The 72089-nt window shown below is 42.2% G+C and overlaps 3 protein-coding genes across 4 annotated transcripts; all 3 read left to right on the top strand.

Annotated features, from left to right (window-relative positions):
* Positions 1 to 13055: 13055 nt before the first annotated feature.
* nphp1 (nephronophthisis 1) lies at positions 13056 to 35974 on the top strand. Of its 2 annotated transcripts, XM_014154977.3 has the most exons (20): positions 13056 to 13237; positions 13365 to 13429; positions 13550 to 13613; positions 13705 to 13835; positions 14116 to 14338; positions 14444 to 14545; positions 14640 to 14716; positions 14927 to 14963; positions 15056 to 15140; positions 16606 to 16700; positions 23513 to 23641; positions 23834 to 23908; positions 24043 to 24153; positions 24360 to 24442; positions 24912 to 24988; positions 25134 to 25236; positions 25334 to 25446; positions 34833 to 34906; positions 35081 to 35125; positions 35379 to 35974. In XM_014154977.3, exons 1-20 carry the CDS (start codon positions 13172 to 13174, stop codon positions 35622 to 35624), a joined length of 2001 nt encoding a protein of 666 aa, XP_014010452.1. In that variant the 5' UTR covers positions 13056 to 13171; the 3' UTR covers positions 35625 to 35974. The 2 variants fall into 2 exon arrangements, with proteins under 2 accessions (XP_014010452.1, XP_045556942.1); XM_045700986.1 differs by lacking the exon at positions 13365 to 13429 and having other exon boundaries at positions 13226 to 13337.
* Positions 35975 to 46575: 10601 nt separating this feature from the next.
* LOC106577171 (myelin and lymphocyte protein) lies at positions 46576 to 50323 on the top strand. Its single transcript, XM_045700983.2, has 4 exons — positions 46576 to 46761; positions 47873 to 48037; positions 48409 to 48540; positions 48656 to 50323. The coding sequence occupies exons 1-4, from the start codon at positions 46675 to 46677 to the stop codon at positions 48731 to 48733; spliced, it is 462 nt and encodes a 153-aa protein (XP_045556939.1). The 5' UTR covers positions 46576 to 46674; the 3' UTR covers positions 48734 to 50323.
* An 8915-nt stretch (positions 50324 to 59238) lies between these two features.
* On the top strand, positions 59239 to 61472 carry LOC106577163 (myelin and lymphocyte protein). The gene is made up of 4 exons (XM_014154975.3): positions 59239 to 59421; positions 60537 to 60701; positions 60962 to 61093; positions 61209 to 61472. Exons 1-4 carry the CDS (start codon positions 59335 to 59337, stop codon positions 61284 to 61286), a joined length of 462 nt encoding a protein of 153 aa, XP_014010450.2. The 5' UTR covers positions 59239 to 59334; the 3' UTR covers positions 61287 to 61472.
* Positions 61473 to 72089: the final 10617 nt, after the last annotated feature.

Below are 72089 nucleotides of genomic sequence, written 5' to 3'. Positions count from 1 at the left end.
GACCAACTCCATATTAATGCCCATGATTTTGAAATGAGATGCTCGACAAGCAGGTGTACACATACTTTTGGTCATGTAGTGTATTATTACTTAGATTTTCACATCCTACCTTTTGAAATCCTCCATAAAACTGAACAGTCTGGAACTGCTGAGAAAGACAAGCTTTAACAAGAAATAAAGTTACTGTATAGAAAACAAGATGTGTTATATTCAAAAGCAGTACCTGGATTACAATTCGGGTTGCAAAGGAAGGGTATATTACTGGAAACATTAAAAGTTCACCAGTGAATTACCTGAATTTTAGTAACATTCAATCTTTATTTGGAATTTTATCAGGTGACATCTAGTGGCCTTTTTGGGTACCTAAGATTGTCACAGGTGTCTGTAATTATATCTGTCCATCTGTGTGGCCTTGTCACATATATAATATCTAAAATAAGAGATAAAGCATCAACTTAGTGATACCATTCTTGTTTCATACTGTACTGTATGTGGGTTTCAGGATGAAATATAGTTTTTATATATTGTTAGACACTTTTATGTATTTTACTATGTCAGTATGTCTTTGTTGTAAATGTTTTGGCGCCAAACTGGTGGCAGTTGTGAAAAAAGTGAATAGTTTGAAGAGTTGCAGATTTAATTGAAAATTATGCCATTGTTTCTACCTTTATTTAACTACACAGGTCAGTTAAGAACAAATTATTATTTTCAATGACAGCATAGGACCAGTGGGTTAATGGCCTTGTTCAGAACGACAGATTTTTACCTTGTCAGCTCGGGGATTTGATCTTGCAACCTTTCGGTTACTAGTCCAACACGCTAACCACTAAGCTACCTACTGCCCCATTGATTAGATGCCTTTTTTCATTAATTAGGCTATATTCTCTTGAACTATATGGTCTATCCACTAGAAACTCATAGACAATATGGACATAGATATAACAAATGTATACTATATATTAATAAAATACAAATCAAGTATAAATGACTAAAGTTACCATAGATTACCGGTTAATTACCAACATTTCTGAAGATTCCGGTAACTTAGGTAAATTAACAGTAGCTTTGCAACCATAGTTACCATATAAACAACAAACATAGACATACCCAGCTGGCCATTTATAAAAGTAACTGCCTTTATGGGCATGCCTCTGTCAGAAAGATATGGAAACAGTCCACCAAGAAACAGGTTTTGTCTTGAAATGGTTCCCAGGGAGTGTTGTTTAAAGACATGTTCGCTATGTATTCAACACAATACAACTCCATTATCCTCAGATTACAGGCTCGGTTCTCTTTTGTAGAGATATTTGTCTACTGTACTATACTGTACTACACACACACACACACACACACACACACACTTGGTGAGAAAATATTCCCTTTTTCATATTATTTATTGAGTATCGGTATGGAATTATCATCCTATATGAATATAGCGGTAAAAGGCCAATATTGTCCAATAATATTTGTGAAACTATATATCGGTCGGACTCTAAGTTTGTAGTTCATCTATTGGTTGTTCAAACCACCTAAAAGCAACTTATTCTCAATGATGGTAATAGTTAAAGCATGCTGTAACATCCTCTAGCTCCAAAATTCAAATAATAGTTTTTTTTACTGTTTTCCGTGCTAAGGGTACCGCACTGCGTTTTGTGCCCAAGAAAAAACTGTAATGAAAATACAGTAGATCTGTTGAGAATATAGGTGATTCTGTTGGAACTTGCAATGCCACTCCTCTGACTATTGTTGTTATGATGCCAAGAATCATAATCACCTGTATTCAAAATAAGCCATGGATTATTTCACAAATCAAATCACAGCCGAATACAACTGGTGTAGACTTGTGAAATGCTTGCTTACGAGCCCTTCCCAACAATGCAGTTTAAAAATAATAATACAAATAAAATAGTAACACAAAAGGAATAAAATAAAATACACAAGACGGGATTTTTATACAGGGAATAGTCTACCAGTACCAGATCAATGTGGAGCTATATACAGGGAGTAGTCTACCAGTACCAGAACAATGTGGAGCTATATACAGGGAGTAGTCTACCAGTACCAGATCAATGTGGAGCTATATACAGGGAGTAGTCTACCAGTACCAGATCAATGTGGAGCTATATACAGGGAGTAGTCTACCAGTACCAGATCAATGTGGAGCTATATACAGGGAGCAGTCTACCAGTACCAGATCAATGTGGAGCTATATACAGGGAGTAGTCTTCCAGTACCAGATCAATGTGGAGCTATATACAGGGAGTAGTCTACCAGTACCAGATCAATGTGCATAGGTACGAGATATTTGAGGTAGATACTGTGCATTCGGAAAGTATTCAGTCCCCTCGACCTTTTCCACATTTTGTTAGGTTACAGCCTTATTCTGAAATTGATTAAATCATTCCCCCCCCATTCATCAATCTACTATCTATTTATTTAAAAAAAAGACATTTACATAAGTATTCAGACACTTTACTCAGTCATTTGTTGAAGCACCTTTGGCAGCGATTACAGCATCGTATCTTCTTGGGTACGACACTACAAGCTTGGCACTCCTGTATTTGGGGAGTTTCTCCCATTCTACACTGCAGATCCTCTCAAGCTCTGTCAGGTTGGATGGGGAGTGTTGCTGCACAGCTATTTTCAGGTGTCTCCAGAGATGTTAGATTGGGTTCAAGTCCGGGCTCTGGCTGGGCCACTCAAGGACATCCAGAGACTTGTCCCGAAGCCCCTCCTGTGTTGTCTTGGCTGTGTGCTTAGGGTCGTTGTCCTGTTGGAAGGTGAACCTCCAGTCTGAGGTCCTGAGTGCTCTGGATCTCTCGGTACTTTTCTCCGTTCATCTTTACCTCGATCCTCCCGGTCCCTGCCGCTGATAAACATCCCCACAGCATGATGCTGCCACATCCATGCGTCACCGTAAGGATGGTGCCAGGTTTCCTCCGGACGTGACGCTTGGCATTCAGGACAAAGATTTCAATCTTGGTTTCATTCGACCAGAGAATCTTCTTTCTCATGTTCTGAGAGTCTTTAGGTGCCTTTTGGCAAACTCCAAGTGTGCTGTCATGTGCCTTTTACTGAGGAGTGGCTTCCATCTGGTCACTCAACCATAAAGGCCTGATTTGTGAAGTGCTGCAGAGATGGTTGTCCTTCTGGAAGGTTCTTCTATCTCCACAGAGGAACTCTGGAGCTCTGTCAGAGTGGCCATCGGATTCTTGGTCACCTCCCTAACCAAGGCTTTTCTCCCCGGATTTCTCAGTTCGGCCAGGCGGCCAGCTCTAGGGAGAGTCTTGGTGGTTCCAAACTTCTTCCATTTCAGAATGATGGAGGCCACTGTGTTCTTGGGGACCTTCAATGCTGCAGAAATGTTTTGGTATCCTTCCCCAGATCTGTGCCTCAACGTAATCCTGTCTCGGAGCTCTACGGACAATTCCTTCGACCTAAATGGCTTGGTTGCAAGACATACATTGTCAACTGTGGGACCTTGCATTGACAGGTGTGTACCTTTCCAAATCATGTCCAATCAATCGAATTTACCTCAGTTGGACTCCAATCAAGTTGTAGAAACATCTCAAGGATGATCAATGGAAACAGGATGCACCTGAGCTCAATTTCGAGTCTCATAGCAAAGGGTCTGAATACTTACTGTATGTAATAAGGTATTTCTTTTTTGAAATATTTTTTTATACATTTGTAAAATTCTAAAAACCTGTTTTCGCTTTGTCATTAGGGGGTGTTGTGTGTAGATTGACGAGGAAAATGTTTGATTTAATCCATTTTAGAATAAGACTGTAACGTAACAAAATGTGGAAAAACTGAAGGTGTCTGAATACTTTCTGAATGCACAGTATGTACAAGAAGACAGGGTAAAGTGACTTGCCATCAGGATAGATAATAATAAGAATCAAATAAAGAACAGAGTATCAGCAGCAAAGTATGAGCGTAAAAGTGTGTTTGTGTGCGTGTGTAATGTGTATGTGTGTTTGTGTTGGTATGCGTGTGTGTTGTGTATGTGCATATGTAGTGTATGTGAATTTGTGTGGGTTTTGTATGGGAGTGTCAATGTAGTGTGTGTGGGTGAGTGTGCATACGGTGTGTATGTAAAGTCTAGTGAGTGTGTAGGGTCAGTGCAGATAGTTTGGGTAGCATTAATTTACTATTTAGGAGTCTTGAGGGTAGAATCTTTCTCTGAGCCTGTTGGTCTTATGGAGAAAAAACTATTTTTGTTTTTCCGGAGGTGATGGCATAGGTAATGGCATAACAGAATGCATATGCATCCATCCACACCTAGGAACACCTCATGATTGAACACACATGAACACACGCACACACCCAAACCCACACAAAGATTCAGACAACATGCACACAAACATGCACACACAGTCAAATAATAACCCCTGAGGTTACCAGAAGATAGTGGGAAGGCGCTTTCTCAACAAATATCTCACAGACCTAGCCTGGTTCCAATTTTGCAAATAACGTCCGATATGCAAATTTGGAACCAGGCTAGGTCTGTGAGAGGTTTTGTTGAGAAAGCGACTTCCTGCAATCCTGTGGTAACCTCGTGTTTGAGCCTTCTAACCGTAATGATAAAGTTGAGAAAAAAAAGAACATATTTGCATTTTATTTACCTATTTATCGATAATCGGTGGAATGAATTATCGTCCGATATCGATATATCGGTAAAAGACCAATATCGGCCGATAATACCGGAAACAATATATCGGTTGGGCTCTAGCTATGACATAGCCATTTGTTATTGGACAGCTTTGTATTTCAAAAGCTTTGTATTTTCCCGTCTCAAAAGTCAACATTCTCTGATGACTGGACTTCCAACCATCTTTATGATACCATTGGAAAGTTGAATTCACATTTTAGTACATTTATCAACAAAAACAAGACAGCCACCCTGTATTCGAGAACATGTCTAATCTGATGGAGGGCACAACACAAAAACCTCAGATGATGTAAAATAGGGTCTAAGTTACCACATATGTGAATGTGAAAATATGTATTTTTCAAGAAATTATAAAATATACTGCTCAAAAAAATAAAGGGAACACTTAAACAAAACATCCTAGATCTGAATGAAAGAAATAATCTTATTAAATACTTTTTTCTTTACATAGTTAAATGTGCTGACAACAAAATCACACAAAAAGAATCAATGGAAATCCAATTTATCAACCCATGGAGGTCTGGATTTGGAGTCACACTCAAAATTAAAGTGGAAAACCACACTACAGGCTGATCCAACTTTGATGTAATGTCCTTAAAACAAGTCAAAATGAAGCTCAGTAGTGTGTGTGGCCTCCACGTGCCTGTATGACCTCCCTACAACACCTGGGCATGCTCCTGATGAGGTGGCGGATGGTCTCCTGAGGGATCTCCTCCCAGACCTGGTCTGGGGAACGGGCGGCCAGTCCATAGCATCAATGCCTTCCTCTTGCAGGAACTGCTGACACACTCCAGCCATATGAGGTCTAGCATTGTCTTGCATTAGGAGGAACCCAGGGCCAACCGCACCAGCATATGGTCTCACAAGGGGTCTGAGGATCTCATCTCGGTACCTAATGGCAGTCAGGCTACCTCTGGCGAGCACATGGAGGGCTGTGCGGCCCCCCAAAGAAATGCTACCCCACACCATGACTGACCCACCGCCAAACCGGTCATGCTGGAGGATGTTGCAGGCAGCAGAACGTTCTCCACGGCGTCTCCAGATTCTGTCACGTCTGTCACGTGCTCAGTGTGAACCTGCTTTCATCTGTGAAGAGCACAGGGCGCCAGTGGCGAATTTGCCAATCTTGGTGTTCTCTGGCAAATGCCAAACGTCCTGCACGGTGTTGGGCTGTAAGCACAACCCCCACCTGTGGACGTCGGGCCCTCATACCACCCTCATGGAGTCTGTTTCTGACCGTTTGAGCAGACACATGCACATTTGTGGCCTGCTGGAGGTCATTTTGCAGGGCTCTGGCAGTGCTCCTCCTTGCACAAAGGCGGAGGTAGCGGTCCTGCTGCTGGGTTGTTGCCCTCCTACGACCTCCTCCACGTCTCCTGATGTACTGGCCTGTCTCCTGGTAGCGCCTCCATGTTCTGGACACTACGCTGATAGACACAGCAAACCTTCTTGCCACAGCTCGCACTGATGTGCCATCCTGGATGAGCTGCACTACCTGAGCCACTTGTGTGGGTTGTAGACTCCGTCTCATGCTACCACTAGAGTGAAAGCACCGCCAGCATTCAAAAGTGACCAAAACATCAGCCAGGAAGCATAGGAACTGAGAAGTGGTCTGTGGTCAACACCTGAAGAACCACTCCTTTATTGGGGGTGTCTTGCTAATTGCCTATAATTTCCACCTGTTGTCTATTCCATTTGCACAACAGCATGTGAAATTTATTGTCAATCAGTGTTGCTTCCTAAGTGGACAGTTTGATTTCACAGAAGTGTGATTGACTTGGAGTTACATTGTGTTGTTTAAGTGTTCCCTTTATTTTTTTGAGCAGTGTAGTTTGACAACCCTGTTTGTAAGCTTTTCAATTATATGAATCTCAACTGATTATCTTTTGAGTGATGAAGACATGGATGTCACATGGATGGTGGGGTATGCAAAATGGGTCAACTTTGAGCACTTTTTATCTCTGGAATGTTTTGGCATTCAGGTCCAAAAAGTGACTTTTTTAGCACTTCTACAATGAGCAAATATACAGAATATGGAAGGTTTCATTCAAGTCAAAAGGGGTGGTGTCAAAAAGTGATTGAATACAAATGGATGGCAATATTTAAATTATTGAATCCATTGAAATATTAATTGTATTAACACATTTTAATGTAAGACTATTGCATCGATATTTTACATTCTTATTTGAGAAATAATAAAAGATTTACTTAGACTACAGTGTGCACACAGTGTGTATATTTCAAATACTTCAATATTACATTTCAAGACATACTGGAGAGGCAACGATTATATTGCATTCTACTGTATTCTATTGTATTCTATTCTGTTATATTATGTTCTACTGTATTCTATTATATTATACTCTATTCTATTGTGTTCTACTGTATTATATTATATTCTACTGTGTTCTATTACATTCTACTGTATTCTATTCTACTGTGTTCAACTGTATTCTATTATATACTACTCTATTGTGTTCTCCTGAAATCTATTCTATTCTATTCTATTCTATTGTGTTCTACTGTATTCTATTCTACTCTATTGTGTTCTACTGTATTCTATTCTACTCTATTCTATTGTGTTCTACTGTATTATATTATATTTTACTGTATTCTAATGTGTTCTACTGTATTGTACAGTATTATATTGTTTTATGTTGCATTATTTTCACTTATGAATGAGACGCAGTAGAAGTAGGCTACAGGTCTGATGTTATTGGTCAGGGTGGCAAAGAAACTTGTGGAATGTTGCCTGCCCAACATTCTCTCTAAAAGTAGTTTATTATCCTAGTTCAGTGACTGAGTTCATAGGTTTAATTCTTCTTTAGCCTACTCTTACCGTTTGTCTGGCTTTTCAGGTACGTTACACATTCACGGTTTATTTGGGGTAAATTTGAGGAGGACCCAGATGAGACAGGTACTGAGTTTACTGATAAACTTTCTCTTTGTGTTAACAAATGTAGACTATGAACAGGATGACAGCAATCATCAACACAGACAGTAAGAGACCAGGCTGGATTTACAGACAAAATGGCTTTGTTTTCACAGGCAGACAAATTCTGATCTATTTCCACTAATTGTCTTTTGAACAATCACATCAGATCTTTTCTAATCAGACATTTTTCAGAGGTAAACTGATTGGTCAAAAGACCAATTAGTGGAAAAAAAATCTGAATTGGGCTTCCTGTGTAAACACATACATGAAACACACATACACACACACACAAACACTTTGAGACTGGAAGTAAACTATTTTTCCTGAAGAAATTGTAACTCTTATGTAGGCTTATTGTCAAGCTATTAAGAAGAGAACCCGATTTGCTTATGCTACTTGTATCTTATCTGTACCATCCCATGTAAGAGCCAACAGCTGACCATTTACACAAAAACTTTGACCTGTCATTCATTATTTTCTTAATTAATTAAACAATGTAAAATGTAATTCCATAGCTAATGCATTAAAGTCATTTCAGTGGGAATTATTCCTATCTGTTTAGCAGCAGCAGCAGCACGTGTTTCACGACAGAAAGTACAGGCCTTACCATAGTGGGAAACAGTTCTTACTCAAAATTCATCCCTTACATCACCAAGCAGTGGGGAAGTCCAGTTTTTAGACGTTAACCCCCCTCTCCATATTAAAATCTAATATGGATGTCAATGTCATGAATTGTCTAGTTTGGACAATCTGTAGGCTGCTCACTGTGCCTTCTATTTCTGTATGGGATGAATCTATCTTACCTGTTTATTATACTTTGTCTTGTGTTCTCCTTCTGTATATTTCTAATGTTTTAATAATCACACTTTACTAGCCTACACACCAGTAGAGGTGCGTGGGTAAAATCACTGGGGAATCCAATCCAATCCAGTTAAACAAATCCATATAACAACCTATGTTATGATAATTGCGTTGTTTGCTATATAACCCATTTGTTCATACGCCACCGTGAAATACAATAAGCCCGAGACAGCAGAAAGATCACAGTCACACAGTGGGGGAATAAATTCAACTACACATTCCTTTGTTTCACCACAAAACCGGAGAGCATAATCTGTCCTGTGAAATCCTCAATATGTAACAAACAGTTACATGACCTACAGCATTGTCCAGCAAGTAAATGTTTTCTACAGTTTACTAAACAACTACTGATTTAGAACCACGAGTTAGCACAAAGACAACAGGAGCTCCTCTATTCCAGCACCATTCCAACTTAAATATGGAAACATCAACAAATCAACTAGGCTATAAAACAGTGAAAATAAACTTAAAGATATATATTTTTAAATGTGTCCAATCAATGTTGCTAAAGATCATGCGGCTGTCCATGGTACTGATTTCTGTCTGTGTGTGCGTCCAAGTCAACTCACCCTACAATATATGTATTTATGGTTAGATCAGAATTGGCCTGTACAGAAATTGGTCTGTACAGTCATTGGCCTGTACAGAAAATGAAGTCAAAACCACAAGTACTAAATAAACTTAAGTAAAAAAAAAGTGACAATAAAATAACAATAATGAGGCTATATACAGGAGTACCGGTACCGAGTCAATGTATGGGGGTACAGGTTAGTCGAGTGTCATGATGTGCCCTGGGGGGAGGATCATAGCCCCCCCTCTCTCAATTCAATTCAAGGGCATTTATTGGCATGGGAAACATAAGTTAACATTTCCAAAGCAAGTAAAGTAGATAATATACAAAAGTGAAATAAACAATAAAAAAATGAACAGTAAACATTACACTCACAGAAGTTCCAAAAGAATAAAGACATTACAAATGTCATATTATGTATATATACAGTGTTGTAACGATGTATAAATGGTTAAAGTACAAAAGGGAAAATAAATAAGCATAAATATGGGTTGTATTTACAATGGTGTTTGTTCTTCACTGGTTGACCTTTTATTGTGGCAACAGGTCACAAATCTTGCTGCTGTGATGGCACACTGTTGTATTTCACCCAGTAGATATGGGAGTTTATCAAAATCGGGTTTGTTTTCGAATTCTTTGTGGATCTGTGTAATCTGAGGGAAATATGTATCTCTAATATGGTCATACATTGGGCAGGAGGTTAGGAAGTGCAGCTCAGACACCTAAGACAGCGCAACAGGGAGACAAGACGGACAGCTGATCGTCCTCGCAGTGGCAGACCACGTGTAACAACACCTGCACAGGATCGGTACATCGGAACATCACACATGCGGGACAGGTACAGGATGGCAACAACAACTGCCTGAGTTACACCAGGAACGCACAATCCCTCCATCAGCGCTCAGACTGTCCGCAATAGGCTGAGAGAGGCTAGACTGAGGGCTTGTAGGCCTGCTGTAAGGCAGGTCCTCACCAGACATCACCGGCAACAACATCGCCTATGGGCACAAACCCACCGTTGCTGGACCAGACAGGACTGGCAAAAAGTGCTCTTCACTGATGAGTCACGGTTCTGTCTCACCAGGGGTGATGGTCGGATTCACATTTTTTGTTGAAGGAATGAGCGTTACACCGAGTCCTGTACTCTGGAGCGGGATCGATTTGGAGGTGGAGGGTCCGTCATAGTCTGGGGCGGTGTGTCACAGCATCATTGGACTGAGCTTGTTGTCATTGCAGGCAATCTCAATGCTGTGCGTTACAGGGAAGACATCCTCCTCCCTCATGTGGTACCCTTCCTGCAGGCTCATCCTGACATGACCCTCCAGCATGACAATGCCACCAGCCATACTGCTCGTTCTGTGCGTGATTTCCTGCAAGACAAGAATGTCAGTGTTCTGCCATGGCCAGCGACGAGCCTGGATCTCAATCCCATTGAGCACGTCTGGGACCTGTTGGATTGAAGGGTGAGGGCTAGGGCCATTCCCACCAGAAATGTCCGGGAACTTGCAGGTGCCTTGGTGGAAGTGTGGGGTAAAATCTCACAGCAAGAACTGGCAAATCTGGTGCAGTCTATGAGGAGGAGATGCACTGCAGTACTTAATGCAGCTGGTGGCCACACCAGATACTGACTGTTACTTTTGATTTTGATCCCCCCCTTTGTTCAGGGACACATTATTCCATTCCTGTTAGTCACATGTCTGTGGAACTTGTTCAGTTTATGTCTCAGTTGTTGAATCTTGTTATGTTCATACAAATATTTACACATGTTAAGTTTGCCGAAAAATAAATGCAGTTGACAGTGAGAGAACGTTTTTTTTTTGCCGGGTTCTGCAGACTGGTCTAGTGCCCTCACCAATTCATTGCTATATATGTTGAAGAGGGTAGGGCTTAAGCTGCATCCCTGTCTCACCCACTGCCCTGTGGGAAGAAATGTGTGTGTTTTTTGACTATTTTAACCGCACCCTTGATATTTGTGTACATGGATTTTATAATGTTGTATGTTTTTCCTTCAACACCACTTTCCTTCAATTTGTATAGCAGACCCTCATGCCAAATTAGGTCAAATATTTTTTTAATCAACAAAGCATGAGAAGACTTTGCCTTTGTTTTGGTTAGTTTGTTTGTCAATTAGGGTGTGCAGGGTGAATACGTGGTCTGTCGTACGATAATTTGGTAAAAAGCCAATTTGACATTTGCTCAGTACATTATTTTCACTTGAGCAAATGTACAAGTTTGCTGTTAATGATAATGCAGAGGATTCTCCCAAGGTTGCTGTTGACGCATATCCCACAATAGTTATTGGTGTGAAATTTGTCTCCACTTTTGTGGATTGAGGTGATCAGTCCTTGGTTACAAATATTGGGGAAGATGCCAGAGCTAAGGATGATGTTAAAGGGTTTTAGTATAGCCAATTGGAATTTGTTGTCTGTATATTTAATCATTTCATTGAGGATACCATCAACAGCACAGGCCTTTTTGGGTTGGAGGGTTTTTATTTGTCCTGTAGTTCATTCAAGGTAATTGGAGAATCCAGTGTGTTCTGACCACCCGGTGGGTGGCCCATCTGGAAGTTCAAGATCCAGTTGAAGAGGGAGGTGTTTAGTCCCAGGGTCCTTAGCTTAGTGATGGGCTTTGTGGGCACTATGGTGTTAAATGTTGAGGTGTAGTCAATGAATAGCATTCTCACATAGGTATTCCTTTTGTCCAGGTGGGAAAAGGCAGTGTGGAGTGCAATTGAGATTGCGTCATCTGTGAATCTGATCTGTCTGGACGGTATGTGAATTGGAGTGGGTCTAGGGTTTCCGGGATGATGGTGTTGATGTGAGCCATGACCAGCCTGTCAAAGCACTTCATGGCTACTAACTTGAGTGCCACGGGGCGGTAGTCATTTAGGCAGGTTAGAGTGCAGTTTAACTGCAGTATGCTGCAAATGCTGCGTCCAAAATAAACCCCTTTTTTTTTTACTGCAGTTATTTTGCAGTGTAACTGCGGTTAGAGTGCGGTACACTGCAATTACTGCGTCCAAAATACCACAGTCGACTGCAGTTACAACACTTTTACTGCAGTTTCAAAATCATTTTGCAATCTTTTTTGTAAGAGTAGGAAAGAGCCAATTTAGCAAGCTAGCTACTGCACGACGACTACACAAGCAGACCAATCTGGCAATTACATTTAGCTTTGGATGTGATTTGATTGGCGTGAACGTGAGCTCAGCTCAACTCTGATTGGCAAATTATTTTATACTTTTTTTATCAAGGAAGGCAAAATGCTTGCTGGCATCAATCAATCAGATGTTACAGCCGAAGCATGTGTTAAAGTTGCTTCCTGTTCGTATCTGGTATCAGAACAAAATAGTCAGCACATAGTAACTTCTGATTTAGCTGTACTTTAATTAATGCAAACACGTGTGTGGTAAATATGTCGTTCGTATACGGTCTCTCTGTTATACCTCGCAGGGCAAACAGAGAAGAGAACGACATATCCTATTGTTCTCGCTTTTATACTCTGACAGAGATAGTTCCCGCTCAATGCTGGCCTGTCAGAGGGAGGAGGAGCGTGGTTTAAACTTGCTCCTCCTAACGTCGGCGTGCAGGCTGGTCCCAGCGTCGTGACGCACTTCCTGTTGCCGGTTGTAGTTCTTCTTGTCTTCAACAGTTGATTTTACCCGTAGCTTCCCCGGTATATTATAAAGGTTATGCATACAAATAGCCAGTTCAACCCTAACACATGTCATTACATTTTTCCGGTGAGATTCAGCCACTTGCGAATTGAAGGGAAATTATGAAAACACAGAGAGACGAAAGATAAATTATTTTATAATTGTTATTTTATTATTGGTCAAATATTTTAGGGAAACCTGGCTTCCATTGACGTCCACGAATACACGCCACTGCTACACGCTACTCAACGTTGTTGTATTCCATAATTGTCTTTCAGTTCTAGTGCATACTTTTATTTTGAAATCTGTTACAGTGCCTATGGTACCTTTATTTAGAAATATGTGGTGGAACGGAAGTCGTTGCTTAGCGACAACTAAAAGCGTCTGATAAGTGTGAATTTGCAGTTGCTAGCGGCTTAATTTTGTTTATATATTTTAATTAGAAAAAAAAAAATATATATATAGCTAGCTATGCCACCAAAAAGACAAGGGCCTCTGCAAACAGTGCAAAGAGTGACGGATGATATCAAAAGACAGGTGAGCCAGCTAGCGTTAGCTAGCTAACTTGAGTGCAATGCATGGTAGTTTACCTGCTATGCTTGGTTGCAGTCATCCTAGGCTACGATCCATCATAAAGGTGATACATGTGTTTTACTTTCCATAGGTTGACAGTCTGATAAAAGATGCACGGCTATCGGATGGGTTAGGGCGCACAGAGGCATATCAGAGGTAGCTAACGTAGCTACACTCTTCACTTATTCAAATCTGCTAAACGTTAGTTATAGCTAGCTAGCTGCTAACTTATGGATATTATAACTAGCTAACTTAAAACGTTGCCTTTTCTTCCAGCCGATGCGTACATCTACAAAACTTAGTGGAGGAGACAACCAGGAAGCTCAATAAGTTAACCAAGGTAACGTTATGTATATACAGCATTTATTAATCTAGCTAGCTAGCTAGCTACTATACTTAGCTATACATTTTTCATCTGCTCCGCACTAAAGGCCGACGAGCCAGCCCCAGTGGGGAATTACGACCAGAGGAAGATGGAGGAGGAAAGCCGTTTGCGGGGGATTGAGGAGAAGCTTCTGGTCCTAGTCCTGGAGCTCTCTCCGCCTCAGAAAAGCGAGGGAGGGTGAGGAGCATAGCAATATTTCTTAATAAACACATTCAAGACTATAGTCCTTGTGATTGCGTAATATTGTCTACATTCATGATCCATGACTTGTGATGATGTTTTCTTTTTCCCAGGCCTCATAGGTGAGTTGTAGGCCCTTTGTTCAAAACAGACTTGCCTGGCTTCTGCTAGTGTTTGGAGGTTGTTATCTACCGCCTAGCTATGTGTTAAATTAAGACAAGTTCTTGAAACTGCCAGTGTCCAAAGAGAAAGACCATCTGCCCATTTTTTCCCCCAGGTCATCCCAAGCCCAGGAAGATGAAGAGGAGGAAGACAGTGAGGAAGACAGTGAGGAAGAGGAGAGTGAAGAGGAGAGTGTAGAAGATGAGGAAGAAGATGATGATGATGATGAGGAAGATGTAGTTACAAAGACCATGGAACAAATCCCAGAGTCAGGCACTGCCACGTATATGGTCATCAGTGCCTTTAAAGGAGAGCAGGAAGGCGATCTTACCATTCAGGTCAAAATACTGCTCAGACAAATTCACTAGCATACAAAGATCATATCCTGACTGTTTGTCATAATGTAGTTAAATAGTGGTGATATTTTTTGCTTATCTTTTCAGATGGGTGAGGTCCTGACGATTCTCAGTAAAAATGAGGATGGCTGGTGGCTTGCGCAGGACTCAAAGGGCAATAAGGGACTAGTCCCCAAAACCTACTTGAAGGTACCATCAGTTGACCAATTCTTTGATGTTGATTGCTGTAATTCTAATTACAACAAAAACATATCATTTTATGAATGTTGTTTGTATGTTTCAGAGATATTCAGACCATGATGAGGAGGATGATGAGGAAGCATCAGAGGATGAGGAGCTTGAGTCCAAAAGGAAGCAGAGGTGAGGTTCTCTTCATAACCACTAGATGGCAATGTTCACAAATGAAGACTATCACTCCCTGAACAAAATTATTATGAATTTTTCTGACTGCTAGTCAATCAAGTTTGTTGTTGTTTTTCTGTAATTGATAACGCATACATTTCCAGTGCTGATGATGGTATTCTAGTGTTCCCAATGACTGTCACAGTGAATATCTTCTCACATTTACAGCTCAAACTGGGACAGTGTGAGGAGAGCCATCACTGAGGTAAGAGGAGCTCGTGGTGGACCAGTTCAACTAGATTCTAAAACATCATCTACTACTTGTGTGTGTCTATTCCTGTGTGAAATTATTTTCAGGTTGATGCTACTGATGTTCTGTCAGCCATGGGTGCCATCCCTGCTGGGTTCAGGTCATCCACCCTCTCTAAACTACTAGATGAAGGTAAGTCTCTGAGCTTAGATCAGCATTGTCTCAAAGGGGCATGACATTCTGCCGGAACAGAAAGACTCGCCTGATCAACAAAAAATGCCTGTAGATAGTTCTCCCGAATAATATTTAATCACGTATCATCAGCTTGTGTACTGTGGGCCAGATTGGATGTCATTGATAAAGAACACCTGCGTCATCTTTTAGTACCCTGTGTTCTGATGTACCATTATCTTCATCAAATACCCACATTTACACTAACCCTCTTTGCTACACACACACACACACACACCGCTAATATGTCACAGCAGGCATGCATGCACACAAAAACATAGACATTTTCTTCCATGTCGGTCACCCACCCCAGAGGCTGTATGCTTTTCATGCTCTGCATAATTCTTCAATAGTTGTACGGTTTGTACAGTCAAACAAAAGAATAGATAGTGGACAGGGTCACACCCATGTTCCCTCCAAGCTGCGTGCGTCAGCGGTCGTGCACTTCCTCCAGGACTGCCGTGCAGAAGAAATGCCAGGCAGCGCAGAGACGCAAGAGGTTAATCTTCACTGAGTTCACCCCATTAATTTGCACTATATAGATCGTTTTTTCTGCCCCTTTTCAATGCAACAAACCAAAACAAATCCAACTTTGCAAGATTGAGTCTGATTTTGTTGTAGGCAGAGCCAGAGTGCAAAGGAGTAGAATTCTATTGGCGGCCTTTCAATCACCCGCAAGTGAATTCGCTTTTCAGATCAGAGCGCAGTGCACATTTGTTGATATTCTTTGCTAGTCAGCGAGTTATTAGCCCTGTTAGAATTAAGTATAGGTCAGCAATGGGGAGTTACTGCTTCCTACAAGAGAACAAAACCTGTAGGCTACATTTCAAGCTGTTTTTGAAAAGCCAGTCAGGTAAAAAGCTTATGTCTTAATTAAAGGGGCAGTGTTGTATTTTGAGACAGGCTTGAATATGCAAATAAGCCAATAGGCAGAGGGGTAACGTACATTGTCTAATTATCTGTATGGTAATAAGAATTACTTTTATTTTGTAAAGTGGTTTCTTGAATCATACAACACAATACAATGCAATTTACGGTCACCTATTTATCCCATGGTATTACAGACCAAGTAAATAATCATGAATTAATGTCAACTTTTTAAAAGTCTCATGCGATGTAGGCCTGCATTGAACACCACATATAGGCTACTGTAGGCTATATCATAGAAATCAAAAGCTATTTCAATGTGAAAATGTTATGGGATTTTGTCCATTGGTTTTGTTGGCAGGCCTACAGTACATTATGCTTAGATATCCATAATAGCCTATTGGCTACTGTCTAAAACTGTAAGGGTATAGCCTCAGTGTTCAATGTAAATGGACGCCGGAAGTTGCACAAAAATCTCACAACGTTGAACTTTCCGCTCATAAGACCTAGAATTTGCTTGTATGTTTTCATATGGGCCTGTGGCCTGTGTGTTTTACAGGGAATACCTACAAAGCAAGTCACTACATCCAGCCAGAGTTGAGCCAATCCAAACTGTCCTTCAAAGACCTCTTCCGGGACCCAGACACTGGAAAAGTAAGCATTTATACTGAGATGACATTAAAGCAGTTATGGCCAACTTGCAAAGGTCACATCACACAAATAGGTCCTCCTTTAGCTTGATGTATGTTGGGGGTGTGGCAGGCATGACATTTTGTCAGCCGGTGATTGTCAAACAAATAACTGTCGGTCTCACAGTAACTGACCATTAATTAACATGAACACATTTAGCATCTCCTGGCTTCCACACAGCCTACAAGCCACTGATGCAGACCTTTGGAACATCTACAAGAAATCCATTTAATATAGCCTACACCACAATAAATCCGTTATTTATTTTAGTTAGACTATTTTCTTCATATCATGTTTCTTTAGACTATTTCAGAAGAACAGAATAGCATACTCTGAGTTGTCCTTATGTTAGGCCCTAATAAGGCTATGTCATATGGCTGTGGGCTACCCAAATTCACTTAGCAAAGAAGATTTGCTCAGAATTCCGTGGCATTATTTTATATTATTTTATAGTATGAACAATACAATTGAACATAGCTGAATAAAATAGAAAGGATATTTTCTCCAAACGATTTCCAAGGAAGTGCGCACATGCGGCTATTCTGTGTTAAGCGCTTAACAGAGAAACAAGTCCTACTATATGCTTCATTTAGAGTTATTAATGCAACTTTAGTTCTTCTACAAACGTTGGGCTATATGTTTTTTATACATTCTAAGGCTGCATGATACGACTCTAATGATGATTTGAAAAAAGCTGATTTGTTTCTTGTGCAGGCTGAACATACTTCATCAGTCTCTCATTCACAGTTTGACAAGCACTTGATAATATTCTCACCATGTCTCGAATTTCCTGGTGGCGTTCCCCTTTTGTGACCGTAATTCCCCCTAAAAAATCCATGCCTTTTGCGGGCAAAGTGTCCGTTGTGCCCTTGGGCTGAATATAATACTTATAATTCCCTTCTCCCAGTGCTCCGAAGCACCTCTCACTCACATGGCTCTCTCAGCTATCTCAATTCTTATTAGCCAATGCCCGTCACGTGACCGGGTCCTTCTCACAGCTAAGAAGTAGGCTGGAAGTGAAGACAGACACATCGGGGACGCAATTGTGCGCGTCCTTCTTATCGAATTTCGAGGCACATATTGAAGATGTTAGAAGAACTGCCCACATTTGTCTACTTTTCATCGGCCAATAACATGTGTAGGCCTAACGAACAGCAAAATCACTAGCCTATGTGAATCTACTATCCCCATAGTACACATGTTGACCTATTGTATTAGTCAACTTGTCCTTCTGTGCAATAAATAAATATTCTAACATACAGTACCAGTCAAAAGTTTGGACACACCTACTCATTCAAGGGTTTTTCTTTATTTTAACTATTTTCTACAATGTAGAATAATAGTGAAGACATCAAAACTTCATCAGTCTCTCATTCACAGTTTGACAAGCACTTGATCATATTCTCACCAGGCCTCGAATTTCCCGGTGGCGTTCCCTTTGTGTGGCTGTAATGCCCCTTAAAAAACCATATGCTGACACTTGTTGGCTGCTTTTCCTTCACTCTACGGTCCAACTCATCCCAAACCATCTCATTTGGGTTGAGGTCAGGTGATTGTGGAGGCCAGGTCATCTGATGCAGCACTCCATCACTCCCCTTCTTGGTCAAAAAGCCCTTACACAGCCTGGAGGTGTGCTGGGTCATTGTGCTGTTGAAAAACAAATGATAGTCCCACTGTGCTGTAGGTGTCCTGGAGGGCAAGTAGTTTGACCCTGGTGATGCGTTGTGCAGACCACACCACCTTCTGGAGAGCCTTGTGGTTGTGGGCGGTGCAGTTGCCATACCAGGCGGGGATACAGCCCGACAGGATGCTCTCAATTGTGCATCTGTAAAAGTTTGTGAGGGTTTTAGGTGACAAGACAAATTTATTCAGCCTCCAGATGTTGAAGAGGCACTGTTGCGCCTTCTTCACCACACTGTCTGTGTGGGTGGACCATTTCAGTTTGTCCGTGATGTGTACGCCGAGGAACTTAAAACTTTCCACCTGCTGTCCCGTCGATGTGGATAGGGGCGTGCTAGCTCTGGTGTTTCCCTGAAGTCCACGATCATTTCCTTTGTTTAATTGATGTTGAGTGAGAGGTTTTTTTCCTAACATCACACTCTGAGTGCCCTCACCTCCTCCCTGTAGACTATCTCGTTGTTGTTGGTAATCAAGCCTACTACTGTTGTGTCGTCTGCAAAGTTGATGACTGAGTTGGAGGCGTGCGTGGCCACTCAGTCATGGGTGAACAGGGAGTACAGGAGGGGGCTGAGCACGGAGCCTTGTGGGGCCCCAGTGTTGAGGATCAGCGAAGAGGAGATGTTGCTTCCTACCTTTACCACCTGGGGGCAGCCCGTCGGGAAGTCCAGGACCCAATTGCACAGGGCGGGGTTGAGACGCAGGGCCTCAAGCTTAATGATGATCTTGGAGGGTACTATGGCGTTGAATGCTGAGCTGTAGTCAATGAACAGCATTCTTACAAAGGTATTCCTCTTGTCCAGATGGTGTAGTGTAGTGTAGTGCAATTTTATCGTCTGTAGACCTATTGTGGCGGTAAGCAAATTGAAGTGGGTCTAGGGTGACCGATAAGGTGGAGGTGATATGATCCTTGACTAGCCTCTCAAAGCACTTCATGATGACAAAAGTGAGTGCTATGGGGCGATAGTCATTTAGTTCAGTTACCTTTGCCCTCTGGGGTACAGGAACAATAGTGGCAATCTTGAGGCATGTGGGGACAGCAGACTGGGATAGGGAGATTTAGTTTGTCTGGAAGCAAGACGTCGGTGTCTGTGACATGGCTGGTTTTCCTTTTGTAGTACGTGATTGTCTGTAGACCCTGCCACATACGTCTTGTGTCTGAGCCGTTGAATTGCGTCTCCATTTTGTATCTATACTGACATTTCGCTTGTTTGAATGCCTTGCGGAGGGAATGACTACACTGTTTGTATTCTTCTTATTCTACCGGTCTAATGTCCATTGATTGTGTTTCTTGGCCCACACAGGTCTCGTCTTCTTATTTGTATCCTTAGTAGTGGTTTCTTTGCAGCATTTTGACCATGAAGGTCTGATTCATGCAGTATCCTGAACAGTTGATGTTGAGATGTGTCTGTTACCTGAACCCTGTGAAGCATTTATATGGGCTGCAATTTCTGATGCTTGTAACTCTAATGAACTTATCCTCTGGAGCAGAGGTAACTCTGGGTCTTCCTTTCCTGTGGTGGTCCTCATGAGAGCCAGTTTCTTAATGGCGTTTGATGGTTTTTGCGACTGCACTTGAAGAAACGTTCAAAGTTCTTGAAATGTTCTGGATTGACGGACCTTCATGTCTTATTGTAATGATGGACTGTCATTTCTCTTTGCTTATTTGAGCTGTTCTTACTATAATATGGACTTGGTCTTTTACCAAATAGGGCTATCTTCTGTATACCACCCACCTTGTTACAACACAACTGATTGTTTCAAACGCATTAAGAAGGAAAGAAATTCCACAAATTAACTTTTAACAAGGCACACCTGTTAATTGAAATGCATTCCAGGTGACTACCTCATGAAGCTGGTTGTGAGAATGCCAAGACTGTGCAAAGCTGTCATCAAGGCAAAGCGTGGCTACTTTGCAGAATCTCAAATATAAAATATATTTTGATTTGTTTAACACTTTTTTGGTTAATACATGATTCCATACGTGTTATTTCATAGTTTTGATGTCTTCCCTATTATTCTACAATGTAGAAAATAGTAAAAGTAAAGAAAAACCCTTGAATGAGTAGGTGTGTCCAAACTTTTGACTGGTACTGTCAGGGAATGACGCTGGAAAGGAGAAGCAAGTACGGGGAGTCAACCATTTAATAGGGAACGGACATAGAACGAGCCAGGACAGCGTCAGCACACGGGTAATACAGACAAATTACAATCAATGCAGCAACGGGGAACTGACAAATATAGGGGAGGTAATAAACAGGTGATGAGTGAGTCCAAGTGAGTCCAATATCGCTGAAGCGCTTGACGAGGGATGGCAGGTGTGCGTAATAGATGATGGCAGGAGTGCGTGAAGCAGGGTAGCCTGGCGCCCTCGAGCGCCAGGGGGGAAGAGCGGGAGCAGGCGTAACAGTACCCCCCCAGGGGCGTCCCACCTGGGTGAACCGGCCGAGACATGGGCGCTGGGCAAGCCGGCTGGGGGTAAACTCCCCCGAACCGGCAGGGGCGTGGGAGCCTGGCGAGTCAACTGAGGCATAGGAGCTTGACGATCCGGCTGAGGCAAGGATGCCTGTCGATCCCGCTGCGGCCCGATGATCCAGTGGAGCATGACGTGGGATGGAAACCTACCGAGGCAAGGAAACCTCTCGAGCCAGCTAGGACGTGGAAGGCCGATGAGCTGGCTTAGGCACCCCCGGTTCCATCGGCGGCGGAATCCAAACCCCACGTCACCAACAAAACAAAAAAAACTCCTGGGCCGGCTGGGCGAACAAGACCTGACGATCCGGCTGAGGCCCGACGTGGGATGGGCGCCTTCCGAGCCAACCGGGGCAAGGAAACCTCTCGAGCCAGCTAGGGCGTGGAAGCCCGACGAGCTGGCTAGGCACCCCCGGTTCCATCGGCGGCGACCCAGAGCCGATGCCACCATACCAACCGGGAACGCCAGTACTCCCCGATGCTTCGTGTGTTGGCTGCTGCATTCTGTCTGGGGATGACACTGGAGAGGAGAAGCAAGTACGGGGAGTCAAACATTTAATAGGGAACGGATATAGAACGAGACAGGACAGCGTCAGCACACGGGTAATACAGAGCTGGGGAACTGACAAATATATGCGAGGTAATAAACAGGTGATGAGTGAGTCCAGGTGAGTCAATATCGCTGAAGCTCGTGACAAGGGATGGCAGGTGTGCGTAATAGATGATGGCAGGAGTGCATGATGCAGGGCAGCCTGGCGCCCTCGAGCGCCAGGGGGAAAGAGCGGGAGCAGGTGTAACAGGTACTGTACTTTGAGACAGTTGTGGGATGTCATAAATCCCAATTTAGAAGCAATGAGGCTGATGCAACAAATCAGAGCATTGAGGTTAAAATGTTGATGAACTATTAGGCTATTTCTTCACATTATAAGCACAGCAATGCGCACACGGCATTCGGCTATAAGCACGGCTATAAGCACAAATTCATTCAATTAGTGGAAAAACACTAATCTCAAAAGTGATAGTAACTTGAACCAAACTTGAAACACGTGCCACCTATGTATGCCAGTTAGGCTCTACACTGGTTGTAAAGTGGATTGTGCTTAATTTTAAGAAGTTATTTCGCCACTTTAGTTGTGATACAAACCTTATAAAAACATATAGGCCTATGGGCTAGGCTACATTAGCTGTGCGACATTGATTTGAAAAAGTTGGGGTGAAAAAGGCATGCAGTGTTTCTTGCCCTACTGCACACGCTGGGCATCATTCACAAGTGATAATACATAATTTACAAGTGATAATAAATAATTTACAAGTGATAATACACCATTCACAAGTGATAATACATCATTTAAAAGTGATAATACATCATTCACAAGTGATAATACATCATTCACAAGTGATAATACATCATTCACAAGTGATAATACATCATTCACAAGTGATAATACATCATTCACAAGTAATGGGCTAAAATTGTAGACCCATCAGACTATTCTTGATTTAATGTTGTCTTTACGTATACTAAATAATATATGTGTGACATTAGTTTGTATTTAGAATGAACCATGAGAAAATACATGGGGAAAAAATGAATGTCAACTACGCACTTAAATGCCAGTCAGGTAGGCTATACTCCTTTGTAAAGAGAAGCAATGTGCTTAATATTAGGAAAAGTTGAGAAATAGAGGCCTTCAAAACTCTGTTTTCTTATGCAATTGCATAGCCTATAGAAATGTTGCACAACATGAGCTCATGGGCTCTCATTAAGTGTTTGATTTGATTTTCTAAAACATTTGCATTGATGTCAGAGTGATTTAGAGGGACAATAGAGTGCTGAGTACCAACAGTTAGCAAGTTTGGTAGGTTACTGTTATAAAGAAAAATGCTATTGCAACCTCTTTGCAATAAGGAATTGAGACCAAAAGCTCAAGAGAAGTTTCAAGTGTTTAATACCAAGGATACAGTCAGCTGAGTGCATAAATTTAGAAAGTACACAAAACGTCTTATACTTGTCCCTCCTTTTGGTCACCACCCTCTTGTTGGTGTCACCTCCCCAGCTATACATTTCATGACCCAAATGAGTTTCCCTCCTTTCCCCTGTGGAATGTCCATGGTCCTCTCTTTGTTTAGCCAGATGCCCATCTTCTGTTCTGGGCCTGACCCTGCTCTCTGACCCTAGGCAATTTCCTCTTATCTGATTAGGTCAACTTTTCTAAATGAGCATACACACAGTTTCATGTCCTAAACTCCATTAATACTCACAGTAATCATTCACCAAACAGGATACAAACTAACTACAGTTTAACTTGAAACATGTTACATTTTAATAGAATCCATCACTACTAACGACCATCAGCAGCATCAGAGCTTGGAGAAGCCTAGGTACGCGACTAAACGGTCACGTGGAATTTAACTGCGGTCATGACGCGTGACCGCCGGTGTGGCGGTAATGCGGTCACTGTAACAGCCCTCGTGTCAGTTATTGTGTGTGTGTTGGTGACAATTGTTATTAGTGTGTGCTGTTTCGTTTGACTCAACCATTGTGAGTCAGGGCTTCATTAGGATGGTGTAGGCATGACTATTGTGCATGTATTAGAAGTAAGAAGGAACCCTCTCGTCCCCCATAGGTTCGTCAGAGGACAGCGAGGATGTCCCTCACTCTGACTCTGTGGAGCTGCAAGAGTATCCCCACCCCAGGGGTCGGAGTTCAAGTTCTCAGTCGGCACATCCGCCTCTGCGCTTTCGACGGTACTCAGGTGGGATACCTCTACCCTGCCATGCTCACCCATGATGCCTTTTGACTGGATTGTGTCTTTCTACACTCTTCTCTTGCCCAACATGTGTTCCTTTCAACATACCTAGCTCTTTTTATGTAACGTCAGTGAGGCTGTTGTGAATGTTGTGAGTGAGGGTCAATAATTTCATTGTTGACCGTCTACTCTTTTTAGGTTCTTAGTAACATCCACACCATCCGAGCCACTTGCAATGCAAACAACGTCAAGACCTGGTCCTTTTCTCCCCGGGTACTACATCATTTAGACATCACTGAACACTCAAGTTATTGAAATGGAGCAGAGCGTACCATGCTGTATAGTCTGAATGTATTTCTGTAAAGCTAAAAGTTTAGTTTAAATGCTTGTTTGGGTTCGTTTCGCAGATGACTGGGAATCTACCCAGCCTTTTGGATGGGGACTGTTTTCTGAGGTGCAACTCGGACGCTCCTGAGCTGGGAATATTATTTGAACTTGGCGTCACATACATCCGAAATGTAAGCGTTTCTTATACCATTCCTGAGAAAGACTACTCAAGTCTACGTTGTCTCTCAATGCACTAGCCATGTCTGTAGACAAACCCCTTTAGCTGTTATTTCTCCAACGGTGTACTATGAAGACGGTTAATTATAAGCAGTATCTATTACATGATTTTCAAATTATTCTTATTTGCATTGATTAATATTGAGCTTTTGCCATCCAGTCTACAGGTGAGAGAGGAGACCTGAGCTGTGGCTGGGCCTTCCTGAAGCTCTTTGACACCAACGGAGCACCTGTCCCACACAGGTACTGTACTGCTCCTTTGTTGGCCCAGCGCCACAAAGTCTCGCAGTTCGATGTCGCCATCAACACAGATGCCCTAAGAGATATCAAAATCTGATTTCATTGATCGGGTTACGTACTGTAGTGTACATGAGGGTGTTGTAGAACACGAAGGTAATCTAGTCAGATTGGTGTTGCCCCTGTTTCACCTGTGCTGATGATCAGATACAGAGAACACCAGACTGCTTTTCCTACAGTAGTACAGTACAGTATGTGTTGCAGTAGCTGTTTGTCACTAATGAGGAATTCTCTCGGGCCGATGTCGTTCCGTCTCATTTCTCCCCAACAGGTCTGTTCCGAAGCCAAAAATGACTCGCAGCCCAGTGTCGTCATCAACACATGCAGTATGTCAGAAAAGATTTCATAATCTGGGAGTGAATCTCATGCCTGTGTCTGTCTGTCTGTCTGTCTCTGTCTGTGTCTCTGTCTGTAGGACCTATGAATTGCTTGTGCATGGAGGCACACCGTATGAAAAGGACATAGAGGTGGATCCGTCTTTAACAAGAGGAGGTATGAATGCGCAAAAAGTGCATGTTAATTACATGTTAATAAATAAAGTTGTATTGAATTGAAAGAGGTCATTATTACTAATGTTATGTTGAGAATAAGAGTTTCTGAGGTTCTCATCGTCCCTGTGATCTCTCTCTGGTCCCAGCCACAGGAACAGGCATGTTCCAGCAGATGATGTTGTCAAGGAAACTCCCTAAACTCTTCCTCAAACTGAAATCACCAAACGTTCGCACAAGATCACAGCTGAGGTGAGTGTGGATTTTGGAATCGAAGCTACAGCACTTCTTGTCACATAGCTAGCTACAGGAACATCAAAACTACTAACTCCTCTCCCTGCTTTGTCAGTGCTCTTCCAGACACTCTAGTGGGCAGTCTCTCCAGTATACACCTGCTGGTTCTACACAGACAACTACTGGCAGATATTCTGCTTATGGACAGGGCTACCATGCAGAATGCAGGTAACACATGCACGCACGCACGCACACTCCCACATACTCATGGATAGGGATAATGGGTTGACTGTATATGATATGTTGGATACAGCATCACCACCATTGATCAGGTCACATACTTAGTGTACATGATTGTGTCTTCCACGTAGAACAGAGTCCGGTTTCCCAATAGCGATCAAACATAGGCTTACGAGTGTTTTTAACGATGCGTCGTTCCTATAATGGCCAAAACAGCACGCAGAGAGAACGTTGGAGCACGTGCTGATACTGATAGGATCGAAAGAAAGGCAGAGCTGCTCTTGGATCAGCTTTCTCCATTCATACTGATGATGGATCAGCACCTAGAGATCAGCTCTTCATCTGACTATGTGTTCTCTCATAGTCCGAGAGCATCTGGTCGTCGTGGTGGTGGCACAGGGCTACTCATTTCTCCTAATTGGAGATTTTTTCCCCCTCCCTCACTCACCTGTCCTCATTTGAATTCCATGCTGTCACTGTCACTCCTCCACTCAAGCTTAACATTGTTGTCATCTATCACCCACCAGGTGCTCTTAAAGAGTTCCTCAATGAGCTTGACACCTTGATGAACTAATTACCTGACAATGGTTCACCGCTCTTTGTACTTGGCGACTTCAACCTCCTGACATCTGCCTTCGTTTAATTTCTTTCCAACTTTCTTTCCCCTCCTTGCCTCTTTTGACATCACCCTTTCCCAATCCTTTCCAACTCACAAGGCAGGCAATACTCTTGATCTCATCTTTACCAGAGGCTGTTTGCCTACTAATCTCACTGCAGTTCCCCTTCAGGTCTCTGATCACGACTTTGTTTCCTTTTCTGTCTCCCTCTCCTCCAACCCTAGCCACTCAGCCCCTACCCAGATGGTCATGTGCCGTCGCAATCTTCACTCTCTCTCTCCCACTACTCACTCCTCTTCTATCCTATCATCTCTCCCTTCTGTTAAATCATTCTGTCTCCTGGTTCTGCCTCTTCAACCCTAGTCTCATCCTATGACTCGCACTGTCGCCTTTCCTCCCGGCCCGGCATGGTCCTGCCTGCTCATACCTCTCCATCAGGGTTGACAACTCCACGGTGTCCCCTCCCAAAGTGCAAAGAACCTTGTTGTTTTCTGCAAACATCAAAGCAGTGACTCGTTCATGCTCTACATCAAATCCCTTCAACTTATTCAGAACACCACAGCACGCCTGGTGTTCAACCTTCCAAAGTTCTCCCATGTCACCCCGGTCCTCTGCACACTCCACTGGCTTCCAATCAAGGCTCGCATCCAATACAAGACCATGGTAACTGCCTACAGAGCCTCTCCCTACCTTCAGGTTATGATCAAACCCAGCACCCCAAACCGAGCACTCCGTTCGGCCACCTCTGGTCTCTTGGTCTTCCTACCCCTACGGGAAGGCAGCTCCCTCTTAGGCCCATCTTTTCTTTCCTGGCACCCCAATAGTGGAACCAGCTTCTTCCTGAAGCTAGGACAGCAGAGTCCCTACCCATCTCCCGAAAACATCTAAAACCCTACCTCTTCAAAGAGTATCTTAAATAATCCCACCACACCCCCTTTTCACCCGACCCGAAATATTACCACCTATATGGCTGCAAATATTGAGACGGCTTATTCTAATGCCCACCAATAACAATGCACTAAATCACAGATTGCACATCATTGCGCACATTTTTACACGTCATGAAATATATTGAGGAAAAGATAAGACTGTAGCCTATTGGAAAAATAGAAGTCAATTGATTGAACAAAATTGATTTCAATATGATTAATATATAAACTGTGCCTGCAGAAAGTATTCATACCCCTTGACTTATTCCACATTTTGTTGTTACTGCCTAAATTCAAAATGGATTAAATAGTTTTTTTTCTCACCCATCTACACACTACCCCATAATGACAAAGTGGAAACATATTTTTAAAAACATTTAATATCTGATTTACATGAGTATTCACACCCCTGAGTCAATACTTTGTAGAAGCACCTTTGGCGGCGATTCCAGCTGATTACAGCTGAGTCTGTAATACCTACATGTTTTCCTGACCCAGTCTATAATACCCACATGTTTCAAGCAAACCACCGTAGTCCCTGTGCCCAAGACTACCACCCCGTAGCATTCACATCTGTAGCTATTAAATGCTTTGAAAGGCTGGTCATGGCTCACATCAACACCATCATCCTAGACATCCTGGACCCACTCCAATTCACATACCGCCCCAACAGATCCACAGATTGCGCAATCTCTATTACACTCCACACTGCCCTTTCCCACCTGGACAAAAGGAACACCTATATGAGAATGCTGTTCATTGACTACAGGTCTGTATTCAACACCATAGTGCCCTCTGAGCTCTTCACTTAGCTAAGGACCCTGGGACTGAACACTTCCCTCTGCAGCTGGATCCTGGACTTCCTGACGGCAAACCCCAGGTGGTGAGTGTAGGCAACAACACCTCCGCCACGCTGACCCTCAACACGGGGTCCCTTCAGGGGTGCGTGCTCAGTCTCCTCCTTGTTCACCCACGACTGTGTGGCCACGCACGATTCCAACACCATCATTAAGTTTGCCAACGACACGATGGTAGTAGGCCTGATCACCTACAACGATGAGACCGCCTATAGGGAGGAAGTCGGAGACCTGGCAGTGTGGTGCGAGGACAACAACCTCTCCCTCAACGTGAGCAAGACTAAGGAGCTTATCGTGGACTATAGGAAACTGAGGGCCGAACACACCCCCATTCACATTGACAGGGCTGTAGTGAAGTGGATTGGGAGATTCAAGTTCCTTGGTATCCACATCACTAAGGCCCTATCATGGTCCAAAAACACCAATCGTGAAAAGGGCACAAAAGCGCCTCTTCCCCCTCAATAGGCTGAAAAGGTTTGGCATGAACCCTCAGGGCCTCAAAATGTTCTACAGTTGCACCATTGAGAGCATCTTGACTAGCTGCATCATCGCTTGGTATAGCAACTGCTCTGCATACGAACGCAAGACACTACAGAGGGTAGTGCGTACGGCCCAGTACATCGCTCCCTGCCGTCGAGAGAGGAAGCGAAAGAGAGCCAGCTATATTTCGCGGTATATATTTTTTTCACTTATTTAGCTAGCATCAAATGCTGAAAGCTAGTTTGGCCTACCCAAACACCCGGCTCAAACAGAGAGGGATGCTATATTAGATAGCTGGCTATGGCTATCCAACACTGGAACTCTTCCAAGTAAGGTAAGATTTTGTTTTATTAATTTATTGCCACCGGGACCCACCGGTATAACTGCTAAACTGCTTGCTGCTGACTGTACACTACTGCAGTGGTTCCCAACCTTTTTTGGTTATTGTAACATCAACAGAATTTTGCTCTGCACGGAGTACTCCTGAAGTACCCCCTCATGTGCATTTTACCAGTAAGCCTATGATCTCATGCGTCTTTTCAAGTACCCCCTGTGGATAGGCCAAGTTACCCGAGGAGTCCTAGTACTTCTGGTTGGGAACCCTGCTGTACTGCATAATTGTAGCGGGTTTACTAACACGTTAGTTCTAGTAGCTATGTTGACTATGACCTGACAACGATGTAAGCTGTGTGTAGTGGTTATGATATGAAGGTTTGGCTTGGAAATTGTTTTTTTTGCCTGGTCACAGACAGCTGATGTGTTGTACACTGAAGTCCACAAGCGAATGGAAAAGGTGAGATAGATAGATAGATGCAAGAAGGAATTATATATATATATATACAACAAGCTGTTTGTATGTGGCTGCTATGAAAGTTAACTGTGTTTGCGTGTAATCAGGAGTGTATTCATTGCGCCAATTCTGTTGAAAACGTTTCTTAAACGGAAGCGAACAAAACGGGGATAAACATACCTGAATTTGTCCAATAGAAACTCTCGTTTGTAACTGGACTAATGTGCACCTACGTTGTAAACTTTCATTCATTGGCAACCTCGTGATCGGTATAGGGAAAACTTGAGTATCATGTAGTAGCCTAAGCCTATCGATGTTACATTGAGCTGGGTGAATGGATTATGATTGACAGTCATCCAATATGCCATGTTCATAATTATTTAAAAACAAGAAATCATCCTCCTTCATCTTAAACGGCACCGACTGCCGCTGATACACACACACACTACATATTTCAGTTGTTTGTTATTATGTAGAATAAGGCTGTAACATAACAATGTGGAAGAAGTCAAGGGGTCTGAATGCTTTCCGAATGCACTGTATTCCCTCTATTACCTCAACTACCTCGTACCCCTGCACATTGACTCTGTACCGGTACTCCTTGTATATAGCCTTGTTATTGTTTTTATTGTGTTACTATGTCTTTTTTATTCAGCAAATATTTGTCTTACTTTTTAACTCTGCATTGTTGCCGAATAGAACCGGTGTAAAATCTACACCGGTTCTATTCGGCGCATGTGACCAATACAATTTTATTTGAGTCTTTGTGGGTAATTCTCTAAGAGCTTTCCACACCTGGATTGTACAATATTTGGCAATTATTATTATAATATATATTTTAAGCTCTGTCATGTTGATCCTTGCTAGACAGCCATTTTCAAGTCTTGCCATAGCTTTTCAAGTCAAAACTGTAACTAGGTCACTCAGGTACATTCAATATGGTCTTGGTAAGCAACTCCAGTGTATATTTGGCCTTGTGTTTTAAGTTATTGTCCTGCTGAAAGGTGAATTTGTCTCTTAAGTGTCTGTTGGAAAACAGAATAATACAGCCAACTCCATGGTAGTGGTACTCAGTGACGTGTTGGATTTGCACCAAGCATAACGCTTTGTATTCAGGACAAAAATGTAAATTCTTTGCCACATTGTTTTTGCAGTATTACTTAAGTGTCTGGTTAAAAACAGGATGCATATTTTGGACTATTTTAATTCTGTACAGGCTTCCTTCTTTTCACTCTGTCATTTAGGTTAGTATTGTGGAGTAACTACAATGTTGTTGATCCATCCTCAGTTTTGTCATATCACAACCATTCAACTCTAACTCTTTTAAAATCACTGCGCCTCATGGTGAAATCCCTAAGCAATTTCCTTCCTCTCTGGCAACTGAGTTAGGAAAGACGCCTGTATCTTTGTAGCGACTGGGTGTATTGATACATCATCCAAAGGCCTAATTGATAACTTCACCACGCTCAAAGGTATTTTCACTGTCTGCTTTTTTACTGTCTGCTTTTTTATATTTTTTACACATCTACCAATTGGTGCCCTTCTTTGCAAGGCATTGAAAAACACCCTGTTCGTTGTGGTTGAATCTATGCTTGAAATTCACTACTCGATTAAGGGATGTTACAGATCATTTTATGTATAGGGTAAAGAGATGGGGTAGTCATATTTTTTGTTGTTGCTACCATGCAACTTATTATGTGATTTCTTAAGCACATTTTTACTCCTGAACTAATTTAGGCTTGCCATAAAATAAAGGGGTTGAATACTTATTTATTGACATTTCAGCTTTACATTTTTTATTAATTTAAAAAACGTTATACAAAAACAATTCCGCTTTGACATGATGGGGTATTATGTGTAGATCTGTGACAGAAGATTTAAATTGAATCCATTTTAAATTCAGGCTATAACACAACAAAATGTGGAAAAAGTAAAGGTGTGTGAATACTTTCTGAAGGCACTGTATAGGCCCATGTAGCCTATTTATCTTTTTATGCAAGTCATCTTTTGGTTTTCATTTGAAGCATTTTTTATCCTTCAATTGTTTGTAGCAATTGTAAAGGTCACAGACAGACAGACAATCTCTCACTGTTGCCTTCTGTTATAGACCCCCCTCAGCCCCCAGCTGTCCTCTGGACACCATATGTGAATTGATTGCACCCCATCTATCTTCAGAGTTCGTTCTGTTAGGTGACCTAAACTGGGATATTCTTAACACTCAATCACACCTCAATCTCACACCTCAATCTCACACAAATTATCAAGGAACCCACAAGGTACAACCCTAAATCCGTAAACATGGGCACCCTCATAGATATTATCCTGACGAACTTGCCCTCCAAATACACCTCTGCTGTTTTCAATCCGGATCTCAGCGATCATTGCCTGCATCTGCTATGGATCCGCGGTCAAATGACCACCCCTCATCACTGTCAAATGTTCCCTAAAATATTTCTGCAAGCAGGCCTTTCTAATCGACCTGGCCTCATCCCGTCAGGATATTGACCTCATCCCCGCAGTCGAGGATGCCTGGTCGTTCTTTAAAAGTAATTTCCTCACCATCTTAAATAAGCATGCCCCTTTCAATTTTTTTTTAAACTAAGAACAGATATAGCCCTTGGTTCACTCCAGACCTGACTGCCCTCGACCAGCACAAAAACATCCTGTGGTGGACTGCAATGGCATCGAATAGTCCCTGCGATATGCAACTGTTCAGGGAAGTCAGGAACCAATACACGCAGTCAGTCAGGAAAGCAAAGGCTAGCTTTTTCAAACAGAAATTTGCATCCTGTAGCTCTAACTCCAAAAAGTTTTGGGACACTGTAAAGTCCATGGAGAATAACTGCACTGAGGCTATGTAACACTGTCACCACCGATAAATCCACGATAATCGAGAATTTCAATAAGCATTTCTCTACGGCTGGCCATGCTTTCCTCCTGGCTACCCCAACTTCGGCCAACAGCTTCGCACCCCCCGCAGCTACTTGCCCAAGCCTCCGCAGCTTTTCCTTCATCCAAATCCAGATAGCAGATGTTCTGAAAGAGCTGCAAAACCTGGACAAATCAGCTGGGCTAGACAATCTGGACCCTCTCTTTCTAAAATTATCCGCCGCCATTGTTGCAACCCCTATTACCTGTCTGTTCAACCTCTCTTTCGTATCGTCCGAGATCCCTAAAGATTGGAAAGCTGCCATGGTCATTCCCCTCTTCAAAGGGGGTGACACTCTAGACCCAAACTGTTACAGACTTATATCCATCCTCCCCTGCCTTTCTAAAGTCTTCGAAAGCCAAGTCAATAAACAGATCACAGAACATTACGAATCCCACTGTACCTTCTCTGCTGTGCAATCCGGTTTTCGAGCTGGTCACGGGTGCACCTCAGCCACGCTCAAGGTACTAAACGATTTCATAACCGCCATCGATAAAAGACAGTACTGTGCAGCCGTCTTCATCGACCTGGCCAAGGCTTTTGACTCTGTCAATCACCGTATTCTTATCGGCAGACTCAACAGCTTTGGTTTCTCAAATGACTGCCTCGCCTGGTTCACCAACTACTTCTCAGACAGAGTTCAGTGTGTCAAATCGGAGGGCCTGTTGTCCGGACCTCTGGCAGTCTCTATGGGGGTACCACAGGGTTCAATTCTCGGGCCGACACTTTTCTCTGTATATATCAACGATGTCGCTCTTGCTGCGGGTGACTCCCTGATCCACCTCTACGCAGACGACACCATTCTGTATACATCTGGCCCTTCTTTGGATAATGTGTTAACAAACTTCCAAACAAGCTTCAATGCCATACAACACTCCTTCCGTGGCCTCCAACTGCTCTTAAACGCTAGTAAAACTAAATGCATGCTTTTCAACCATTCGCTGCCCGCACCTGCCCGCCCGACTAGCATCACTACTCTGGACGGTTCCGACTTAGAATATGTTGACAACTACAAATACCTAGGTGTCTGGCTAGACTGTAAACTCTCCTTCCAGACTCATATTAAACATCTCCAATCCAAAATTAAATCTAGAATCGGCTGCCTATTTTGCAACAAAGCCTCCTTCACTCACGCCGCCAAACATACCCTCGTAAAACTGACTATCCTACCGATCCTCGACTTCGGCAATGTCATCTACAAAATAGCCTCCAACACCCTACTCTACAAACTGGATCCAGTCTATCACAGTGCCATCCGTTTTGTCACCAAAGCCCCATACACCACCCACCACTGCGACCTGTATGCTCTCGTCGGCTGGCCCTCGCTACATGTTCGTTGCCAGACCCACTGGTTCCGGGTCATCTATATGTCTTTGCTAGGTAAAGCTCCACTTTATCTCAGCTCACTGGTCACGATAACAACACCCACCCGTTGCACGCGCTCCAGCAGGTATCTCACTGGTCATGCCCAAAGCCAACACCTCCTTTGGCCGCCTTTCCTTCCAGTTCTCTGCTGCCAATGACTGGAACAAATTGTAATAATTGCTGAAGCTGGAGACTTATATTTCCCTCACTAACTTTAAACATCAGCTATCTGAGCAGCTAACCGATCGCTGCAGCTGTACATAGCCCATCTGTAAATAGCCCATCCAATCTACCTACCTCGTCCCCATATTGTTTTTATTTACTTTTCTGTTCTTTTGCACACCAGTATTTCTTCTTGCACATCATTGTCTGCACATCTATCACTCCAGTGTTAATTTGCTAAATTGTAATTACTTCACTACTATGGCCTATTTATTGCCTAACCTCCTCATGCCGTTTGCACACACTGTATATAGACTTTCTTTTTTTCTATTGTGTTATTGACTGTATGCTTGTTTATTCCATGTGTTACTCTGTGTTGTTGTTTGTGTCGCACTGCTTTGCTTTATCTTGGCCAGGTCGCAGTTGTAAATGAGAACTTGTTCTCAACTAGCCTACCTGGTTAAATAAAGGTGAAATAAAAAATAAACATCTTGATTCTACGTTGAGCGTACAAAACATTAAGAACTCTTTCCATGACAGACTGACCAGGTGAATCCAGGTGAAAGATAAGATCCCTTATTGATTTCACCTGTTAAACACACTTTGATTTTATTGTATTTATCCTTTATTTAACTAGGCAAGTCAGTTAAGAACAAATTCTTATTTACAATGACGGCCAAATCCGGACAACGCTGGGCCAATTGTGCATTGACTAGAATACAGTATATACGTATGAAAAGAGTAAAACAGTATGCAAACATGATTAAAGTGACCAGTGTTCCATTATTAAAGTGACCAGTGGTTGGTTGTGATACAGTCCGGGATCAAACCAGGGTCTGTAGTGACGCCTCTAGCACTGCGATGCAGTGCCTTAGACCTCTGTGCCACTTGGGAGCAGTGTATAAAGTGACACTTAGCTGTTCTGCGAGTGGTCTGAGGCAGTTGGTAAATGACAAGCGTTTTCAAGTTCAACTTTAGTAACGATGGTTTTGGGAAACAGATCAGAGATGTAACGATGCTCCTATGAAGGTTCTAACAATGAATTTAGCCTTAAGATGCTTTTGGGGAACCGGGCCCAGGAAGGTAATCTAGTCAGATTGGTGTTGGCCCTGTTTCACCTGTGTTGATGATCAGATACAGAGAACACCAGACTGCTTTTCCTACAGTAGTACAGTACAGTATGTGTTGCAGTAGCTGTTTGTCACTAATGAGGAATTCTCTCGGGCCGTTGTCACTCCCCAACAGATCTGATCTGTAGTCCTCTGCTGGCCACCTTCCCTGAGATCGTGGACCAATCGGACCTGCTGGATGCCCTGAGGGTAAATTCCGTTGCCGGATCGAGGCTAGCTCATCTCACCACCCCCTGAAAACCCAATGCAATTCAGACCCTATCTTCAGGAATCAGTGGGCTCTTTTATAGATTTATTAGCTAGCTACAGTGTATTTACTATAATGTTGCATCATCTCCCTGACTGAATTGTTTTTCTGTTCAGAAGTCTTGGTTGGAGGCTGAGAGCAATATGAAGAGATCTGAAAAGGTAAGCAAATCCTTAGAGCAGAACTTTCTGAACATTCAGACACCGATTAAGCCTAATCCTGGACCGAAGTATTTTTGATTGAGATTCTCCATTTTAAAGTGCTTTTTAGTGTGCACGAAACCGGCCCTTACGTATTTTTCTGGTGGTTGAGGAATTGTGAAGCTATTTTTTGTGGCACTGCTGAACTGGCTTGTTCTGTGGGTATGTGTTTTGTGTGATGGTGGATTTATGTGTGTGTGTGTGGGTTTTTCAGAGGGACCTACCGCTGCTGAAGAGGAAGTTTGTGAGGGTATACATGGACAACATGTATCCTCTCCTCTACTCGGCTGACCTGCCCCCTCCTCGCTGGGCTGATGAGATGGTGGAGAACCAGCGGGCACGAGTCATCTTCAACAGTTCCCTGGAACCATTCCACACACACACCCCCGACAGCCCCCCTCGCCACCAAGCCTTTGACATCTCACAGCTCACCTATGACCTCCTCTGCATGGCCCAATAGCAACTGCATAAATCCGTCTGTTTCCAGAGTTATTTATTCTAAATTATAAACTGGGTGGTTCCAGCCCTGAATGCTGATTGGCTGACAGCTGTGGTATATCAGAGAGTATACCATGGTTATGACAGAACCGTTGGTAACCAGTTTATAATAGCAATAAGGCACCTCGGGGGGTTGTGGTATATGGCCAATATACCACGGCTAAGGGCTGTATACAGGCAATCCACGTTGCGCCGTGCTTAAGAAAAGCATATTGGCCATATGCCACATCCCCTCTGGCATATTGCTTAGTTATATGTCACTATTTAGTTTTTGTATTTTTCTATATTTATAAAAAACTATAATAGATGACATTGCTCGTCACCCTTTATTTTTTACTCAGATGTTTAAAATACAGTCCCAGAAAGGAACAGAGCTTTGTGTAGAGTGCATTATTGCAACATCTACTAAGAAGTAATGGCGTTTATACACACACACACACACACACCTTCACTCTTATGAAACTATAATATCTAATGTACTGTATGGACCTGGTGTAAGAGCCTGGTAATAGAAGTGATATAATGAGATTAGGCACGACAGGCTGTGATATTCACTCACATTGATATGGTTAGGTAAATTGTTGGCTCCAAGAAAAGTACAAACATTTCCCATTGTGCAGTTGCTCTGGAATGTGTGGTGATACCTGATGCAAGACATTTCACATAAGGCATTATGAACAGTTATATTATGTGTGGGTGGGATAATAAGGTGTGGATTTGTTTTCTTTCCTTGGGAAATTTAGGCCCACAGTCTAACCCTTTGCCTGGCCTAGCTGAGTAAGAGGTAATTACGACAAATGAGATGCAAACCTCTCCCTCTTAGTCACAATGGTGTACAAAGCAAAAGGAAAAACACTGCCTTTCTCCCCAATGGCCTCTTGGATGTAGGCAATGTGAAATTAACTTGCAAAACAGTTGAAGGACATACAGTGCCTTCGGAAAGTATTCAGACCACTTGACTTTTTCCACATTTTGTTACGTTACAGCCTTATTCTAAAATTTTGTAAATTGTTTATGTCCCTCATCAATCTACACACAATACCCCATAATGACAAAGCAAAAATAGGTTTTTAGAAAAAAAATGTAAATCACATTTACGTAAGTATTCAGATCCTTTACTCAGTACTTTGTTGAAGCACCTTTGGAAGCGATTACAGCCTCAAGTCTTCTTGGGTTTGACGCTACAAGCTTGGCACACCTGTATTTGGGGGGTTTCTCTCATTCTTCTCTGCAGATCCTCTCAAGCTCTGTCAGGTTAGATGGGGAGCGTCGCTGCACAGCTATTTTCACATCTCTCCAGAGATGTTCGATCGGTTTCATGTCTGGGCTTTGGCTGGGCCACTCCAGGACATTCAGAGACTTGTCCCGAAGCCACTCATGCGTTGTCTTGGCTGTGTGCTTAGGGTTGTCCTGTTGGAAGGTGAACCTTCACCCCAGTCTGAGGTCCTGAGTGCTCTGGAGCAGGCTTTCATCAATGATCTCTCTGTGCTTTGTTCCGTTCATCTTTGTGTCCCATCCCCTGCCGCTGAAAAACATCTCCACAGCATGTGCTGCCACCACCATGCTTCACCGTAGGGATGCTGCCAGGTTTACTCCAGACGTGACACTTGGCATTCAGGCCAAAGAGTTCAATCTTGGTTTCATCAGACCAGAGAATCTTGTTTCTCATGGTCTGAGAGTTTTTAGGTGCCTTTTGGCAAACTCCAAGTGGGCAATCATGCCTTTTACTGAGGAGTGGCTTCGGTCTGGCCAACTCTACCATAAAGGCCTGATTGGTGGAGTGCTGCAGCGATGTTTGTCCTTCTAGAAGGTTTTCCCATCTCCACAGAGGAACTCTAGAGCTCTGTCACAGTGACTACCGGGTTCTTGGTCACTGCCCTGACCAAAGCCTTTCTCCCCCGATTGCTGAGTTTGGCCGGGCGGCCAGCTCTAGGAAGAGTCTTGGTGGTTCCAAACAATTTCCATTTAAGAATGATGAAGGCCACTGTGTTGTTGTTGACCTTCAATGCTGCAGAAATGTTTTGGTACCCTTCCCCAGATCTGTTCCTCAACACAATCCTGTCTCTGAGCTTCACGCACAATTCATTTGACCTCATGGCTTGGTTTTTGCTCTGACATACACTGTCAACTGTGGGACCTCATATAGACAGATGTGCTTTTCCAAATCATGTCCAATAAATTGAATTTCACACAGGTGGACTCCAATCAAGTTGTAGAAACATCTCAAGGATGATCAGTGGAAACAGGATGCACCTGATCTCAATTTTGCATCTCTTTGCAAAGTGTCTAATGATAATGGAATTTATATGTTTAAGGTTTTGACTAAATGATTCCACCCTGAAAATGTATAACTGAGTGATTTATAAGACTAATTCTATAAATGTGTGTGCATAGGACAAGCTAAGACTTTACTATTTAGTAATGTAAGTGAGACGTTCAAGGAACAGAGCAACTGTTAACAGACAGCTTGTGACAGACAACTTGTGACCACTGTGAAACTAATAACAGGAAGGAGGTCTCCCCACCCAGGGAGGGGAGAAACCTTTAGGCTTACAGTAGATTATGTAACATGGGGCAGGATATGATAAGCAATGTATGAGATGGAGAAGACTTGTAAATATGCATTGACAGTGCTAAAGAAGAGGGGCATTTATAAGGGGTATGACATATGGTTTAACCAAAAGGGTGAGGTATAAAAGGCTGTGTACATTGTATGATATTCAGAGCCCTCGTGAATAAACATGGTTGACTATTGTAAGCTGTGACCAAGAAGGAGCGTGATGGAGTGCTGCATCAGATGACCTGGGCTACACAATCACTCAACCTCAACGCAATTGAGATGGTTTGGGATGAGTTGGACTGCAGAGTGAAGGAAAAGCAGCTAACAAGTGCTCAGAATATGGGAACTCCTTCAAGACTGTTGGAAAAGCATTCCAGGTGAAGCTGGTTGAGAGAATGCCAAGAGTGTGCAAAGCTGTCATCAAGGCAAAGGGTGGCTACTTTGAAGAATCTGAAATATAAAAAAGATTTTGATTTGTTTAACACTTTTTTGGTTTCTACATGATTCCATATATGTTATCTCATAGTTTTGATGCCTCCACTATTATTTTACAATGTAGAAAATAGTAAAAGTAAAGAAAAACCCTTGAATGATTAGGTTTGTCCAAAATTCTGACTGGTACAGTATATTATCCAGATACTGACTGTTAGTACTTGGTGGTATATAGCAGCTTCCCACAAGAATGGGCTTTAGGTGTCACGGGTACTTAGGGCAGGAGGAAGGAGAAGAGTCAAATGCAGGAGATATCGTCCAGTAGCTCGAAGTTTATTCACACCCAAACACTAGGTGATCAAAAGGCACTGGGAGTACACAATACCCAAAAGGGAAACAGGTAATCCACAAAGGGAAAATCACGCACGGGGCGCAGCCCGGCGAGAAAATAAATCCTCCAATATAAAAACGATAGAGAAGACACGGCCACAGCGTAAACCCGCTGACAAACAAACAATCCCTCACAACCCCAAAGGAACAAACTAAATACCCCCTCACTAATGACAGAAATGACAACAGGTGCGGACCTAGACAGACAAAACACAATGAACACAGAAACACAGATCAGCGGCAGCTAGTAGACCGGCGACGACGACCGCCGAGCGCCGCCCGGCCGAGGAGGGGCACCATTTTCTGTGACATTAGTGAGGCAGGTGATCCTGTAGCCATATTACTTCAATAGTATTTAACATGAGATCCTCTCAAAGCTTTACAGGAATGTGGTTCTTAATATAGACCGCAACACCACCCTCATTTCTGTCTTTTCTGTAAATGGTATGACCATGTATTGCAACCACTGTGTCATCAAATGTATTATCTAAGTGAGTTTCAGAGGTAGTCAGAACATGAATGTCATCTGCTAGGGTACACCGTCTCAGTGCTAACAGTAGAACTGGTTCATAGGCACATGATTACTACATACAGTTGCTGTGGGATCAGCAGAGGGTTTCATGGCAGTTAGAGGGACATAAATTAAATGACATTGTGTCTTCCAACGCCCCTGGGATAATGTACATTTGCTGAAGCATTATGACAACTCAGCGACACAATGGTTGGGATTAACTGAGCTGGGCTTGGGTCATTGATAAGTCATTGTCTCAACGCAGCCTTATAGTGCTGTGAAAGGATCCAGGAACCCAAATGATTTGGGTGGATCCCATCCTCCTTATAAAACAAGCTTTGTTTCCAGGAGGTATCAAAATTGTCAATAAATGTTACACCCACAGATCTGCAATGGTCGTGTAGCCAGTTATGGAGGGCTAAAAGTCTGAAATGTTCAATGCCACGATTTAGGGAGGGGAGTGGGCCAGATATTGTAGGGGGTTTATTGGTGTCAAGCAGAGACCCAATCAGTTCTTTTAAATCCATCTTTAGCTGTTCTGAGCTGCCCTTCCTGATGAACTATGATAGACTAAATTTCCTGATGCTGGTTTAAAATGTTTTGGAGCAGTTTATTGATGTCCTGTACGCATGCTCCTGGATAGCACAACGTTTAATTGTGCAAGACATTTTATAGATTAAACAATAAGTCGCATATTCCCACTGGGCACAGATGTCAATTCAACGTCTATTCCAAATTGGTTCAATGTAAATTCATTGAAATGGCGTGGAAACAACGTTGATTCAACCAGTATGTGCCCAGTGGGTTGTTTTTATGTGTGCATTGTATTCTCCTCTGACAATAGAGCTCACCAGCTTGTAGTCCTAAAAAACGGAAATGAGTTACCTCTGGTTCGTTCAGGCATTCATATGGGGAACATGAATGGGGAAAGAATAGGGTTTTGGAATAAACGCAGAAAATAAGGTCCGAGGTTAATGCAGGCATAGGAGATCTTATATGTTTTGTTCTATGAGATAATATCAGCCAGTTAACATGACCTTTATGAATTATGAGGCCTTTACTGTATGTACGTTATGTGTTTTTTAAATTACATAAATGCTTAAAGATTCACAAAAAGTGATGTTAGCTGAAGAACAAACATATAACATCTCCTAAGCCTGTGTTTACTAGCTAGTGCTAGTTGGCTGTACCTGCGCCAAAACTCCTGTATTTTTCATTCTTATATCTTGTTCTCTATTAGCTCTCAAAAACTCTAGGCGGCATTCTGTCTTCTCCCTACAGTTTTCAGCCATTAGCTTTGCCCACGACGACCTCATGTGAACTACAATCCCTACACTGGGGTTTAACCTTTAGAAACTTCAATGATCATCGCTTGCAATACGGCTTTCGAAACATATGGCCCTTATCTTTCATCAGCAAGAAAGAATCCTTCAAATAAAAAAGACACACTTACTGTAGCAGTTACAGATCCATATAGCTACGGAGCCTCCATCTGACAAAACTACTTTGTAGCAGTTACAGATCCATACAGCTATGGGAGCTTCCATCCGACAAAACTACACTGTAGCAGTTACAGATCCATACAGCTATAGAGCTTCCATCTGACAAAACTACACTGTAGCAGTTACAGATCCATACAGCTATGGAGCCTCCATCCAACAAAACTACTTTGTAGCAGTTACAGATCCATACAGCTATGGGAGCTTCCATCCGACAAAAGTACACTGTAGCAGTTACAGATCCATACAGCTATGGAGCCTCCATCCGACAAAACTACTTTGTAGCAGTTACAGATCCATACAGCTATGGAGGCTTCCATCCGACAAAAGTACACTGTAGCAGTTACAGATCCATACAGCTATGGAGCCTCCATCCGACAAAACTACTTTGTAGCAGTTACAGATCCATACAGCTATGGGAGCTTCCATCCGACAAAAGTACACTGTAGCAGTTACAGATCCATACCGCTATAGAACCTCCATCCAACTAAACTACACTGTAGCAGTTACAGATCCATACAGCTATGGAGCCTCCATCCAATGAAACTACACTGTAGCAGTTACAGATCCATTCAGGTATGGCTGCCTCCATCCTACTAAACTACACTGTAGCAGTTACAGATCCATACAGGTATGGCTGCCTCCATCCTACTAAACTACACTGTAGCAGTTACAGATCCATACAGGTATGGCTGCCTCCATCCTACTAAACTACACTGTAGCAGTTACAGATCCATACAGCTATGGAGCCTCCATCCAATGAAACTACACTGTAGCAGTTACAGATCCATACAGGTATGGCTGCCTCCATCCTACTAAACTACACTTCCGCTACACTCCCGAGTTATGTGTTCAGAGCATGCCAGACAGCTAACCTGCACAGGTGGTCCGATCTTGTCTTCCGTCTGCTTTCCGTGTAACATGGAGTTATGGCCGTGTAACAAACCGTGTAATGTGGAGTTATGGCCGTGTAACAAACCGTGTAACATGGAGTTATGGCCGTGTAACAAACCGTGTAACATGGAGTTATGGCCGTGTAACAAACCGTGTAACGTGGAGTTATGGCCGTGTAACAAACCGTGTAACGTGGAGTTATGGCCGTGTAACAAACCGTGTAACGTGGAGTTATGGCCGTGTAACAAACCGTGTAACGTGGAGTTATGGCCGTGTAACAAACCGTGTAACATGGAGTTATGGCCGTGTAACAAACCGTGTAACATGGAGTTATGGCCGTGTAACAAACCGTGTAACATGGAGTTATGGCCGTGTAACAAACCGTGTAACATGGAGTTATGGCCGTGTAACAAACCGTGTAACGTGGAGTTATGGCCGTGTAACAAACCGTGTAACATGGAGTTATGGCCGTGTAACAAACCGTGTAACGTGGAGTTATGGCCGTGTAACAAACCGTGTAACGTGGAGTTATGGCCGTGTAACAAACCGTGTAACGTGGAGTTATGGCCGTGTAACAAACCGTGTAACGTGGAGTTATGGCCGTGTAACAAACCGTGTAACGTGGAGTTATGGCCGTGTAACAAACCGTGTAACGTGGAGTTATGGCCGTGTAACAAACCGTGTAACGTGGAGTTATGGCCGTGTAACAAACCGTGTAACGTGGAGTTATGGCCGTGTAACAAACCGTGTAACGTGGAGTTATGGCCGTGTAACAAACCGTGTAACATGGAGTTATGGCCGTGTAACAAACCGTGTAACATGGAGTTATGGCCGTGTAACAAACCGTGTAACATGGAGTTATGGCCGTGTAACAAACCGTGTAACATGGAGTTATGGCCGTGTAACAAACCGTGTGGGAACTCTAACCCTATATCAGTTTAACCTATTGTTTTTGTATTTATTATTTCTCGCTGATATGAAAGATAAGGTCCTTATGCTCCTAAAACCGTACCACAAGCGACGCGTGTTAATGTTCAGATTGAGCGTTGCAGCTCTTAACAAAACTTCATTGTTCAGAAGATGCCTTAGTCCAATGGCTCTTATGTGTAATGTAATGGAACTGAGAGTCAGGATCAAGGGCTTGTTCTCCATCTTCTGTTTAAATAGTGAGCCAACATGTTTTCAGCACTTTTATTTTCATGACTGATTAAAACTTGTTTTCTCATGTTCTCTTTTGTGCCTCTGTGAGCAGTGTGTTTGGAACATGAAAATGCTCTAAAATCACATTATGGAATCGCAATACACATCGTATCGGCATCTAAGTATCGTGATAATATTGTATTGTGAGGTCCTTGGTAATTCCCAGCCCTAATAGGCAATATGTAACCTTATTTAGTGCTACCTGCTATTGTGGGTTTAAAATTCATTGGTATTCACGTGTTTGTTTTTGAGGTAGAATTACTGTCATGTTATTGATGTTAAATCGCAAACCTTATTTGCACCTACTCTATTCCATGAGCAAATGGGTGTGCCTGGGTCTTAAGCCAACATACGCAGATTTTACAGCGAATGCAGTCTCCGTGAACGCAGGAATTTCAATCACACTTTAGCAATGAATTTCCGCAATATGGAATGAATCGAGACCCTAAGTTATTTTTGCATCTCGTTGCTTTCACCTATTTACAAGCTGAATAGAAATAGCAGACTGAAAGAAAAAAATAAGAAGCATCCATCCAAGTTAATCACTTGTTCAATCTGTTTCTCTGCCTGGGAGACCGGTGGAATGTCTTATCAGTGAGAATCCATCGCCCCAGTTCAAAGGCTGTGGTACTCCAGTGGGTTTATGGGAAAGCTCTTTGATCTCTAGTCCTCCTCGCCACCCAGTCTTTAGGTCTGTATGACTTAGGTCTGTATGACAAAGGCCTTTAAACATGCTTGGATGAACATTGCTCTAGGTATAGGGTCACAGGTTTGTACTGGGCATTCACAGAGAAGACATGTTGTCCTGCCGCCATAACAAAGACCTCGCTGAGCAGGGTTCAGGGAGTAGCTTACTCTCTGCTCAAACACACCAGAGGAGTGATCTCTGGGCCAAGAACAGGCCCTCTCTTTTGTGTAAGGAAAATATGGTAAACATAACAAGAAAACATACTCAAATAGATAGCATGAGAGGGACTGCTCATGGGCCATTTGTTTGGGGAGAAAGACAAACTGTCACAGCAGAGTCATGGTAAGGGAAAAAATAAATATCTCAAAGAAATCACTTCGGTTTTGCTCGGTCTTTCTTCTCTCTCTTAACTGGTGTCCGTCTCTCCCGTGGTGTGTCATTGTGCTCCTTTTATTTAGCCTCCACGGCTGGTTGGCACTCTCCTCTAATTACCTCCACTTAGCTGTCCGTGTCGCGGTGCCCAGCTCCCGTATTCCCAGCAGAGGGAGCCAACGTCGCCTCACGTACCTCCCCTCTATTACCATCCCCTGGGGTAGACCTCCTGGCATACCACGATAGATAGATAGATAGATAGATAGATAGATAGATAGATAGATAGATAGATAGATAGATAGATAGATAGATAGATAGATAGATAGATAGATAGATAGATAGATAGATAGATAGATAGATAGATAGATAGATAGATAGATAGATAGATAGATAGATAGATAGATAGATAGGGGGATTGTCCAGCTCTTTAGTGTCACATTTGTTTCTCTCCAATGTACTCAAAACAAGAGTGACAAGCCTAAACAATAGGTTTTATATGCTGTACCGTCTCTTAAGCCTCTGCCTAGTGCAACCGATGTGAAATGGTTAGCTAGTTAGCGGGGTGCGCGCTAATAGCGTTTCAATTGGTGACGTCACTCGCTCTGAGACCTTGAAGTAGTTGTTCCCCTTGCTCTGCAAGGGCTGCGGCTTTTGTGGAGCAATGGGTAACAATGCTTCGTGGGTGTCAGTTGTTGATGTGTGCAGAGGGTCCCTGGTTCAAGCCCAGGTAGGGACGAGGAGAGGGACGGAAGCTATACTGTTACATTGGTGCCGTGACCCGGATCACTGGTTGCTGCGGAAAAAGAGGAGGTCTAAAGGGGGGTGAGTGTAACTGATGTGAAATGGCTAGCTAGTTAGCAGGGTGCACGCTAATAGTGTTTCAATCGGTGATGTCACTCACTCTGAGACCTTGAAGTAGTTGTTCCCCTTGCTCTGCAAGGGCCGTGGCTTTTGAGGAGCGATGGGTAACGATGCTTTGTGGGTGTCAGTTGTTGATGTGTGCAAAGGGTCCCTGGTTCAAGCCCAGGTAGGGGCGAGGAGAGGGATGGAAGCTATACTGTTACACTAGCAACCGTCACCCAATTATAGATAGATCGAGCCCTACAGATTAGCCACTGTCATGGATAATAGCCTCTCTTGGCTAGTGGTCAGGACAGAACATTTATTGTCCAATATGAACAATACCCTCTTAGAAAAAAAAAGGTGCTATCTAGAACCTAAAATGGTTCTTCGGCTGTCCCCATAGGAGAACCCTTTGAAGAACCTTTTTTGGTTCCATGTAAAACCCTTCCCACAGAGGGTTCTACATGAAACCCAAAATAGTTCTACCTGGAACCAGAAAGTGTTCTACCTGGAACCAAAAAAGTGTTATCCTATGGGGATAGCCGAATAACCATTTTGGAACCCTTTTTTTCTAGTAGTGTAGACATGACATGTACATATATGACTCAGGATATTGCAACCAAATAAAAAAAAATGACAATGGGGAAGATGAAACAAGTCCTCCCTGTGATTATCAAATAATACTTCTTCTCATTTCCATGCATGTGTGTGTAGGCTTGGGTTGTCCCAGCAATAGCACTCATGCTGCAGTTTCTGGGATTGCCCACCCCCCCTCCCCCTCTCTCTTTTTACAACGGGAAAAGTTTTTTTTTTTGTGGTTTGTTCTCCACCAACTGTCAGGTTGACAGATGACACACTGATTTGGAAATGTGGAACACTCCTGCCTACCACACACAATGGGCCTCCTGTCTACATACACAAGATTACCAAATCCACTGAAGTCAATGGCACACCTTATCCATTTTCATCCAGATTTTGGCAAGTGATTGATGACAACGGTTACTTTTAAGATGTGATGTGGGCCACATTGGGCCTCCTGCCTACATAAAGATGAAGGATTGTAATTTGATCCAGTTTGCTACAGAATAATCCTGCAGCAGCAGGAAATGTGAATTATTATGTGGATTATAATTAATGGACGTATTTGTTGATCCATTTCTTGTTAGGGCAAATGAAGTCGGAAGTTAAAATATTTAGAAGCCTTTTTTAAACTCAAATACACGACAAGTTTGCATTTCCTCCTTTTCTAAACAACAAAAGAGTGATCCAATTCAGATCCTACATCTCCCACGGGGGGCCAGCACAGAAAAAAAAAAAGAAATGTATGAGTTGTATGAAATGTATGCATTCACTACTGTAAGTCGCTCTGGATAAGAGCGTCTGCTAAATGACTAAAATGTAAATGTAATGTACACAAGCTGACACAACCAACTGGTATTTCAATGTAATGAAGAAATAAAACATCAAGAGAATGAGAGGAGGAGGAGGAACAGGTGTGGGAAGCAGGGCTTTAAAAAGCAGAACTGTTTAGGTCACAGGTCTCACTTTTGGGAGAACTGTGTTGGGCACACACCCACATCAACAAAACGCCAACACACAGGTAGACCTAGACACTTTGGGAATATGGCTTCTAGCACCTCCAGTAACCCACTGCCCAGTGGCACCAGTGTGTTCACCACTGTTCCAGACCTCTTCTTCATTCCTGAGTTTGTGAGTACAGACAAATCAAATAAGTGTTCTGCTCTCAGCTGGGACTGGACTACTGGCATTGCTCTTTACTCTAGAAATATTCTTTACTCTAATGCCCTTCACATTTATCAGAGGGAGATAAGACATTTGATTGTTCAAGGTAATATTTGGGTATGCATGCATGATGTAATTCAGAGGGCACTGAAAGGAGTATTACTTTAGTGTCAGACACTGTGTGTAGACTCATACCAAGCACTTCTTTGATTGCTGCAGCCTTCTTGGTCAGGTTTATTTCTGCTGATAATTATTGCCATAGTATTGGAAAATATGTTGATTTCTGGTTTGTGAATATCAGCTAAATCCTTATCTGAAACCAAACTATGGTTATCGCATGATCCGCGCTGTATCCAAACACCATTCATCCTCTCTTTACTGGCATGTTTGTTGAAGGAGGGGGCAGAATGTGTGTGTGAGTTTGGAAATGATCATGTACGACGGAGTGTCAGATTCTCTATGGAGAAATTGTGGCAATGGTATCTAGTAACTAATCAAAAGGCGTATGATTATGAACAAGTGTTCATTTGGATGTTTTTGACGGAGGTAAAGATAACATAGAGCTCGTAACTGTTAGCCTACTGACTGTTGCATGCACTAGCTGTCACAGCCATTACTTGGTGAAATGTTCTATGCAAATGGTTGAACCCCTGACTAAATGAGCTTTAGTAAGTTAAAGCTATCAGACCTTGCCTAGAGGTGCATGTTTACTTACCCTGTTACTGTGGCCTGCTCTCTGTGGTCTTACCACAACACATGGAGTGACACTATTGGGGTGACATTAAGAAGTGGATGGCTGATTGAACCATCAAATCCCATGACTAACAACTTGTCAACTAAATGCATTGATGTTTACACATTATGACCGTACGTGTTCTGTGTTCTCTCTCTCTCTCTCTGTCTCTCTCTCTCTCTCTCTCTCTCTCTCTCTCTCTCTCCTCTCTCCCCCGTGTGTGTGTGTGTGTGTGTGTGTGTGTGTGTGTGTGTGTGTGTGTGTGTGTGTGTGTGTGTGTGTGTGTGTGTGTGTGTGTGTGTGTGTGTGTGTGTGTGTGTGCGTGTGCGCGTGTGTGTGTGGCAGATATTCGGAGGTCTGGTGTGGACTCTGGTGGCCTCCACAAAGGTGCTGATTGCGAATCCTCAGGGCTGGGTGATGTTTGTCTCTGTGTTCTGCTTCATCATCACTACCCTGTGGTTCCTCATCTTCATCAGTGGAGCCAATAAGAGCAGCATCTGGCCCACACTGGTGAGTCTGAGAGACATTCATACAGCCATCTTTGATAAAAGTGATTTACTCGAAAAGGATTATGGAACAGATTTTCTTCCCATCCTAAATGTCTAATCAGAAAGAATGATGATGATGGTGATGATGACGATGGTGATGATGATGAGAGTATAATGAACATTCTGTCTATTGAAAGGCTGTAGTGTTATAACAGGTAGTATAACAGGATGATGACTAACTCTCTCATGTTGCTTCTCTCTCGCTCTCACTCTCACTCTCTCACACTCTATTTCTCTCTCTCTCTCTCTCTCTCTCTCTCTCTCTCTCTCTCTCTCTCTCTCTCTCTCTCTCTCGCTCTCTCTCTCGCTCTCGCTCTCTCTCTCACTCTTCAGGATGTTGTGTATCATTCCCTTGCATCCTTCTTCTACCTCAGTGCAGCAGTGGTACAGGCCTATGTCACCATTAGTCTGAAATCATTTACCAGTACTTTCTTCAAAGAATACCAATTGGACATTGCTGCAGTGGTATGTTCCTTCACTCCTGTGACTCAAACAAAGTGTTCTTCAACTGAAGCTTACTGCATGTCCCTAGTAGTCCATCCCACTCCTCACCTTTCTGTATCTTGTATTTTTCCTGTAGGTGATGTGTTATGTGGTGACTCTGCTCTACGCCCTCCATGCCATCTTCTCTACGATGAGATGGAAGAATTCCTCATGAAGACCTGCATCCACAAGACAACAGACAATGGGGCAACAGACATTAGAGAAGGCTTTGTATTGACATCAATTGTAATCTATACATATTCAAATATTTTTCTATATTATTTTCTTCTTGCAAATACCATAAACGAATTTGGAGTGAAATGCATATACAATATAAATAAAAAGATAAATAAATATATTTTATATTTAACCAAGTGCCTGATTCAGATATAATACTATGTCTAGGTGTAGCAAAAACTATTACAACGATGTTAAATAAAAATGCTGATGTGAAGCAATGCATTTTGTTATGGTAGGGTAGACCTATTAGATGAACATAGGAACTGAAGAGGTTGCGGTGGCTACTCTTGTGAAAAATGTATAATCTATCACCCCAACATACTGTAGAGGCAAACAAAGGACTGATTTCCCCAGCAATGCATTTTGCACACACAGTTTCTTTTGTAATTTTCTTGAACAAAAAGGTCAACAGGTCATCTTATTTGTGTAGGGTAGGGTGTGTCCAGGTGGCGAAAGGTAGACTGCCTACCACAATGCCGCAGCAGGTTTTGCAAGTCATCTTTCATATAAGGGAACACCTGTCGCTCCGTTAGTTCACTGTAGTAGTTGATAGCGAATAGTAGGCATAGCACGTTGATTGCAGAGTATGCAGCCTAGCCTATGGCATTCATTTGTTATGCTACAGAAATTACAAGGAATTTAGAATAGTATGGAAGGCTTTAGGCCATCGGCGGACAGGGAACAGAAACACAACGGCCCATTTTTTTCCCTTGAGGCCCCCATTATTAACCAGATACTGATCATTTTAAACACACCCAGGTTAGGCAAAAAATAGACCAGGCCTCCTGGCATTAGCTAGAAATACCAGATGGCCAGTCTGCCCTAGCTTTGAGGGCTCCCGAGTGGCGCAGCTGTCTAAGGCACTGTATCTCAGTGCAAGAGGCGTCACTACAGTCCCTGGTTCAAATCCAGGCTGAATCACATGCCAGGCCATGATCGGGAATCCCATAGGGCGTTGCACAATTGTCCCAGTGACGTTTGGGCCGAGGTAGGCCGTCATTGTAAATAACAAGTTGTTCTTAACTGACTTGCCTAGTGAAATAAAGGTTTAAAATAAAATGCAGGCTGCTGAACAACATGGTAAAACACTCATTACAACCTATGGCTTATTTGTTTCTTTGGAGAAGCACCACACCAACAGTTTGTCAATTAAGCGTGGGCTGATTATATGTTGTGGTGGATTTCCTCACAGTGAAACTTTATTCCACTCTTTATTTATTCCATTCCACATGTAGGCATGATCTCTTTCATTTGTTTTGTCTATTGTTACAAATATGATGCATGGTCATTAGTGCCTGATGATGATGCCTCACAGACATAATTTCATAAGAGGCAGATGCTACTTATCTAAGTGTTACATCACAGAAGGAATGCAATCATTCTTTGTTGACAACAAAATACATAATTTCTGTCTCTTTTTTGTACTATGTGTTTTTTGTAATATGCTCTGCAGTACAAGTAACTTTTGTACAGTAGACTTTAAATACTTAAAATATAAATATATAAAACCAATGAATTATTATTATTACTTGGTCTTTCAGAGCTTCATTCAAAATCTGGATTTGACACCTGCAAGAAACCCAGTAAACATGTAACGTCACATCTCTCTCTTCATCTCAAAGTTGTCTGCCAGAGAATGCTTGAATGCTCTAGAGTACGTGTGAAACTCATTCCACGGAGGGCTGAGTGCCTGCAGGTTTTCGCTGCTTGCTTGTACTTGATTGATGAATGAAGGTCAGTGATTAGTTAGAAACTCTCCTCAACTGGTTATCTAGTTCCTAATTGGACACAAATTGAAAGGAGGAACCAAAGACAAGCAGACACTTGGCCCTTCACGGAATGAGTTTGACACGCCTTCTCTAGAGTCTAAGCCAGGAAGAAGGAATTGTAACGTCACAATCATTTTCTTCATCTCAAGGCAGTCTCTCCTAGAAAGCTTCAATGGAATCCTCCATTGTCCTTTCTATTAGAACTATACTGAACAAAAATATAAACACAACATGCAACAATTTCAAAGATTTTACTGAATTACAGTTAATTTAATGAAATCAGTCATGAAATGGATTCCTTAGGCCCTAATCTATGGATTACACAAGACTGGGAATACAGGCATGCATCTATTGGTCAAAGCTACCTTAAAAAAATATATAGGGGTGTGGATCAGAAAAGCAGTCAGTATCTGGTGTGACCACCATTTGCCTTATGCAACACGCTGTCGTACATGTCGATCCAGAGCATCCCAAACATGCTCAATGGGTGACATGTCTGATGAGTATGCAGGCCATGGAAGACCAGTAACATTTTCAGCTTCCACGAATTGTGTACAGATTCCTTGCAACATGGGACTGTGCATTATCATGCTAAAACATGAGGTGATGGAGGCAGATGAATGGCACGACAATGGGGCTCAGGATCTTGTCACAGTATCTCTGTGCATTGAAATTGACATCAATGAAATGCAATTGTGTTTGTTGGCCGTAGCTTATGCCTGGCCATACCATACCCACACCACCACCATGGGGCACTCTGTTTACAACGTTGACATCAGCAACCAGCTCACTCACACGACGCCATACATGTGGTCTGCGGTTGTGAGACCTGTTGGATGTACTGCCAAATGATCTAAAACGACATTGGAGGTGGCTTAGGGTAGAGAACTTAACATTCAATTCTCTGGCAAACACTCTGGTGGATATTCCTGCAGTCAGCATTCCAATTTCACGATCCCTCAAAACGTGAGACATCTGTGGCATTGTGTTGTGTAACAAAACTGCACAGTTTAGTGTCCTTTTATTGTCCCCATGCACAAGGTGCAACTGTGTAATGATAATGTTATTTAATCATCTTCTTGATATGCCACACCTGTCAGGTGGATGGATTATCTTGGCAAAGGAGAAATGCTCACTAACAGGGATTAAACAAATTGGTGCACAAAATTTGAGCAAAATAAGCTTTGTGTGCTTATTGAAAATCTGTAGGATCTTTCATTTCAGGTCATGAAACATGGGACCAACACTTCACATGTTGCGTTTACATTTTTGTTCAGTGTACTAATATGTGAAAAGACTGAAGAGGGACAAAATAAGTTTTCTCCATATTGCTTTCACCTCTCCAGCCATAACAAAGCAGTAGTCCCCAAGGAGAGTGACTGAGGACCATTGGGATATAGCCCTGCACTTGATGCCATTCCAAGTCAATGAAGGCTTCAGCAGACCTTTGTAGTAGGTATGGACTGGATTGTTGTGCTTAGTTGTTATTGAGCAGACTAGTGTGGTTGTGTGTGTGTGTGTGTGTGTGTGTGTGTGTGTGTGTGTGTGTGTGTGTGTGTGTGTGTGTGTGTGTGTGTGTGTGTGTGTGTGTGTGTGTGTGCTTGCGTGAGAGTGTTTAAGGGGCTAAATGAATGGCTGAGTGTGTGTTTTATAAGTTTGTCAGTATGCTTGTCTATTAATGTGATTTTGTGTGAGATAGTGTGTGCCTAATGGTCTCTTTGTATCTCTCCAGGACTTTGCGTACCATTGACTGGCAGCCTTCTCCTACCTTAGTGTATCAAAACCCCTGGCGAAGGTCACCACTCATTTTAAAGAGGATACAGCCATCTAGCAAAACTACCAGATAGACATTGCTGCTGTGGTAAGTGCTACACAGATACCAGTGCTTAGAAAGAGCTGAATTAATATTCATTTGAAGAAATTACAGACAAATTCAATTTACTGATACTTTATTGAGAGCATTATAACAGCAATGACTTAGTTACATAGCTACAGTATCTGTGCATTGTTGGGAAGGTAAGTAAGCATTTGACTGTTAGTCTACACCTCTTGTTTACAAAGCATATGGTGAATACAATATATTTTATTTGTGTGTTTCTGTATATTCTGTGAGGCTCAGAAAACATGTGTCTTGGACTTCTCTCAGGTGTTTTCCTACACGGCCACATTGTTATCTTTCCTCCATTTCATCCTGTCGTCCATTCGGTGGAATGCCTTTTGATGACGAGTTATCTCCATTGATGACACTGAATGTGTTAGCAATGCGTAAGCAATCAAGAGGTGTAAGTTACAATCAACTTCGTTGTTCTCACACACCCAAAATCATAGATTTGAACCAGAGGCACAAAACCAGACATTTTAATAAATGGTTTGCATGGATATGTTAAGGAATTTCTCATTCAGTTTTTATTACTGATATGCAATCTTGTCACATACTGTAATCAATGGATGATCTCTGTACGCCTGTAATTATTTTAGTAAAATAACACTCCTGATTGATCATGATCAACACCTACTATCTGGGAACCCCATCTTCCCATCACTTTTTATACGATTTGTATACGATCTATATATCTATATATACCACATATATACACTACTGGTGAAAAGTTTTAGAAAACCTACTCATTCCAGGGTTTTTCTTTAGTTTTACTATTTTCTACAATGTAGAATAATAGTGAAGACATCAAAACTATGAAATAACACATATGCAATCATGTAGTAACCAAAGAATTGTTAAACAAATCAAATTATACTTTATATTTGAGATTCTTCAAAGTAGCCACACATTGCCTTGATGATAGCTTTGGTCTGATGAGTCCAAATTTGAGATTTTTGGTTACAGCCGCCGTGTCTTTGTGAGAAGCATAGTAGAACAGATTATCTCTGCATGTGTGGTTCCCACCGTGAAACATTGAGGAGGAGGTGTGATGGTGTGGGGGTGCTTTGCTGGTAAACCTGTCTGTGATTTATTTAGAATTCAAGGCACACTTAACCAGTATGGCTACCACAGCATTCTGCAGCGATATGCCATTCCATCTGGTTTGCGCTTAGTGGGACTATCATTTATTTTCAGCAGGACAATGACCCAACACACCTCCAGGCTGTGTAAGGGCTATTTGACCAAGAAGGAGAGAGATGGAGTGCTGCATCAGATGACCTGGCCTCCACAATCACCTGACCTCAACCCAATTAAGATGGTTTGGGATGGGTTGGATCACAGAGTGAAGGGAAAGCAGCCAACAAGTGCTCAGCATATACTTTTCTGTTTACTACATGATTCCATATGTTTTATTTCATAGTTTTGATGTTGTCACTATTATTCTACAATGTTGAAAATAGTAAAAAAGAAATAAACACCCTTGAGTGAGTAAGTGTGTCCAAACTTTTGATATACACTGGTACTGTATATATATACAGTTGAAGTCGGAAGTTTACATACACTTAGGTTGGAGTCATTAAAACTCGTTTTTCAACCACTCCACACATTTCTTGTTAGGACATCTACTTTGTGCATGACACAAGTCATTTTTCCAACAATTGTTTACAGACAGATTATTTCACTTTTAATTCACTGTATCACAATTCCAGTGGGTCAGAAGTTTACATGCACAAAGTTGACTGTGCCTTTAAACAGCTTGGAAAATTCCCTAAAATGATATCATGGCTTTAGAAACTTCTGATAGGCTAACTGACATCATTAGAGTCAATTGGAGGTGTACCTGTGGATGTATTTCAAGGCCTACCTTCAAAATCAGTGATACTTTGCTTGACATCATGGGAAAATCAAAAGAAATCAGCCAAGACCTCAGAAAAAATATTGTAGACCTCCAATCATCTGGTTCATCCTTGGGAGCAATTTCCAAACACCTGAAGGTACCACGTTCATCTGTACAAACAATAGTATTCAAGTATAAACACCATGGGACCACGCAGCTGTTATACCACTCAGGATGGAGACGTGTTCTGTCTCTTAAAGATCAACATACTTTGGTGTGAAAAGTGCAAATCAATCCCACAACAACAGCAAAGGACCTTGTGAAGATGCTGGAGGAAACAGGTACAAAAGTATCTATATCCACAGTAAAAACGAGTCCTATATCGACATAACCTGAAAGGCCGCTCAGCAAGGAAGAAGCCACTGCACCAGAACTGCCAAAAAAAAGCCAGACTACAGTTTAGAACTGCACATGGGGACAAAGATCGTACTTTTCGGAGAAATGTCCTCTGGTCTGATGAAACAAAAATAGAACTGTTTGGCCATAATGACCATCGTTATGTTTGGAGGAAAAAGGGGGAGGCTTGCAAGCCGAAAAACACCATCCCAACCGTGAAGAACGGGGGTGGCAGAATCATGTTGTGGGGATGCTTTGCTGCAGGAGGGACTGGTGCACTTCACAAAATAGATGGCATCATGAGGCAGGAAATTATGGAGATATATTGAAGCAACATCTCAAGACATCAGTCAGGAAGATAGAGCTTGGTCGCAAATGGGTCTTCCAAATGGACAATGACCCCAAGCATACTTCCAAAGTTGTGGCAAAATGGCTTAAGGACAACAAAGTCAAGGTATTGGACTGGCCATCACAAAGCCCTGACCTCAATCCTATCGAAAATTTGTGGGCAGAACTGAAAAAGTGTGTGCGAGCAAGGAGGCCTACAAACCAGTTTCACCAGCTCTGTCAGGAGGAATGTGCCAAAATTCCCCCAACTTATTGTAGGAAGCTTGTGGAAGGCTTCTCAAAACATTTTACCCAAGTTAAACAATTTAAAGGCAATGCTACCAAATATAAATTGAGTGTATGTAAACTTCTGACACGCTGGGAATGTGGTGAATGTAATAAAAGCTGAAATAAATCATTCTCTCTACTATTATTCTGACATTTCACATTCTTAAAATAAGTGGTGATCCTAACTGACCTAAGACAGGGCATTTTTATTAGGATTAAATGTCAGGAATTGTGAAAAACTGAGTTTAAATGTATTTGGCTAAGGTGTATGTAAACTTCCGACTTCAACTGTATATATTATCTACCAAATTTCACAGTGGGTGCGAGACCTGGAGAGGCCTACAAGCCACAGTGTCTCGCACCCACTCTGACATTTGATGGCGGATCGGTGATGATCTTAGGGTTCTTCAGCAAGGCTGGAATCGGGCAGATTTGTCTTTGTGAAGGACACATGAATCTAGCCACGTACAAAGTTGTCCTGGAAGAAAACTTGCTTCCTTCTGCTCTGACAATGTTCCCCAACTCTGAGGATTGGTTTTTCCCGCAGGACAATGCTCTATGCCACACAGCCAGGTCAATCAAGGTATGGATGGAGGACCGCCAGATCAAGACCCTGTCATGGCCAGCCCAATCTCCAGACCTGAACCCCATTGAAAACCTCTGGAATGTGATCAAGAGGAAGATGGATGGTCACAAGCCATCCAACAAAGCCGAGCTGCTTGAATATTTGCGCCAGGAGTGGCATAAAATCACCCAACATCAATGTGAAAGACTGGTGGAGAGCATGCCAAGACGCATGAAGCCGTGACTGAAAATCAGGGTTATTCCACCATATATTAATTTCTGAACTCTTCCTAAGTTAAAACATTAGTATTGTGTTGTTTAAAAATGAATATGAACTTTTTCTTTGTTGCATTAATCGAGGTCTGACAACACTGCATAGTTTTAGTTTTTTTGACCAGTTGTCATTTTCTGCAAATAAATGCTCTAAATGACAATATTTTTATTTGGAATTTGGGAGAAACGTTGTCAGTAGATTATAGAATAAAACAACAATGTTAATTTTACCCAAACACATACCAATAAATAGTAAAACCAGAGAAACTGATCATTTTGCAGTGGTCTCTTAATTTTTTCCAGAGTTGTATTTGTTTACAGGCCATGGAGACTTTTTTTATGTTCTAGTTTCTGTTGACTTGTGTTTTGAAAAGCAGATATTGTCTCCAACTAATGTTGGGGACAGTCATTATATGGAATGCGTGTGTGTGTGTGTGTGTGTGTGTGTGTGTGTGTGTGTGTGTGTGTGTGTGTGTGTGTGTGTGTGTGTGTGTGTGTGTGTGTGTGTGAAGGCAGGTAGGGGAAGGGGTATCAGGAAGGGGAGAGAGTTCTTATCTACCAGGAACCAAAGAAGCGAAGGACCTTTGACAATCACTCTTGGATTACACCTTATACGTTTCAAGTTTTAATGTCACGTGCACAAGTACAGTGAAATGCCTTTCTTGCAGTAATCAATGCAGTAATCAATAACAATGTAATACTAAAAATAACAGAAGGTAGAACAGAAAATAAAAATGAAGGTAACAGACAAGATCCAATACATACCTTTCTTGGTCACATGACCCAGTGCACTGTTTATAATAATAATAATATAAATAATAACATCCACAGTTTTTTTTTTTTGGGGGGGGGGGGGATGTGCAGAAAGTCTTGTTGATCTAACTGCACTATCCAATTTACAGTAGCTATTATAGTGAAATAGTAAAATAATACCATGCTATTGGTTGAGGAGAGTGCACAGTTCTGAACTTGAAAATGTATCAATAAACCAACTAGGCACATTAGGGCAGGCTTGATACAACATTTGAACAGAAATGCAATAGTTCATCGGATCAGTCTGGGATCAAACTTTGCACATACACTGCTGCCATCTTGTGGACAAAATCAAAATTGCGCCTAAACTGGAATAATTGATTGGGGCCTTTCTCTTACATTTCAAAGATGATGTATCTTTGTATTATCTTTTACCAGATCTAATGTGTTATAATCTCCTACATAAATTTCACATTTCCACAAACTTCAAAGTGTTTCCCTTCAAATGGTGTTAAGAATATGCATATCCTTGCTTCAGGTCCTGAGCAACAGGCAGGTAGATTTGGGTATATCATTTTAGGTGAAAATTGATTATTTTATTTAACCTTTATTTAACTAGGCAAGTCAGTTAAGAACAAATTATTATTTTTAATGACGGCCTAGGAACAGTGGGTTAACTGCCTTGTTCAGGGGCAGAACAACAGATTTTTACCTTGCCAGCTCGGGGATTCAATATCGCAACCTTCATGTTACTAGTCCAACACTCTACCACTGGGCTACCTGCCACCCCAACCTTTCACCTTACAATGATTTGTTTAAAGGTGAGAATGTATAGAAAACATGATATGAGAACCAAAACCGCTGGCCCAAGAAAGATTATTCCCTTGGGAGAGCAGTTTCCAGTCTTAAGAACATCAGATTTGTTACAATACTATAAATCGAATGATTCTTAATGAAAGGTCAAAAACAAAGAACTTGAGCTACGAGATATGATAACATATAGAATATATGTACAATATTTTTGTTTTTTTTACACGTCACTCATGACTGAAAAAATATCAAAGTGTTTATCCATAATAAAGACAAACAATATAAGAAGCCTGAATATCAGGTGCTAATAGCACCCCCAAGTGGTGGAGAGGTCACACAACACATTACACCTGTCCTGCACCAACCAAAATATTCAGCTGAAAGTCTTTAAAGAACTACTTAGTTTGAATCCTACCATTAGTTCAACCACCAAGTTCAAGACCATATGAAGAGAACACTATTGAAATAAATACCTGTCTGGCTTAAGACAGACAGCACTGTTGGAAGGATCCCTTCTTTGGAGAGCTGTTCATGTGTGAATGAATGCTTCTTCAGACAACAAACTAGAGACTCCCTGCCAAGGGGTTTCCAAGTTGAGGTAAACAGCACACATAATTATTAATAACTCATAAGTTGACTAAACGGGCTATTAAAATATGATAACTATACACAATAAAGAGTCTGAAAATAGTCAAGGAGAGATAACATGGCAAGTCAGAGTACGGAAAAGTACGGCAGAAATGTATACTTTGAGTTTGCAAAGTAATTCTCTGTTAAAAGCTCTTGAGTTTGATGCTATTTTCTTGCTGCATTGTTTCGTTTTCTTGCTGCAAAGTTTCGTTTTCATGATGTTTGCGGAAGGTGGTGACTATGTTAGTAGTTGCATACTGGAATGCAGGTGGAAATGAACTGAAAAGCTAAAACAGCAAGAGCCTCTGGAGCGAGCAGTGGACAGCTGCTGAGGAAATGATCACTATCACTATAACTGGCATCAAAGCATGACATGTCCTGACAGCTCCTTGAAAAGCAATAGAACACAACACAAGCCATTTTGGAGAGTTGACTTGATTAATTAAAAGAAGGTCAACGTATAGGAAGTTATCAATTGTATAGAATAGTTGAAAACAGTTACTTTTCAGATGTGATATGGGACCTTGTTTGGCCTCCCGCCTACATACAGATGTAGGATCTTAATTTGATCCAGTTTGCTAAAGAAGGAAAATAATCCTTCAGCAACAGGAAATTTGAATTATTATGTGGATTATAATTAATGGACATTATTGTAGGTGTTGATCCATTTTTTGTTAGGGCAAATCATGTAGGAAATGTAAAACTTTAGAAGCCTTTTTTTAAACTCAAATACACGACAAGTTTGCATTTCCTCCTTTTCTTAACAACAAAAGAGTGATCCAATTCAGATCCTACATCTGTACACAAGCTGACACAACCAACTGGTATTTCAATGTAATGAAGAAATAAAACATCAAGAGAATGAGAGGAGGAGGAGGAACAGGGAGCAGGGCTTTAAAAAGCAGAACTGTTTAGGTCACAGGTCTCACTTTTGGGAGAACTGTGTTGGGCACACACCCACATCAACAAAACGCCAACACACAGGTAGACCTAGACACTTTGGGAATATGGCTTCTAGCACCTCCAGTAACCCACTGCCCAGTGGCACCAGTGTGTTCACCACTGTTCCAGACCTCTTCTTCATTCCTGAGTTTGTGAGTACAGACAAATCAAATAAGTGTTCTGCTCTCAGCTGGGACTGGACTACTGGCATTGCTCTTTACTCTAGAAATATTCTTTACTCTAATGCCCTTCACATTTATCAGAGGGAGATAAGACATTTGATTGTTCAAGGTAATATTTGGGTATGCATGCATGATGTAATTCAGAGGGCACTGAAAGGAGTATTACTTTAGTGTCAGACACTGTGTGTAGACTCATACCAAGCACTTCTTTGATTGCTGCAGCCTTCTTGGTTAGGTATCCCTTGTGAAAGAGACTATGTGTGACAATGAACTTTTCCTGGTTAAATAAATGTTGGTTTATTTCTGCTTGTAATTATTGCCATAGTATTGGAAAATATTCTGGTTTGTGAATATCAGCTAAATCCTTATCTGAAACCAAACTATGGTTATCGCATGATCCGCGCTGTATCCAAACACCATTCATCCTCTCTTTACTGGCATGTTTGTTGAAGGAGGGGGCAGAATGTGTGTGTGAGTTTGGAAATGATCGACGGAGTGTCAGATTCTCTATGGAGAAATTGTGGCAGTGGTATCTAGTAACTAATCAAAAGGCGTATGATTATGAACAAGTGTTCATTTGGATGTTTTTGACGGAGGTAAAGATAACATAGAGCTCGTAACTGTTAGCCTACTGACTGTTGCATGCACTAGCTGTCACAGCCATTACTTGGTGAAATGTTCTATGCAAATGGTTGAACCCCTGACTAAATGAGCTTTAGTAAGTTAAAGCTATCAGACCTTGCCTAGAGGTGCATGTTTACTTACCCTGTTACTGTGGCCTGCTCTCTGTGGTCTTACCACAACACATGGAGTGACACTATTGGGGTGACATTAAGAAGTGGATGGCTGATTGAACCATCAAATCCCATGACTAACAACTTGTCAACTAAATGCATTGATGTTTACACATTATGACCGTACGTGTTCTGTGTTCTCTCTCTCTCTCTCTGTCTCTCTCTCTCTCTCTCTCTCTCTCTCTCTTTCTCTCTCCTGTGTGTGTGTGTGTGTGTGTGTGTGTGTGTGTGTGTGTGTGTGTGTGTGTGTGTGTGTGTGTGTGTGTGCGTGTGTGCGCGTGTGTGTGGCAGATATTCGGAGGTCTGGTGTGGACTCTGGTGGCCTCCACAAAGGTGCTGATTGCGAATCCTCAGGGCTGGGTGATGTTTGTCTCTGTGTTCTGCTTCATCATCACTACCCTGTGGTTCCTCATCTTCATCAGTGGAGCCAATAAGAGCAGCATCTGGCCCACACTGGTGAGTCTGAGAGACATTCATACAGCCATCTTTGATAAAAGTGATTTACTCGAAAAGGATGATGGAACAGATTTTCTTCCCATCCTAAATGTCTAATCAGAAAGAATGATGATGATGGTGATGATGATGAGAGTATAATGAACATTCTGTCTATTGAAAGGCTGTAGTGTTATAACAGGTAGTATAACAGTATGATGACTAACTCTCTCATGTTGCTTCTCTCTCTCTCTCTCGCTCTCTCGCTCTCTCTCACTCTTCAGGATGTTGTGTATCATTCCCTTGCAGCCTTCTTCTACCTCAGTGCAGCAGTGGTACAGGCCTATGTCACCATTAGTCTGAAATCATTTACCAGTACTTTCTTCAAAGAATACCAATTGGACATTGCTGCAGTGGTATGTTCCTTCACTCCTGTGACTCAAACAAAGTGTTCTTCAACTGAAGCTTACTGCATGTTCCTATTGGTCCATCCCACTCCTCACCTTTCTGTATCTTGTATTTTTCCTGTAGGTGATGTGTTATGTGGTGACTCTGCTCTACGCCCTCCATGCCATCTTCTCTACGATGAGATGGAAGAATTCCTCATGAAGACCTGCATCCACAAGACAACAGACAATGGGGCAACAGACATTAGAGAAGGCTTTGATATGACATCAATTGTAATCTATCTTTATTTTTTCATGATTTTTTTTCTTGCAAATACCATAAACCAATTTGGAGTGAAATGCATATACAATATAAATAAAAAGATAAATAAATATATTTTATATTTAACCAAGTGCCTGTTTCAGTTGCTGAGATCGAATTCGATAGAAAAAATGTATTATATAATATCACATTTTATTGGTCAGATGTTAATGTGAGTGTAGCGAAATGCTTGGGGTTCTAGTTCCGACCGTGCAGTAATATCTAACAGGTAATCTAACAATTCCACAACAACTACCTAATACACATAAATCTAAGTAAAGGGATGGAATAAGAATATGTACATATAAATATATGGATGAGCGATGGCCGAGCGGCTTAGGCAAGATATAATACATGGTATAAGATACAGTATATACATATGAGTAATGTAAGATATGTAAACATTATTAAAGTGGCATTGTTTAAAGTGAATAGTGAGTCTGTATGTAGGCAGCAGCATCTCCGAGTTAGTGATTGCTGTTTAGCAGTCTGATGGCCTTGAGATAGAAGCTGTTTTTCAGTCTCTCGTTCCCAGATTTGATGTACCTGTACTGACCTCGCCTTCTGGAAGGTAGCGGGGTGAACAGGCAGTGGCTCGAGTGGTTGTTGTCCTTGATGATCTATTTGGCCTTCCTGTGACATCAGGTGCTGTAGGTGTCCTGGAGGGCAGGTAGTTTGAAGCCGGTTGAGGGCTGTGCAGTGGTCGTACCAGGCGGTGATACAGTCTGACAGGATGCTCTCAATTGTGCATCTGTAAAAGTTTGTCATGGTTTTAGGTGACAAGTCAAATTTCTTCAGCCTCCAGAGGTTGATGAGGCGCTGTTGCGCCTTCTTCTCCACACTGTCTGTGTGGGTGGACCATTTCAGTTTGTATGGGATGTGTACGCTGAGGAACTTAAAACCTTCCACCTTCTCCACTACTGTCTGTGTGGGTGGACCATTTCAGTTTGTCTGGGATGTGTACGCTGAGGAAGTTAAAACTTTCCACCTTCTTCACTACTGTCACTTCGATGTGGATAGGGGGGTGCATAATACTATGTCCATGTGTAGAAAAAACGATTACAACGATGTTAAATAAAAATGCTGATGTGAAGCAATGCATTTTGTTATGGTAGGGTAGACTTATTAGATGAACATAGGAACTGAAGAGGTTGCGGTGGCTACTCTTGTGAAAAATGTATAATCTTTCACCCCAACATAGTGTAGAGGCAAACAAAGGACTGATTTCCCCAGCAATGCATTTTGCACACACAGTTTCTTTTGTAATTTTCTTGAACAAAAAGGTCAACAGGTAATCTTATTTGTGTAGGGTAGGGTGTGTCCAGGTGGCGAAAGGTAGACTGCCTACCACAATGCCGCAGCAGGTTTTGCAAGTCATCTTTCATATAAGGGAACACCTGTCGCTCCGTTAGTTCACTGTAGTAGTTGATAGCGAATAGTAGGCATAGCACGTTGATTGCAGAGTATGCAGCCTAGCCTATGGCATTCATTTGTTATGCTACAGAAATTACAAGGAATTTAGAATAGTATGGAAGGCTTTAGGCCATCGGCGGACAGGGAACAGAAACACAACTGCCCATTTTTTTCCCTTGAGGCCCCCATTATTAACCAGATACTGATCATTTTAAACACACCCAGGTTAGGCAAAAAATAGACCAGGCCTCCTGGCATTAGCTAGAAATACCAGATGGCCAGTCTGCCCTAGCTTTGAGGTCTCCTGAGTGGCGCAGCGGTCTAAGGTTCTGCATCTCAGTGCAAGAGGCATCACAACCGTCTGGTTCAAATCCAGACTGAATCACATTTGGCCATGATCGGGAATCCCATAGGGCGTTGCACAATTTGCGCAGCATCATCCGAGGTAGGCCGTCATTGTAAATAAAAATTTGTTCTCAAGTGACATGCATAGTTAAATAAAGGTTTAAAATAAAATGCAGGCTGCTGAACAACATGTTAAAACACTCATTACAACCTATGGCTTATTTGTTTCTTTGGAGAAGCACCACACCAACAGTTTGTCAATTAAGCGTGGGCTGATAATATGTTGTTGTGGATGTCCTCACAGTGAAACTTTAGTCCATTCCACATGTAGGCATGATCTCTTTCATTTTTTTTGTCTATTGTTACAAATATGATGCATGGTCATTAGTGCCTGATGATGATGCCTCACAGACATAATTTCATAAGAGGCAGATGCCACTTATCTAAGTGTTACATCACAGAAGGAATGCAATCATTCTTTGGTGACAAAGACATCACAGAAGGAATGCAATCATTCTTTGTTGACAACAAATACATAATTTCTGTCTCTTTTTTGTACTATGTGTTTTTTGTAATATGCTCTGCAGTACAAATTGCTTTTGTACAGTAGACTTTAAATACTTTAAATATAAATATATAAATATATAAAACCCAGTAAACATGTAACGTCACATCTCTCTCTTCGCCCTTCATGGAATGAGTTCGACACCCCTTCTCTAGTGTCTAAGCCAGGAGGGGGGAATTGTTGTAAGATGGTCATACCAAGGATCATTTAGCAATTCGATTTTTAATTGTAGGACCCCTTCATTGAATTTAGCCTTACTGCTATTAACCAATTGAAACTTAGAAGCTTTAGTCATTGAAGATCTAGATTTGACACCTGCAAGAAACTCACTAAACAGGTAAGGTCAGAATCATTTTCTTCATCTCAAGGCAGTTTCTCAAAGAATGCTTCAATTGGAATCCTCTATTGTCCTTTCTGTTAGAACTACACTGAATAGAAATGTAAATGCAATATGCAACAATTTCAAAGATTTTACTGAATTACAGTTAATTTAAGGAAATCAGTCAATTGAAATGAATGAATTAGGCCCTAATCTATGGATTTCACAAGACTGGGAATACAGATATGCATCTGTTGGTCACAGATACCTTAAAAAAATGTAGTGGTGTGGATCAGAAAACCAGTCAGTATCTGGTAAGACCACCATTTGCCTCATGTAGCGTGACACATTTCCTTCGCATAGAGTTGATCAGGTTGTTGATTGTGGCCTGTGGAATGTTGTCCCACTCCTCATCAATGGATGTGTAAAGTTGCCAGATATTGACGGGAACTAGAACACGCTGTCGTACACGTCGATCCAGAGCATCCCAAACAAGCTCAATGGGTGACATGTCTGGTGAGTATGCAGGCCATGGAAGAACTGGAACATTTTCAGCTTCCAAGAATTGTGTACAGATCCTTGCAACATGGGGCCGTGCATTATCATATTGAAACATGAGGTGATTGCAGCAGATGAATGGTACAATAATGGGCCTCGGGATCTCGTCACTGTATCTCTGTGCATTCAAACTGCCATCAATAAAATGTAATTGTGTTCGTTTTCCGTAGCTTATGCCTGGCCATACCATAACCCCACCGCCACCATGGGGCACTCCGTTTGCAACGTTGACATCGGCAAACAGCTCACTCACACGACGCCATACATGTGGTCTGCGGTTGTGAGGTCGGTTGAACTTACTGCCAAATGATCTAAAACGACATTGGAGGCAGCTTAGGGTCGAGAACTTTACATTCAATTCTCTGGCAAAAGCTCTGGTGGACATTCTTGCAGTCAGCATGCCAATTTCACGCTCCCTCAAAACTTGACATCTGTGGCATTGTGTTGTCTGACAAAACTGACTTCTTCTGTCGCGACGTCCCTCTAAGGCCCTTTCTTCTAGCTTGCTTGCCCCGGCCCGCTAGCTGCCTGAATCGCTGTGTCTCCGGCCTGCCTGAGCCACTCACTGAACCCCTATGATCACTCGGCTACGCATGCCTTTCTCTAATGTCAATATGCCTTGTCCATTGCTGTTTTGGTTAGTAATTATTGCATTATTTCACTGTAGAGCCTCTAGCCCTGCTCAATACGCCTTAATTAACCCTTTAGTTCCACCTCCCACACATGCGGGTACCTGAACTGGTTTAAATTATGTTTCTAGAGACAATATCTCTCTCATCGTCACTCAATGCATAGGTTTACCTCAACTGTATTCACATCCTACCATACCCTTGTCTGTACATTATGCCTTGAATCTATTCTACCGTGCCCAGAAACCTGCTCCTTTTACTCTCTGTTCTGAACGCACTAGACGACCAGTTCTTATAGCCTTTAGCCGTACCCTTATCCTACTCCTCTTCTGTTCCTCTGGTGATGTAGAGGTTAATCCAGGCCTTGCAGTGCCTAGCTCCACTCCCACTCCTCAGGCGCTCTCATTTGTTGACTTCTGTAACCGTAAAAGCCTTGGTTTCATGTATGTTAACATTAGAAGCCTCCTCCCTAAGTTTATTCACTGCCTTAGCACACTCTGTCAACCCGGATGTCCTAGCCGTGTCTGAATCCTGGCTTAGGAAGTCCACCAAAACCCCTAACATTTCCATCCCTAACTATAACATTTTCCGACAAGATAGAACTGCCAAAGGGGGCGGAGTTGCAATCTACTGCAGAGATAGCCTGCAGCGTTCTGTCATACTATCCAGGTCTGTGCCCAAACAATTTGAGCTTCTACTTTTAAAATCCACCTTTCTAGAAACTAGTCTCATCGTTGCTGCTTTCTACAGACCACCTTCTCTCCCAGCTGTGCCCTGGACACCATATGTGAATTGATTGCCCCCCATCTATCTTCAGAGCTTGTGCTGTTAGGTGACCTAAACTGGGACATGCTTAACACCCCGGCCATCCTACAGTCTAAGCTTGATGCCCTCAATCTCACACAAATGATCAATGAACCTACTAGGTACAACCCCAAATCCGTAAACACGGGCACCCTCATAGATATCATCCTAACCAACCTGCCCTCCAAATACACCTCTGCTGTCTTCAACCAGGATCTCAGCGATCACTGCCTCATTGCCTGCGTCCGTAATGGGTCTGCGGTCAAACGACCACCCCTCATCACTGTCAAACGCTCCCTAAAACACTTCAGCGAGCAGGCCTTTCTAATCGACCTGGAAGGATAATGACTTCATTCCATCAGTAGAAGATGCCTGGTTATTCTTTAAAAGTGCTTTCCTCACCATCTTAAATAAGCATGCCCCATTCAAAAAATGTTGAACTAGGAACAGATATAGCCCTTGGTTCACTCCAGACCTGTCTGCCCTTGACCAGCACAAAAACATCCTGTAGCGCACTGCATTAGCATCGAATAGCCCCCGCAATATGTAACTTTTCAGGGAAGTTAGGAACCAATATACACAGGTAGTTAGGAAAGCAAAGACTAGCTTTTTCAAACAGAAATTTGCATCCTGTAGCACAAACTCCAAAAAGTTCTGGGACACTGTAAAGTCCATGGAGAATAAGAGCTCCTTCTCCCAGCTGCCCACTGCACTGAGGCTAGGAAACACTGTCACCTCCGATAAATCTGCGACAGTTGAGAATTTCAAAAAACATTTTTCTACGGCTGGCCATGCTTTCCACCTGGCTACCCCTACCCCGGTCAACAGCCCTGTGCCCCCCACAGCAACTTGAACAAAGCCTCCTTCACCCAAATCCAGATAGCTGATGTTCTGAAAGAACTGCAAAATCTGGACCCCTACAAATCAGCCGGGCTTGACAATCTGGACCCTCTCTTTCTAAAATTATCTGCCGAAATTGTTGCAACCCATATTACTAGCCTGTTCAACCTCTCTTTCGTATCGTCTGAGATCCCCAAAGATTGGAAAGCTGCCGCAGTCATCCCCCTCTTCAAAGGGAGACACTCTAGACCCAAACTGCTACAGACCTATATCCATCCTACCATGCCTTTCTAAGGTCTTCGAAAGCCAAGTTAACAAACAGATCACCGACCATTTCGAATCCCACTGTACCTTCTCATCTATGCAATCTGGTTTCCAAGATGGTCATGGGTGCACCTCAGCCACGCTCAAGGTCCTAAACGATATCATAACCGCCATCGATGAGAGACAATACTGTGCAGCCGTATTCATCAACCTGGCCAAGGTTTTCGACTCTGTCAATCACCACATTCTTATCGGCAGACTCAACAGCCTTGGTTTCTCAAATGACTGCCTCGCCTGGTTCACCAACTACTTCTCAGATATAGTTCAGTGTGTCAAATCGGAGGGCCTGTTGTCCGGACCTCTGGCAGTCTCTATGGGGGTGCCACAGGGTTCAATTCTCGGGACGACTCTTTTCTCTGTATACATCAATGATGTCGCGCTTGCTGCTGGTGATTCTCTGATCCACCTCTATGCAGATGACACTATTCTGTATACTTCTAGACCTTCTTTGGACACTGTGTTAACTAACCTCCAGACGAGCTTCAATGCCATAGAACTCACCTTCCGTGGCCTCAAACTGCTCTTAAATGCAAGTAAAACTAAATGTATGCTCTTCAACCGATAGCTGCCCGCACCTGCCTGCCCGTCCAGCATCACTTCTCTGGACGGTTCTGACTTAGAATATGTGGACAACTACAAATACCTAGGTGTCTGGTTAGACTGTAAACTTTCCTTCCAGACTCGCATTAAGCATCTCCAATCCAAAATTAAATCTAGAATCGGCTTCCTATTCGCAACAAAGCATCCTTCACTCATGCTGCCAAACATACCCTCGTAAAACTGACTATCCTACCAATCCTTGACTTTGGCGATGTCATTTACAAAATAGCCTCCAACACCCTACTCAGAAAATTGGATGCAGTCTATCACAGTGCCATCCGTTTTGTCACCAAATCCCCATATACTACCCACCACTGCGACCTGTATGCTCTCGTTGGCTGGCCCTCGCTTCATATTCGTTGCCAAACCCACTGGCTCCAGGTCATCTATAAGTCTTTGCTAGGTAAAGCCCCGCCTTATCTCAGCTCACTGGTCACCATAGCAGCACCCACCCATAGCACGCGCTCCAGCAGGTATATTTCACTGGTCACCCTCAAAGCCAATTCCTCCTTTGGCCGCCTTTCCTTCCAGTTCTCTGCTGCCAATGACTGGAACGAACTACAAAAATGACTGAAGCTGGAGACTCATATCTCCCTCACTAGCTTTAAGCACTAGCTGCCAGAGCAGCTCACAGATCACTGCACCTGTACATAGCTCATCTGTAAATAGCCCATCCAACTACCTCATCCCTATACTGTTATTTATTTTATTTATTTTGCTCCTTTGCACCCCAGTATCTCTACTTGCACACTCATCTTCCGCACATCTATCACTCTAGTGTTTAATTGCTATATTGTAATTATTTTGCCACTATGACCTATTTATTTCCTTACCTCCCTTGTCCTACCTCATTTGCACACATTGCATATATAATTTTTATATTGTATTATTGACTGTATGTTTGTTTGTTTGTTCCATGTGTAACTCTGTGTTGTTGTTTGTGTCGCACCGCTTTGCTTTATCTTGGCCAGGTCGCAGCTGTAAATGATAACTTGTTCTCAACTAGCCTACCTGGTTAAATAAAGGTGAAAAAAATATATATAATTTTTTTTAGAGTGGCCTTTTATTGTCCCCCAGCACAAGGTGCACCTGTGTAATGATCATGATGTTTAACCTGTCTGGGCTAGGGGACAGTATTTTCATGGCCGGATGAAAAATGTACCCAATTTAAACAGGTTACTACTCTGGCTTAGAAACTAGAATATGCATACTGAAGTTTCTAAAACTGTAAGTAGCACTCTGAAGTTTCTAAAACTGTTTGAATGGTGTCTGTGAGTATAACAGAACTCATATGGCAGGCAAAAACCTGAGAAAATTACAAGCAGGAAGTGGAAAGTCTGGGAATTGTAGTTCTTCTTTTGATTCTCTATCGAAGCTCCAGTGTCTGTGGGGGACGTTGCACTTCCTAAGGCTTCCATTGGCTGTCTAAAGCCTTCAGAAAGTGGTTTGAGCATTTTCCTGTCACTGGGCAGATAATAGGAGCTCAGTTACTGAGTGGTCTGCCTGGCAACAAAGGGATTGGATATGCACGGTCACTCGAGCACGCCGTTCCTTCTTTTTCTTCTTGAATGAATATGCTATTGTCCGGTTGGAATATTAGCGCAATTTTATGTTAAAAATACCATAAAGATTGATTTTAAACAGCGTTTGACATGCTTCTAAGTACGGTAATGGAACATTTTGACTTTTCGTCTCTCGTTCCACGCTCACGCGTTATGCCTTTGGATAAGTGATCTGTTCGCACGAACAAAACTGAGGTATTTGTACATAAATATGGATTATTTCGAACAAAAACAACATTTCTTGTGGAAGTAGCAGTCCTGGGAGTGCATTCTGATGAAGATCAGCAAAGGTAAGAGAATATTTCTAATACTAATTCTGAGTTTAGGTTGCCCCGAACTTGGTGGGTGTCTGAATAGCTCACCGTGATGGCTGAGCTATGTACTCAGAATATTGAAAAATGTGCTTTCTCCGTAAAGCTATTTTAAAATCTGACACAGCGGTTGCATAAAGGAGTAGTCTATCTATAATTCTTAAAATAATTGTTATTTATATTTTGTCAACATTTATGATGAGTATTTTTGTAAATTGATGTGCACATTCAGCGGACGTTTTGGTGGGAATACATTTTCTGAATATCACGCGCCAATGTAAAAGGCTGTTTTTGGATATAAATATGAACTTTATCGAACAAAACATACATGTATTGTCTAACATAATGTCCTAGGAGTGTCATCTGATGAAGATCGTCAAAGGTTAGTGCTTCATTTAGTTGTGTTTTGGGTTTTATTGACACATGTCCTTGCTTGGAAAATGGCTGTGTGATTATTTTTGTCGATGTACTCTCCTAACATAATCTAATGTTTTGCTTTCGCTGTAAAGCCTTTTTGAAATCGGACAATGTGGTTACATCAAGGAGAAGTGTATCTTTAAAATGGTGTAAAATAGTTGTATGTTTGAGAAAGTTGAATTATGACATTTTTGAATTTGCCGCCCTGATATTTCACCGACTGTCCCGCAGGTAGCGTCCCACCTAGCCCATAGATGTGAATCATCTTATTGATATGCCACACCTGTCAAGTGGATGGATTATCTTTGCAAAGGAGAAATGCTCACTTACAGGGATTAAACAAATTTGTGCACAACATTTTTGCAAATTAAGCTTTGTGTGGGATATTTCATTTCAGGTCATGAAACATGGGACCAACACTTCACATGTTGCATTTTTTGTTTAGTGTACTAATATGTGAAAAGACTGAAGAGGGACAAAGTAAGTTCACTATTGCTTTCACCTCTCCAGCCATAACAAAGCAGTAGTCCCCAAGGAGAGTGACTGAGGACCATTGGGACATAGCCCTGCACTTGATGCCATTCCAAGTCAATGAAGGCTTCAGCAGACCTTTGTAGTAGGTATGGACTGGATTGTTGTGCTTAGTTGTTGTTGAGCAGGCTGATGTGGTTGTGTGTGTGTGTGTGTGTGTGTGCTTGTGTGAGAGTGTTTAAGTGGCTAAATGAATGGCTGAGTGTGTGTTTTATAAGTTTGTCAGTATGCTTGTCTATTAATGTGATTTTGTGTGAGATAGTGTGTGCCTAATGGTCTCTTTGTATCTCTCCAGGACTTTGCGTACCATTGACTGGCAGCCTTCTCCTACCTTAGTGTATCAAAACCCCTGGCGAAGGTCACCACTCATTTTAAAGAGGATACAGCCATCTAGCAAAACTACCAGATAGACATTGCTGCTGTGGTAAGTGCTACACAGATACCAGTGCTTAGAAAGAGCTGAATTAATATTCCTTTGAAGAAATTACAGACAAATTCAATTTACTGATAGTTTGTTGAGAGCATTATTAACATAACGGGGTGTATGTTTCATGATTAACGACTCATTGTGTAATTGTAATAACATACAGGAACTCAAGTTCTTTTGTTCACTCGACATAGAATAACTCACAATCAAATGCCGACTGTATTATCTCCCAAGATAATTATCTTTGGTTTATTGACTTTGGCTATTGCCGTGTATATCCCCCCTCAAGCCGATACCACGAATGCCCTTTAGGAACTTCACTGGACTTTATGCAAACTGGAAACCATATATCCTGAGGCTGCATTTATTGTAGATGGGGATTTTAACAAAGAACATTTTAGGAAAAGGCTACCTAAATTATATCAGCATATAGACTGTAGTACTCAAAGTGAAAAAACACACGACCATTGTTACTCCAACTTCCGGGATGCATACAAAGCCCTCCTTTTCCTCCCTTCCTATAGGCAGAAACTCAAACATTAAGTTCCCATGCTAAGGACTATTCAACGTTGGTCTGACCAATCGTAATCCACATTTCAAGATTGTTTTGAACATGCGGACTGGGATATTATAACGGTTGTCGTCTGGAATGGAGGACCAAAACGCAGCAGGAATGTGGATGCTGATCTTGATTTATTTTAAAATAAAGTGAACACCAAAATAACAAACAACGAAGAACAAAACAGTCTTGTAAGGCTCACAAAGGCAAAACAAGAAACAATCTCCCCCTAAACTAAAGGGAGGGAAGGGAGGGTGGCTGCCGTCACCGACGGCACTTGTGCTACACCCCCGCTCCCCAACCCACCTATACAGGAGGTGGTTCTGGCTCCGGCCTATTGTCCTCCAGAATGCAGACAGACTTGATTAGTTTCGGGCCGTAGGCAGACTCCCCTTATTCCGGATCGTAGGCAGACCTCCTCCTTTCCACACTGTAGGCAGACTCATTAAATACATAGTTAATCATTTTTAGTTCCGGATTGTCAACTGACTTACTTAGTT

The sequence above is a fragment of the Salmo salar genome, chromosome 18, assembly GCF_965601325.2.
Source record: "Salmo salar chromosome 18, fSalSal1, whole genome shotgun sequence".
NCBI lineage: Eukaryota > Metazoa > Chordata > Actinopteri > Salmoniformes > Salmonidae > Salmo > Salmo salar.
Note: the sequence above shows the minus strand (reverse complement) of the source record. Positions and strands in the feature narration are given on the sequence as shown.

Excerpts from the sequence above, each read along its gene's own strand:
- LOC106577171 (XM_045700983.2), top strand. The coding sequence starts at position 46,675 with ATGGCTTCTAGCACCTCCAGTAACCCACTGCCCAGTGGCACCAGTGTG. Across the intron at positions 46,762-47,872 it reads TCTTCTTCATTCCTGAGTTT|ATATTCGGAGGTCTGGTGTG; the intron begins GTGAGTACAGAC and ends TGTGTGTGGCAG. Across the intron at positions 48,541-48,655 it reads AATTGGACATTGCTGCAGTG|GTGATGTGTTATGTGGTGAC; the intron begins GTATGTTCCTTC and ends TTTTTCCTGTAG.
- LOC106577163 (XM_014154975.3), top strand. The coding sequence starts at position 59,335 with ATGGCTTCTAGCACCTCCAGTAACCCACTGCCCAGTGGCACCAGTGTG. Across the intron at positions 59,422-60,536 it reads TCTTCTTCATTCCTGAGTTT|ATATTCGGAGGTCTGGTGTG; the intron begins GTGAGTACAGAC and ends TGTGTGTGGCAG. Across the intron at positions 60,702-60,961 it reads GCAGCATCTGGCCCACACTG|GATGTTGTGTATCATTCCCT; the intron begins GTGAGTCTGAGA and ends CTCACTCTTCAG.
- nphp1 (XM_014154977.3), top strand. The coding sequence starts at position 13,172 with ATGCCACCAAAAAGACAAGGGCCTCTGCAAACAGTGCAAAGAGTGACG. Across the intron at positions 13,836-14,115 it reads CCTCAGAAAAGCGAGGGAGG|GTCATCCCAAGCCCAGGAAG; the intron begins GTGAGGAGCATA and ends TTTTTCCCCCAG. Across the intron at positions 24,154-24,359 it reads GCGTCACATACATCCGAAAT|TCTACAGGTGAGAGAGGAGA; the intron begins GTAAGCGTTTCT and ends TTTGCCATCCAG.